General features: G+C 44.7%; 1 protein-coding gene across 5 annotated transcripts; it reads left to right on the top strand.

The window, feature by feature from the left end:
• The first annotated feature begins 6,944 nt into the window (after positions 1-6,944).
• Positions 6,945-63,097, top strand: LOC308235437 (uncharacterized protein). 5 transcript variants are annotated; one of them, XR_013959180.1, is made up of 6 exons: positions 42,678-42,846; positions 45,292-45,435; positions 46,570-46,696; positions 54,632-54,705; positions 56,083-58,943; positions 62,655-63,097. XR_013959180.1 is itself a non-coding variant. In XM_080644243.1 (5 exons), exons 2-5 carry the CDS (start codon positions 9,440-9,442, stop codon positions 33,081-33,083), a joined length of 1,818 nt encoding a protein of 605 aa, XP_080500369.1. In that variant the 5' UTR covers positions 6,945-7,133; positions 9,309-9,439; the 3' UTR covers positions 33,084-35,291. The 5 variants fall into 5 exon arrangements, 4 of the variants coding, with proteins under 4 accessions (XP_080500369.1, XP_080500370.1, XP_080500368.1 ...); XM_080644243.1 differs by lacking the exons at positions 42,678-42,846; positions 45,292-45,435; positions 46,570-46,696; ... (1 more) ...; positions 56,083-58,943; positions 62,655-63,097 and adding exons at positions 6,945-7,133; positions 9,309-9,454; positions 11,659-11,785; positions 30,293-30,366; positions 31,482-35,291; XM_080644244.1 differs by lacking the exons at positions 42,678-42,846; positions 45,292-45,435; positions 46,570-46,696; ... (1 more) ...; positions 56,083-58,943; positions 62,655-63,097 and adding exons at positions 6,971-7,133; positions 9,166-9,454; positions 11,659-11,785; positions 30,293-30,366; positions 31,482-35,291.
• The last annotated feature ends 4,387 nt before the right edge of the window (positions 63,098-67,484 follow it).

Here is a 67,484-nt window from a genome sequence, read left to right as displayed (position 1 = left end):
GCCTGGGGACTGTCACTGGGCTTGCTGGGGCCTGGATCTGGGCTGGAGCAGGGTCTGCCACTGACTGAGAACCTTCAGTCATCATGAAGGCGGCCGCGAGCATCAGGTAGTGTCACCAGAGACAGACCAGCACTCACCACCTTCGCCGCGTCCCATCCGCTCTAATCCTCCTGTTCTTCTACACGCATCTGCAAAAGTCTCCTCCTCTCTCCCGCCCCGCGCTCACCGCTCACTCCGACCTCTGCCTCCACACAGCAGTGACGTCAGGACTCCGCATAACGTCACTGGTTGCTAGACGCCAGTCGGGGCGGCCCTAGTGACCAGTTTACGGTAAATTAATTTTCATTCTGAGACAGAGCCTGGGGCCTTATTTTCAGGGATGTCTTATATTTCACTCAGAAGGAAACCTGTAAGTAGGTCTTATTTTCGGAGGATGTTTTATTTTCAGGGAAACACTGTAGATGCTTCAAGACTGTGACTTAAAATCACTTTCCCATCTCATAGACTGTATTTTCCCTTATGTGCTAGCAGGGGTCCTCAAACTATGGCCCGCGGGCCACATGCGGCCCGCCAAGGACATTTATCCGGGTGCCGCTGCCTGTCCTGCTTAGTAGCCGACTCGTTCCGAGCCCGCAGTGCACATAGAAATTTGTTCATAGTTTTTTTTTAAACTGTAGTCCAGTCCTCCAACCGCCTGAGGGACAGTGAACTGGCCCCTGTTTAAAAAGTTTGAGGACCGCCGAAACCGGTTTGGCTCGGTGGATAGAGCGTCGCCTGCGGACTGAAGGCTCCCGGGTTCGATTCCGGTCAAGGGCATGTACCTTGGTTGTGGGCACATCCCCAGTGGGAGGTGTGCAGGAGGCAGCTGATCGATGTTTCTCTCTCATCGATGTTTCTAGCTCTCTATCCCTCTCCCTTCCTCTCTGTAAAACATCAATAAAAATATATTTAAAATAAAAAGTTTGAGGACCCCTGTTAGAGTCTTTGAATGCACACAGCATACATTTTGATGATGAGTAATTTAACCTTTCTTTGTTTTTGTGTTGGTGTCATATCTCAAACTATTGTAAAATCCGAGGTCAGGAAGAACTAACCCTATGTTTTTATCTCAGAGTTCTTACATTTAGCTCACATATGGCTTCTATGTCTTGGCTAAATTATAACCATTTTTTTATTGCAGTCACCTGCTCAATGAGAGTCCCCAGCTCAACACCAAGGATATTGTGAGAAGGATACCTTAGTTCTATCTCTGAATTCTCCATTTTGTTACCAGTTATTAATATTTCTGAGTCAGAAACACCATAATTCTATTCTGTAACCTCAGATGCATTCATAAAATCAGGCAAAGGTGTTTCTTCTGTGTTGTGTTTTTTCCCATAGGTTCCTGTGCGTTTGTGCACATTAATACATCACTTCATATGTAGTCTCTTATTTCCTGGTTTGTGTAAAGCTGCCAGGGCATCCCGATGGGGCCCCTGAGCAATCCTTACTGACCAACCTGGCTGATAGTCCAGAGTCTACTTGCAGGCTCTAGTCCACGTGTGAATAGACACCCCTTCTCAACGTGGTCCCCTCACGAAAGCCTGTGGCTGGGTTCCATGTTACTGCTTCATGCAGAGACGTGTGGTAAGTATGTTAATTTTCTTGTGTGATCATAAAAGGTAACAGGAAACCTAGCTTTCAGGTTTTTAGTGGCATCATTTAAACCCCAAAATAATTTTTAACCTGAAATAAACAACCTAATACTCATTTTTCTTTTTTTCTGTGGAAATTCTGGATATTGTGCTGGTGGAGTTTGCATCAACCTGACCACATCTCTGTTCCACAGACATTTCTAAAGGCTTATTTCCAAGACAGGTCCTCCTGGTTTTCTCAGAAATAATATGAATTTTGAAAATTTTAAAGTATTGTTATCCTAACATTTTAATAAGATTTTTTTTAATTAAAAATTTTTTTATTCCTTGCAGAGAGGGTGAGAGAGATGAAAACATCAATGGTGAGAGAGAATCGTGGATCCCCTGCCTCCTGCATACTCCACACTGGAATGGAGCCCTCAACCAGGGCATATGCCCTGACCATGGATGGAACCCCGACTTCTGGTTCATAGTCCTATGTCCAACCACTGAGACACGCCATCTGGGCATGTTTTATTATTTTCAATAATTAAATGCTTGACGTGAGATAGATTGAAAGTCTGGAAGATACATTGCTTTTGGGAAAAAAAAATAAAAAAGTTACAAGCTCCCAGGAGTCAGCTTACTCCCACTCATGTCTACTCACTACGCGGAGAATGTCCTGCTGTTTGTCTATGATGGAACCTTTTTCAATAAAACATACTTCGTATTAGATGCTCACTAACACATATTGTGGTAAAAATTATTATGGGTACAAAGGGAGATATTATTAGATATTGATCAGTGGTTTTACTTCTTTTTAGGCTTACATTACAGAGAATGTGCCGCCATACAAAATGTTGCAGAATTAATGATTCCTTATTGTTTATTTTTCACCCCTGGATGTGCCCCAAACTGGGCTCAAACCCGAAATCCTGGCACATTGGGATGAGGTTCCAACCAGCAGACTTACTCCTTGGCCAGGAAAATATTAATGAATCTTTTTGTTTTTGTTATTGTGAATCCTCATCTGAGGCTATTTTTCAATTGATCTTTAGAGAGAGTGAAAGGAAGGGGGACAGAGAGAGAGAAAAAAATGTCTCTGTGGGAACGACACAAAGATTTGTACCTCCTGCAAGGGTCAGGGATGTACCCTGCAAGGTAGATATGTCCCCTTTGTGGAAATCAAAGCCAGGACTCTCAGTGCATGAACCAATGCTATATCCACTGAGTGACACCGGCAAGGGCCAGAATTAATGATTCATGAGCTAAAAATATGTCCTGGTGTGTTCTTCAGTGTATCTATTTGGCAGGTTTGTTATCCATACCTGACAGATCATTCGCAAATAGAAAACAAAACAGGAAATGGATTCAGGATTCAGGGTGCGGTCAAATAGGTTATAATCCTTCATAACTGTAATTTTGCTACTGTTAATGAATCGTAATGTAAATACCTGTGTTTTCCGATGGTCTTACGCGACCCACAGGTTGAGAACTGCTGCTGTAGAGCCTAAGACCATCGGAAAACACAGATATTTACATTACGATTCATTAACAGTAGCAAAATTACAGTTACGAAGTAACGAAAATAATTTTATAGTTGGGGGTCACCACAACATGAGGAACTGTATTAAAGGGTCGCGGCATTAGAAAGGTTGAGAACCACTGGCCCTAAGTGAGAGCAACAGAGAAGGGCTCAGCCACCCCAGAATTATGTGCGATGAGGAATGCTGGTTGATTTAAGCCACTAAACTTTGGGTGTTTTATTCCACAACAAAGACTAGTAAGAGAAAAGAGTTCCTGAGATTGAGGTGCTCAGTAATAAAAACCTAATGCGTGTGGCAAGGCCTTGGGACTGGCTAGTGGAAAGAAGCTGGAAGGAGACTGTTAGTGGACTCTGCAGGCGAAGGAACTAGGATGGAAGTCTGGAAGGACGGGAAATCGTGGGGTTTTTTTGTTTTGTGAAATCATGTTTTGATCTAGTGAAAAATTTAGCAAACCTTTTGCCAAGAGCACATGAAGCAGAAAAACCACCTGGGCAACCTGTAGACTCATAAGAAATATCGAATATTGCTACATTAAGAGAATCCGTTTTGGGTGGTTTTATATAACAGATAATGAACTTGAGATGCTCTTAAGGACTGAATTGTGTCCCCTCAAAATGGATATTTTGAAGGCTTAACCCCCAACATATCTGTATTTGGACATAAGGGGTTTACAGAGGTCATTAAGGTTTCATTACGTCACTAGAGTGGGTCCCTAATCTGATAGTAGGATCCTTATAAAAGGAGATAGAATCACCTGTCTGTACATATTCTTGAAGTTGTACTTGAATAATATAAAGAAAGAATAGTTTAATATTTCTCAGCTAAGTCAGAAATGTTTATTTTTGATGTGTTTAATTTTGGAATAGGTATTACATGAAATAACAGGTGTGTAGTGAAAAAACAGTATTTAAGGAAATTTAATTCAAGTGTTGGACACAACATTTGTTTTAGTAATGCAGTTTATCACAATGTTCTTTAAAAGGTTTATATTTAAGCAATGCTATTGTCCTAAATGATCACATGTCTTAGTCACCCAAGTCTCATACACCAGGTCGTGTCTCTCTGAAAGGCTCTGGAACTCAGCCATGTTGAGTCTTGGTCTCCCTGGGGAATGAGGAAGGGAGCAGGAAAGGCTGCTGGTGTGAGTAGGATATTGCCCGTCTACCCAGGGAGAGTTGTGGTTTCACCTTCTAGTTCTTCCTCCTCACACAGACCATTGCAATGTTTTGTTGAATGAAAGTGCGTACATGAATTCCAATGGCAGTCATGTTCCTGGGTTCAAGCCCCATCCCCATCTCCAGCCCCTCCCTGAGATCCCAGTTCCTACAGAGTTGCTTCAGCCTCACTACCAGCATCTGCCTGCATGGCCCGGTGGGAGGCAGGGGGCTGGGGCAAATTAGCTCCTGACATAACCCTTTCAACTGTTCGTTTCCAACACACGTGGCAATCTTTCTGAGTGCTTTCACAATATATTTGAAGCTAAATGTGTGAGTCAGTGACTTCCAAACTTCACCATTGAGAATAGAGAGGGATGTTGTGAAGCAGACAACACTACCGAAGGGCATTTCATTCCATTATCAGTTTTAAGGGGGAAATCCACAGAAATGTCGGAAATTTGGAGATCACTTTTACCACATCATTTCTGGAGGTTGCATTTGCCCCTGTGGATTGTATCCTCTGCCACAGAGACGGCTCCTGCTTCATGCAGGTGAGGCTTCATCAGGGTTTCTGTCAGGGCATTCCCCTCCGTTCCCTTGGTGTGTGGATCCGTGTTAATCCAGGATCACACCCACTTGATTACTCTTGTTTTGTAAAATGTTTTTCAGTGTCAAAAAGTGAATATGCCACTTTTCCTGTATTTGAAGTATTTTGCCTCTCCCGAATCTCTTTTGCTTAAATTACAGCCAAAACTGTCTTGGAATTTCGATAGCTAATCTACTTATTATGTAGACACTCGGACATATTAAGGAATGTCAGTTTATTTGTATCTGTTTTCTTTATCATTCTTGTGTCATTTTCAGTGTGTAAGTCTTTCAAGTCTTTGTAGAATGGATTGTCTTTATGTGTTTATCTGTTTATTATATGTGGTGTGTTTTCTGGTTTTGGCGGGCAATACTAAGGGTGATATTTTGTTGGTCTAAAGCAATTAAGTATTTATATAGGTTAAACACAATCCTCTGGTCTGATGTACTCTACCTTAGAGGTTTCTAAATAAGTAATATCTTTAAAGTAAATAAAGTTTTATAAAACTCGAATGAATTCCTATATTCATGAAAATACTGGAAAATAATCAAAATCAACAAAAAAATGATGATGGGAATAAGTAAACTGACAATAGTTATTCTCATAACTCTGTTTTAAGTGTTGTTGATTTTAAAATTGTATTATTTTGCTCTAACCGGTAAAGGGCATGTACCTTGGTTTCGGGCACATCCCTGGTAGGAGGTGGGCAGGAGGCAGCTGATTGATGTTTCTCTCTCATCGATGTTTCTAACTATCTCTCTCCCTTCCTCTCTGTAAAAAATCAATTTAAAAAAAACCTTAAAACAATTGTATTATTTCCCAAATATAAGGAAAACTAACAGGAGACATTCTCAATTAATATACACTGAGTGGCCAGATTATTATGACCTCTGAACACATAGTAATCTAGCCACTCAGTAAATATGTATATTTACTGAATTCGTGCATGGGTGGGGTCCAGCCACCCTGGCCAGGGGGCGGGGACATGGGTGGTTGGCCGGCCTGCATGCTGGTTGAACTCCTGGTCCAGGGGACAATTTGCATATTATCCTTTTATTATATAGAATATACACTGAGTGGCCAGATTATTATGCGTTCAGAGATCATAATAATCAGGCGACTCGGTGTAAAAGTCCCATTAACTGGGTTATAGGGACTACTAAAGTCAAAATATTCATTTAAAAATGCATTACCAGAACACAAAGACTAAAACTTACGAAAAAATGTTTATGCTTTGAAAAATACTTAAATTAAAATCTGTTTCCCACAGTGTTGGATGGGACCTTATCAAATCAGGTACCGAACCATGAATGAATATCTGGGTCTGTCTCTGACACCCCATCCACCTGCTTCCCTAACTCAAGCTGCGTCTCCATTCAGATGGGAGACAGGGAGGGGCTGAGAGAGCAGGCTGCCCTTCCCCTCCCCCCTCCTCACTGAGGGTTTAAGGATCCAGGCAAATCAGAGGCAGGAAGTTTCTGGTTTCAAACCCAGTCTGCCCGCCTTTTGAATTCTCTGTCACTTCACTGTGAGAATGTGTTACCGGCCTGTGAAGATCCTGGGAAAGACACCTCCTGGGACATCTGCAGCTGAAGGGCAGGCCAGCCAGTAGCTCTAAGCACAGCCTCTGGGATCTGGAAACTTCTGTGTGAATTCCAGATTCCTCCGCCCCTCTCTCTGCTTTGCCACAGCTGCCATTTACTCGCTAGCACCCTAATAAAAGAACAGCCCCTCTACCTGGGGAGCCTTGTGCCATCAAAGGGCACCTGGCCCTTTCCTCCCTTTAAAGAAGTAAAATAAACGCCCTCTCTCTGCTCCTGTCTCTTCTCTCCCTTGTGAATCCTTTCGCAGCCGCGTCACCAGCCAAACCCCCAACAATGACGTGGAAACTCCACCAGGAAGGGCTGTCACTGTGGGAGGAGGTGAGGGAACCAGGGCTGCCCCCTTGCTCCTGCCCCGCCCTCCCTCCCTCTGTCCCTGCAGCTCGGCCCCTCCCCCATCGGGAGTCGCTCAGCTCAGGCTCTGGCCCCGCCCATCCCGCGGGAAGGAGCATGCGCAGTTTCTGGCAGACGCGGAAGCGGCGGTGGAGGGGAAGGTGGCGGTTCCCCCTGAGGAGGTGTTTGTGCTTTAAAGCTGCTGCTCTCCGTCCTCCTCCCAGCAGGGAAGGCTGAGGGGCGCTGCAGGCGCTGAAGTCCTTGTTGAGGTCCCCGCCCCGGAGCCCCTCACGGCGGTGAGTCCGCGTCCCGGGAGGCTGCGCAGTGGAGGCGCCGCGTTCCTTTGGGCGGAAACTGAGGCCCCGGCCCGCGCTCTGTCCGCCTTTGGCTGTGGGCCACCGCCTGCTGCGCGGTTTTTCTGCTGAAAACCATTGCCGGGGCCGCCGGTCCACCCCGCGGGGCTGAAAGTCTGGGTCAGTGGGTTCCGGCCCTTTGCGCCCCTCCCCCGCCCGGCGCTTTCCGCCCAAAGAGCCCGGATGGCCTCCGGCCTGGGGGTCTGCTCCCCGCCTTCCTAGGCCCACCCCCATTAATAAGGGGTCTGAATGCCAGGGGAGCACAGTTTCCATGGGGTGGGGCTCAGGGGGAAGAACGCGGTGTCCCCAGAAGAGGTGACCTGCCCGCAGGGAGGGGCTTTGTGGGAGCGGTGACTGCGGGGGGCGGGGAACCGGGCTGGGGGGTCAGGAGAGGGAGTGAGAGAGACAGACACGTGGGAGGGAGAAAGGGCAGTGAGGGCCCACAGAGAGGGGCCCATAGGGGGTGTGGGAGGGACTGGACGGTGACGGTAGGAGTGAGGGGGTAACTCGGAAAAGGAGCCTGAGGAGGAAGGAAGTGGGGAAATAGGGAGGAGGGGGATCCCAGAGAGAGGAAGGGGGGCTGAGAGGGAGAGGGTCCTGGTGAGCAGAAGTGGGGGCCACACAGGAGGAGGCAGGTCAGACAGAGACACTGGTTCAGAGAAGAGTTGGGGGAGCGAGTGCAGGGACAGAAAGGGGGGCTCAGGGATGAGGGGGCAGAGGGGGAAGCAGCACGGAGTCAGCCATCTGTGGGGAGCAGGACAGACTGTAACAGGCAGCAGAGGGGCCACGGGCGTGGGGAGGGAAAGACGCAGACGTGTGTGGAGATGGGAGCAATCAGAGACCAGGAGAAAGAGCACCTGAAGGGAAATAGGTTTCAGGAGGTTCATGGTCCAGGTGTAGGGACAGACAGAGAGAAAAGGGGGGAAAGAGCAGGGAGGGGAGAGGGGGACACAGGAAAGGACCGCAGTGGAGAGAAAGGGAACAGGGAGACAGAGACAGATCCATAGACAGAAATACACAGCAGTGGGAGGAGGGGAACCCTGATCTGGGTGAGGGGTGAGTTCATGGTGTGTGGATGGTTAAGGTGTGATTTATTGGCTCCTGGCTTTGTGTGTGTGTGTGTGTGTGTGTGTGTGTGTGTGTGTGTGTGTGTGTATTAAATACATTTCTATTGATCTCCCTGAGGCAAGGAGAGGGAGAGAGTTAGAAACATCAATGAGGAGAGACAATCATTGATCAGCTGCCTCCTGCAGGTTCCTCAATGGGGATCAAACCTGCAACCTGGCCATATGCCCTGACTAGGAATCTAACCATGACCTCTTGGTTCTTAGGTCCAATCTCAACCAGTGAGCATGCCACCTAAGCATGGCTTTATATATTTAATTTAACAGCTGAATTGTCTTATACAGATTTGAATGAGAGTGACAAATCTCCAGTGTATAAGGCTTGGGAATTTTATAATAATTTGCTTCCAATTGCAACCCTTGTTCACTCAGAGGGGAGAGACTTGTCTGCTTGTCATGGGTCCCCATTTCCTGGGATGGCAACGAGGAGGTGACCTGTGTCTGTCACCACCTGATACTTTTTCAAGGAATATTAGAAGCCTTAGCTTTGTTGATCTGGTGTTTTGTGAGTGTGTGTGTGTGTGTGTTCAATTGATTTACTTTTTCTCTGTCTGACAATTTATTATTTAAAAACAACCTGAGATAAATCCTCTGGGTCTTCTCAGATCCCCTGAGGAGCTTTAAGCAATGCCCTCAGGTGTGCTTTTCCCCTTGGAGGTGGACAGCTGCTCTGGGTGGGGCATCATTGGTTACTGAGGGGCTCCGGGTGATGGGAAGGTGAGGACAGGATTAGCAGGAGGGTTGCAGGGTGCCTCTGTGAGAGTGGGAGCAGGCTTTGTTCAGCGGAGGTAAGGGGGTGCTCTGTTTGGTTTGGGGGGTCAGGACAGCAGCTCACGTTCTCATTTCTGCAGGAGTTTGTGGATGTCTTTGGGAGGAGAGACACATGAAGACACACACACAAAAACTCACAGTGTGGTCTCCATGGAGGAGCTCATTGCTGCTGACTCTCTCCTGTGACAAAGGACAGCAGGGCTGGCATTTTCCCCATTTCCAGGTCCTTCTGACTGTGAGTGTGAGGGGAGCTGATTGAGACGCTGGGCTGACGTCTTTGAAGGCACATTCTCTGACTCCTCAACATATTGTCACCTGAGAAAGCAACCCAGACCCCATCAGGACCAGGACCACATGGCTGCTTCTCAGGTAAAAGATGTGTCCTGGGTCACAGGCTATGTTTCCTTTTCCTCTGTCATCTCTGGATTTAGAACCTGCCACTTCTGATGTTGGTCCTATTCACGTTCTTTTCCTTTACTTATTTAATTACTGTCTTTCTTGTGATAGTCAAGGTCAGCAGTTTATATAGTTTTGTCCTTTGGCCCAGAGCCTTCTCTGCATTCATGTTATACAGGCTCCACCAGGTCAAGAAGATTTCCCACCTTTAATTGATGACTTTGAACTACTGAAAACATCCCTCTCTCACAGATCAACCTAGGAAGGCAGCCATGTCTGACATCCCTACTGCGATGGGGCCAGAGGCTCGGGGATCGGTGAAGAAGGGAAATGTAGCTTTTAGGTTCAAGTGGCTGCCGCATCAGCGCTAGAATAGGGGTAAGAAGATGCACATCTTACTGCTCAGAATAGCTCTGCAAGTTCTGAAAAGAAGAGTAAATAGAAGAGACTTGCTCACTAGATTAGTAAGAAAGACTTGCTGTTTAAACGTACCTTTAGCTTACAGAACGTGAGAGGTACACGTGTAATGACACTTGCAAAAGTTAATGTTTATTTGTGACCGTTTTCCCATAATGACTTGCTCATTTTTGTATTTTTGCTCTGACATGTCCTTTCCTGTGCCTCAGTCACCTGGTCTCCATTGTTCCAGTTCACCTGATACTCCCTTGGCTGAGATGCTCCCCTAATCATAGAATTTATTGAGAGACGTGCACAGACCATCCAGAAGCCCCCCTCTTCCTCTTAGCTTCTATTTGCTTTGAAAAATAAAAGCCCTACTTTTATTTCCTACAGATCACAGTGTTTTGACCTGGGAGCTTCAACCAATCAGTCTTTGTTGCTGTAAATTTTTATTATATTCTACACTCATGTCATGGACATACTTGACATAATCACTTTTTATGTTTTCTAGAACGTTTACAAGAATCATATTATTAATGTATCTCCAATTCAGGTAAATTTCTATGATTGTAGCTCTCCACTAATGACACTCAAAAATTTCCAAATAAATTAACAACTAAGAAACAATAGGTCCAAAATATTTTCTATCATTATGTGAGTTCATCTCCTTATTGTGTTTATAATACACAAAGGGTATCATTCACAAGGAGGTTCATGAAATTTATGGGATCACAAAATAACCTTGATTTCATTGACATGACGATTCATTGTTCCATCCATTTTATATTGTAGGTAAGTTCTCATCAGTGTGTCTGTCTCCACATAAAACGTTATCATTGCGCTATATTTTACTTGCTTAACCTGTCTTTATTCTTCTTCTCAGTTACAGAATCTGCTGTGAATATTCATGAGTTTTCTTTATGGGTATTGACCTGTGTTTGTTTGTTTTGTAATTGTAGATTGAGTTTGGAATAAAATTGACGGTTTAACTTTTATTATATGTTTCACAAAATATTCTATCAAAGGCAGAATAATCTTGTTCTGAGAATACTCATAGTAAAATTTCAAACAGGATTGTGGTTCCTATGTGTCCTGTTCCATGAGAACTATAAATTCCATTGAAAAATACTTTCACTTAAAAGTTCTGTATGAATTTTTTCCTGTGTTTTCTTTGCTGTGTATTCAGAAGTATGACAAATGGACCAGAAACATTGGCATCACAAGCGAAAAGTGAGCTTGTTACACATGTGGAAACACAGGCCCCATCTGAGAACCTGGATCAGAACCTGTATTTTTAGGAAAGTGCAGTCGTGGTTGACTGTGTTCACTTCAGGCAGTAATTATGCTTCCAACTCAGCATGACATCTCCAGCTGAGAAATACACACCACGGACCCTGAGCGATGCAAACACAGCCCTTGGAAACCCATATGCCCGTGTCAATGCCCTAATTTTAAAGTTTATTTTCCTGAAAAGTAAAGTCTGTACTGTGGATTTTGGGACATGCGTCTTCCTCATTTGTTAGTGTTAGAAAGCACATCAGAGAATGTTACTGGGCAAAGTGATCTTATTGGGTGATTCAGGATGTTCCCCTTGGTCAAAACCTCTTCTCCTAACGCTCTTTTCTTTTCTGTTTCTTTTGTGTGTGTGTATGTGTGTTTCTTTCTTTTTTTTTTTTTTGTCTCCTTCATTTTTTTCTTATCTCTTAACACTGTTTTCATGTTGGGTGACATTGTGAACTCTTCTGGTGACCTCTTGGTAACTGTGTCTTTTCTTTCAGGGACCGCTGACCTTCAGGGATGTAGCCATAGATTTCTCTCAGGAGGAGTGGGAGTGCCTGGACCCAGCTCAGCGGAACTTGTACCTGGATGTGATGGTGGAGAACTACAGCAACCTGGCCTCCCTGGGTGAGGATGACTTCCTTCCCGAGTTCCTACTCTACCCCCACGATTTTATTTCCTTTATTATTTGAACATCTTTAGGGGCTTCTGCTTTCTAGGTTAGACTTTCTGATTCTTGCTCTTAGGGAACAAATGGGGGTTTTCTGGTTTAGAAAAGAAAGGCTTTGTTTTTAGGAACAAACAAAAGAAAGGCTTTGTGAATTAGGAACTCAGTGTTTGAAAATTTTACTTGTTGTCTAGACTGATTAAGGTTCTGTCAGAAAACAGTATTTTGGAAAATAATTTTCTAGAATATTCTACCATGTCTAATTGCCAGTGGACAAACTGGATTAGAAATAGGACAATCTCTATCAAAACTCATGTTCCATCTGTACATATAAAAGTCTAAGCTACCTTTACACCAGAACAACCAGTCGCTATGACACGCACTGACCACCAGGGGCCAGACACTCAACACACGTGCTGCCTCCAGCAGGCAGATCCAGATCGCAGATGGGGCCTGCTGACCAACCTCCCTGTCCCTCCCCCCCGGCCAGCAGGCCCTGATCTCCTGATTGGGGCCGGGCCCCTGGGCTGGGCTGGGGACCAGGGATAGGTGGTGCTGGATGCAGCCCCTTTCCCAGGGAGGCTGAGGCCGGCTCCCTCCTCAGGGCCAACCTCCTGGGTCCCTCATCCTCTCCTTCCCCACGTCAGCAGACCCCAATTGGTGCTGAACCATGCGATGGCGGCACATGGGCTGTGAGGGCCTCTAATATAATAATAAATAGTTCGTGCAGTCTGTAAGCATGTCCTTGTCATTTTTCTGAGCAAATAAAAGAGCACGTGGGCTGTGGCTGGGGTAGTAAGTTGGTTAGAGCGTTATCCCTATCTGCAAGGTTCTGGATTTGATCCGGTCAGGATGAATTCAAGAAGCAACCATTGTTGCCCTGGCTGGTGTGCTTCAGGTTGGAGCTTCAATCTGCCCACCCAAGATTGGAGGGTTGTTTTCCTTGTCAGGGACATGTAACTCGGTTGCAGGTTCAATCCCCAGCCCCGGTTGGGATTTGGGGAAGGCAATCGAACTGTCTCTCTCACATTGCGCGTGCACAATCTCTCTCTCTTTCTCTCTCTCTCTTCACTCCTCCTCATCTCCTCCCTTCCTTTCGTTCCACTCTCTTTAAAAAAAAAAAATCCATGCCAAAACCGGTTTGGCTCAGTGGATAGAGCGTCAGCCTGCGGACTGAAGGGTCCCGGGTTTGATTCCGGTTAAGGGCATGTACCTGGGTTGCGGGCACATCCCCAGTGGGAGGTGTGCAGGAGGCAGCTGATCGATGTTTCTCTCTCATCGATGTTTCTAGCTCTCTATCCCTCTCCCTTCCTCTCTGTAAAATATCAATAAAATATATTTAAAAAAAAAAAATCCATGGAAAAATTATCCCAATGAGGATTTACAACAACAACAAACAAAAGAAGTAACCAAAGATTGCATAGATGAGTGGAATGTATATCAATGTTTCTCTATCACTCTTTCTCTCCCCCTCAACAATAAATAAAAAATAGAAAAACAATATTAAAAAGAGAATAAGAAAGCCCTGAATGCGAACAGAAAAATGTCAATATCTGTTTCAGGTAGGTGGGAATGAGGAAGCAGATGACATGGGTGAGAGGCCCAAAGGTCCCGGAGGAAGCCAGACCTTCCATTTGGGTTGGGAAGCTGTGTTTCAGTGGGAAGGGTTTTGAGAAGCTCAGGCTTGTCTGTTGCTGTCGTAGAGGGACAGACCGTCTCCATCAGGACCGTTTCATGTGCATCCTCTCCGGACCCTGCTTCTGCCCCCGTGACCGCCATCCTCACATTAGCAGTGAGGCCAGGTCCTCCCCTTGGGCTCTGAGGGCTCCTCTTCCATTGCTTTGGGGGCCTGGGAAAATCTGTGCATGTTCTTGAGGAATTGCATGTTAAGGTTTTTCTGTTGAAATTTTGGTTTTGTCTCCTGAAAGGATTGAGATGGTGGAATTTGGTGGAGAAACTCCAGGAACACAGGGACAGGTGTCCTGTTCTCTGGTTTGTAATTCCTAATGCAATGTAGGCTTCAAACAAGACCCTGCAAAGTTTAGACTCAGGGATTCCATCACAGCACCCGCACCTCCCCAAAATGAGGAAATCTAATTTTCTTTCACTTCAAATCTTCCTTTTCCTGTGTGTTCCACCTGCAGTTTCCTTGTGTGACACTAGTGGAATGTGTTTATTTAACTCACAAAGTTTTAGAATAAGTTACTGCCCTTTGTGGCCTTAGAACATTGCCCATCTGTAGGAGAGTCTCCATGGTTACCTCATTTGTTCTTCACTATCATCTTGTGATTCTCTCTTGTTCAGGCCAAAGTTACCTGTGACAGTGTCATATGTTGTAGAGAGAGCCTGGGAAGGCACATGAGCATTTCTTTAATTATTGTCAGCTGAGGCCAGTGGCATTGGCAGAGCCATGTCCTGGAAACGCCCCGAGCCAGAGGCAGGTATGCTGTCAGGGGGTGGGTTTCATTATCTACGATTAGCCAGGCACAAGGAAGGGATGCAATTATCCGGGCCCAGCCAGGAGTGATGATTACCAAGAAGCCTCAAGAATGAAGAATTACAGCTTTGTCTTTAATGATGATTTCACATAATCTCCTTTGTTTTAAACTCCAGTAAAACTTGCTGGAATCATGCTATATAAAATACACGTGCTGTGCCAGCTCTGGGTCACTTCTCTCCATCAGGCCAGCTGTCCACCTGGCCCCAGCTTTTCCCCTCTGTCTCTGTGTCTGTCTCTTCCTTTCATTTTCTCAATCCCCAGCCACCCCTACTCAGGATTCGTGGTCTGCTCTCTAGCTGGGCTGGACGCGGTGAAAGAGAGAATACTTATTATATATAATATGTGTTTTCACTTTCTGATGAGATATTTGTCATATTGTGGTTTTATATTGTCAATTGCTGATACAACATGTTAGAATGTTCTCTTTGGTAGTGAGTTACAGAAAAATTGGGCACCTCATATTTAGGAAAGTGTTTTGTTCTTCCATTTCAGTTTAGGAAAAAGCAATAATTGTTTTTCTCAATATCTTTCCTCAGTATGTCTCTTAATCATGTTATACTTAACCTGAAATATTCAGTTTAACTTTTCATTTGTTTTGTATTGATTGAAGAGAAATAGAGAATAGTAGAGAGAGAGGGGGGTGGAGAGAGAGAGAAGGAGATAAATATCAATGTGTTATCCCGCTTATTTATGCATTTATTGGTCGATTCTTACATGTGCCCTCATCGCGGATCGAACACACAACCTTGGCAACCTTTCCATGCTGCGACTATGCTCTCAACAACTGAGCTACCTGGCCAGGGCTGAAATGTTATTTTATTTATTTATTTAGATTTGAAATGTTTATTTTAAACATCAGTCATTCTCTGCACACTTTACAAATTTCTTATGGTTCTTTTTTTTTTTTTTTAATAAATGAGGGGCAGTTTTTTTTCTTTTCTTTTTTTTTTTTTCTTTTACTTTAGGATTGATTACACCTATACATTTTGTGTAGGAGTAGCAGAAATAATGACAAAAATTTCTCTTAATTAAATGTTTTTTCATATTTTTATTAGAGAGGAAGAGGAAGGGGAAGAGAGAGAGAAAGACATTGATTTTTGTTGTTTCCCTTATTAATGCATTCATTGCTTAAATTTATTTTGTGCCCTGACCAAGGATTGAAACTGCAACCTTGCTTTATCGGGATGATGCTCTAACCCCGTGGTCGGCAAACTGCGGCTCGCAAGCCACATGCGGCTCTTTGGCCCCTTGAGTGTGGCTCTTCCACAAAATACCACAGCCTAGGCGAGTCTATTTTGAAGAAGTGGCGTTAGAAGAAGTTTAAGTTTAAAAAATTTGGCTCTCAAAAGAAATTTCAACCGTTGTACTGTTGATATTTGGCTCTGTTGACTAATGAGTTTCCCGACCACTGCTCTAACCAATTGAGCTATCGGTCCAGGGCCCCAAAATGCTTCTTTATTAAAATTATACATATATTTTTGAATGATTTGAATTCATTTCCTGTGAATTTTTCCTTCCATGTGACATATGTCATAATGCAAAATGTTTGCTGTTCATGGAGGCACAGTTATAGTTAGAATTTATAGTTATTATAAATTCTTTTCCACTAGTACATGTATTTAGAACTCACAATTTTAGGGAGAAATGTTCTATTCTTGTCTTGCACATTTAAATTCTTTTTTTTTAATTTAACAGAATGGGAGAGGGAGAGAGAGATGGAAACATCAGTGATGAGAGAGAATCATTGATTGTTTGCCTCCTGCACACCCCACTCTGGGGATGGAGCCTGCAACCCAGGTATGTGCCCTGACCGGGAATCGAACCGTCACCTCCTGTTTCATAGGTAAATGCTCTACCACTGAACTACACCTGATTTGCTAGCCCAGTGGTCAGCAAACTCATTAGTCAACAGAGCCAAATATCAACAGTACAACGGTTGAAATTTCTTTTGAGAGCCAAATTTTTTAAACTTAAACTTCTTCTAACGCCACTTCTTCAAAATAGACTCGCCCAGGCCGTGGTGTTTTGTGGAAGAGCCACACTCAAGGGGCCAAAGAGCCGCATGTGGCTCGCGAGCCGCAGTTTGCAGACCACTGTACTAGCCTCATTTTTAAAAATACTCTTTTATCTTTTTGATGTTCTGGTTGGATGTTAATATGCTTCCTTATATACCAAATCTCTGATTTGATTCTCTGCTTCATCTATTCTACTTTATTTCTTTATTTTTTGTTAATCCTTATCCAAGGGTATTGTTCCATTGATTTTTAGAGAGAGTGCAAGGGTATTGGGGAAACAGAAAAAGAAACTCTGATGTGCGACAGACACATCGATTGGTTGCCTCCCATATGAGCCGACCAGGGTGGGAGTTCAAGCCTGCAACCGAGGTACATGCCCTTGACGGGAATCGGACCCAAGATCCTTCATTCCTTGGGTAGATGCTCTATCCACTGAGCCAAATAATTGGGCATTCATCTACTTTAGATTCCCTGCAATATTTAAATTTATTACAATTAGTGTATCCTTCATTTTTGACTGATATTTTTAATGGTTTCCATGTTCTCTTTTATGCTATTGAAGTTTTCATGATGTTTCTTTTTTTTTTTTTAATATATTTTATTAATTTTTTACAGAGAGGAAGGGGGAGGGATAGAGAGTTAGAAACATCGATGAGAGAGAAACATTGATCAGCTGCCTCCTGCACACACCCCACTGGGGATGTGCCCGCAACCAAGGTACATGCCCTTGATCAGAATCGAACCCGGGACCCTTCAGTCCGCAGGCCGACGCTCTATCCACGGAGCCAAACCGGTCAGGGCTCATGATGTTTCTTAGGCGTCATTATAACCATTGCTTTGAACTCTGTATCTGGCAGTTTGCTTGCCTCCATTTCTTCTTCTGGAGATTTCTCCCTTTCTTGCATTTGGGACCCGTTTTTTTGTCTTCCCACTTGTCTGCATCTTTCTGTTTGTGTATTACCTAGAGCTGCGCCATCTGCTGGACTTGGGAGCGTGGCTCAAGTAGGCGTTCTGTAGGGCCCCGTGGCCCGCCCTCCCGAGTCACTCCAGCTAGGTGCTGCAGGCTGGTGCTGTGTGTGGCTTGTGTTTTCTGTCCTGCTGTCCTTGAGCCTTGATTGCTGTTGGCACGTTACTGACGGGATCGACCCCCAGGCAGATTGACTGTGAGGACCCACTGCAGCTTGAGAAGAGAAGCAGCAGTGCTGGGGCCAAGCCCCTGTAACTGAACTTGCTGATGTGGTGCTTGAGTGTCCACCAAGTCTGCCCGTGAGTGTGTCTCCCGTGGAGGTTGGGTTGTAATCCAGGGGGTATGAAGCTAATTAACGAATGGACTGGCTCTGGGGCCGTCAGGAGGTGTGGGCCAAGGTCAGGCACCACCTGTGTCGTCCTGGGGCCACTTGATATGAGCTATAGAGTGACCTGAAAATGGATATTTCTTTTTTTCTTCTTAAATATGTTTTTATTGAATTTAGAGAGAGAGGAAGGGAGAAAGATAGAGAGATAGAAACATCATTGATCAGCTCCCTCCTGCACGCCCCCTACTGTGCATGGAGCCTGCAGTCCAGGCACGTGCCCTGACTGGGAATTGGACCAGCGACCTCTTGTCATGGGTCAGTGCTCCACCACTGAGCCACACCAGCTGGGCAGTGGCTGCTGCTTGTGTTCAGCTTGGCGTTGCCCCGGAGAGGTCCCGCTGTCATCCACAACTAGTTGCCTCCAAAGCCGAGCCTCAAGCCACTTACGTGTGCCATCTGGGGCACCTGAAAGCCAAGTGCTGCTTGTTTGAGGGATTTGGGGAAAGTCTGAAGCATGAGAAAGACGAGGCCGTTTTTATGGAAAAGCCACCAAACATAGCAAAACAGCTCGGGGGCCCCAAGTCGGGTGGACAAGTTCTCCAGCAATCAGTAGGTCAGAGCTACAGCGTTAACCAGGGTGATGGAGACTCACATGGAGGCGCCTGCTGGCTTTGTGGGAAGGTCTCGGAAATGAACAGTGGGCTCTCAGCACTTTTCGCTGACACAAAGCTGCCCTTCCAGCTCTGGCTCTGACGACGGACAGACAACTCAGTTTCTCCCTGTCTGTGCAGCTGATGCCCTGGTGCTAGAGCTCAGAGTCACTGAGTCCAAGAGTAAGTCCATGTGCAGTCCCTTTATTTTATTTTATTTTTCTAAATATATATTTTATTGATTTTTTACAGAGAGGAAGGGAGAGGGATAGAGAGTTAGAAACATCGATGAGAGAGAAACATCGATCAGCTGCCTCCTGCACACTCCCCACCGGGTATGTGCCCGCAACCAAGGTACATGCCCTTGACTGGAATCGAACCCGGGACCCTTGAGTCCGCAGGCCGACGTTCTATCCACTGAGCCAAATCGGTTAGGGCCATGTGCAGGCCCTTTAGGAGGAAATTCTGCCCTAGCGGGTTTGGTTTAATGGATAGAGTATCAGCCAGTGGACTGAAAGGACCCCAGTTCGATTCTGGTCAAGGGCACATGCCCAGGTTGCAGGCTTAATTCCCCAGTGTGGGGCGTGCAGAAAGCAGCCTATTAATGATCCTCTCTCATCATTGATGTTTCCATTTCCCTTCCTCTCCCTTCCTCTATGACATCAATAAAAATATAATAAAAAATAATAAAGTAAACATTAAAAAAAAAGGAGGAAATGCTGTGACCCCAGCACCCCGCAGTCTCACGCAGCCCCCATGCACACAGGTGTTTGAGTGTTTCCTGGGTTGTGATAGTTCCCACATTTAGTTCATGGCCTTTGTGGGTTTTGTTTAGATATGAGGGAAGTGGGTGATAGTTCTCACCTCAGTGCCCCTGGACATTCAGGTCTGAGTCAGCCACGTGTCTGTCCCCATGAACGTCATGGGCGTGTTTGTCTCTGCCCTTACGCTGCTTCGTTCACGGCTCACCTTGCTTCTTCCCCTGCTCAGGCTCTGGAGAATGGATGCTTTGTCCTGTGTCGTTACGGACATTCACTTAATATTGTTTTTTGGATGAATTTCTGTTCTCTTCATGTGAGATAAAAACTTGTTACCATCGCCCTGACCAGTTTGCTCAGTGGATAGAGCGTCGGCCTGCGGACTGGAGGATCCCAGGTTCGATTCCAGTCAAGGGACTGCCTTGGTTGTGGCCACATCCCCAGTAGGAGGTGTGCAGGAGGCAGCTGATCGATGTTTCTCTCTCATCGATGATTCTAGCTCTCTGTCCCTCTTCCTTCCTCTCTATAAAAAAATCGATAAAATAAGCCCTAACCGGTTTGGCTCAGTGGATAGAGCATCGGCCTGTGGACTGAAGGGTCCCAGGTTCGATTCCGGTCAAGGGCATGTACCTTGGTTGCGGGCACATCCCCAGTGGGAGGTGTGCAAGAGGCAGCTGATCAATGTTTCTCTCCCATCGATGTTTCCAACTCTCTATTCCTCTCCCTTCCTCTCTGTAAAAGATCAATAAAATATATTTAAAAAAATTTGTTGCCATCGAAGGTAGTTTTTGAAAAGTTTTATAATTCTTTCTCTTTAGATCTTATTTTTTTATTTTCAATTTTGGTAAAAAACATGTGACTAGAGCTGGCCTATGTGGTTCTGTTGGTTATATCATCGTCTCGTACACTGGAAGGTCACCAGTTCATTTCCGTTCAGGGCACGTACCTAGGTGCGGGATCAGTCTGGGGTTGCTGTGCCTGTACGAGGCAGAGGATCATTGCTTCTCTTTCACATTGATGTTTCATGCTCTCTCTTTCTTCCTTCCTCTATAAAAATCAATAAAGGTTTTTAAAAACATAATAACGTGATTAAAAATCTACCATCTTGCCGAAACCGGTTTGGCTCAGTGGATAGAGCGTCGGCCTGCGGACTGAGGGGTCCCAGGTTCGATTTCGGTCAAGGGCACGTACCTTGGTTGCGGGCACATCCCCACTGGGAGGTGTGCAGGAAGCAGCTGATCGATGTTTCTCTCTCATCGATGTTTCTAGCTCTCTATCCCTCTCCCTTCCTCTCTGTAAAATATCAATAAAATATGTTAAAAAAAATCTACCATCTTTACCATCTGTAACTGTACAGTCCACTGCTATTCAGTATACCCACCTTGTTGTACATTTGATCTCTCAAAACGTCCATCTTGCAGAAATGTCTCAATACGCATTAAAAAACTACTTCCTCATTTGTTTTAAAAGCAAGGCCCGTAACTCCCATTTTTTTCTGAGGTGAACGACATTAGATTACTCAACTAAATGAAACCCTACAGTGTCTCTTTGTCAGTTGTGTGCTTCACTTAAAAAAATGTCCTCAGGGTTTCTCTCTGTTTATCAGTTGATGATCTCTACTTCTGTTTCATGGCAGAATAGTCTTCCATCGTATGTATATAGGACACTTCCTTCATTCATTCAACTGCATGGACCTTAGGGTTGTTTCCACCTATCTCAGGCTTTTGTGAATAACATCATAATGGACACAGATGTGCAAATGTCTCTTGTAGTTTCTCCTGCAAATGTTTTTTTTTTTTTTTTTTTTTTTTTTTTATAAATACCTAGACGGGATGGCTGTATCATGGGATTATTCTGTTTGTAATTTTTTGATATATCTTTTTTAAAAAAATATATTTTATTGATTTTTTACAGAGAGGAAGAGAGAGGGATAGAGAGTTAGAAACATCGATGAGAGAGAGACATCGATCAGTTGCCTCCTGCACGCCCCCCACTGGGGATGTGCCCACAACCCAGGTACATGCCCTTGACCGGAGTTGAACCTGGGACCCTTCAGTCTGCAGGCCGAAGCTCTATCCACTGAGCCAAACCGGTTAGGGCTGTAATTTTTTGACATGCTACTACGTTTTTCATACTGTTGGCACCAATTAATGTTTCATTCAACCATGTATAGGGTCCATTTTCTCAACAGTTTATAAAACACTTGATATACTTTTTCCTTTATTTTTTTTTAATTCTTTATTGTTTAAAGTATTACATATAGTATTCCATATGCCTCCTTTTCCCCACATTGACCTCTCCCCAGCCACCCCCATCCCTCTATACTTTGTTTCTTTGATTCTGGTCATCTTTATTTTTCTGAAGTGACATCTTGTTTTGTTGCTTTTTATGTAAGTTACAAATGTTTATTTATCACATGTGCATGAAAAAATGATAGGAAAACGCTGGCTGGTGTGGTTCAGTGGTTGGGACATCGGCCCAAGCACTAAAGGGTTATGGGTTCGTTCCCTGGCCCCATTGGCACATGTGTGGTGGGCTACTAATCATGTTTCTTTCTCTATCACTCTCCCCCCTCCCTCCCTGCATCCCACTCTCTTTAAAAATTAATGGAGCCCGGTTGGCTCAGTGGATGGAAAATCATCCAGCAGACTGAAGGGACCCGGTTCGATTCTGGTTAAGGGCACATACCTGGGTTGCAGGCTTGATCTCTGGCTCTGGTCAGGGTGCAAGCCAGAGGCAAACAATCGATGAATCTCTCTCACATCGATGTTTCTCTCTCTCTCTCTGTCTCTCCTCCTCTCTTCCACTTTCTTTAAAAATCAGTGGATCCTGGCTGGCGTGGCTCAGTGGTTGAGCGTCAACCCATGAACCAGGAGGTCATGGTTCGATTCCCAGTCGGGGCACATGCCCAGGTTGTGGGCTCGATCCCCAGAGTGGGGCGTGTAAGAGGCAGCCGATCAATGACCACTGTAATCATTGATGTTTCTATCCCTCTCTGTCTCTCCCTTCCTCTTTGAAATCAATAAAACTATATTTAAAGATATGTAAAAATAAAAATTAATGGGAAAAATATCCTTGGCAAGTATTAACCAAAAAAATAAAAGAAAGTCAATGGAAAAATATCCTTGGGTAAGGATAACAACAACAACAAAAAACGGTAAGAAAGCTTCCTGGACCTGAGATCAGATACTTCAAAGAAAATGTCTGTGATGGAGCTTTTCAAAGAACACTTTTAGCCAGGCCCCTGTGGTTGGGTGTTGACCTTATGAATCAGGAGGTTACAGTTGGATTCCTGGTCGGGGCACATGCAGTGTGGTGTGCTAGATCCTCAGTGTGAGGCATAGAGGAGGCAGCCAATCGATGATTCTCACTCATCATTGATGTTTCTATCCTTTCATCTCTGGAATCATTAAAAATATATTTTCAAAACAAAATAATGACCACTTTTAGATGTACAGCAAAATGGTGTAGAGGTGATGACAATTCCCACATGCATCCTGCATAGCCTGCCCCTTCTCTATGTTTTCTATCAGTGGTTATATTGATTATATATAGGAAGCTACATTGGCACATTATTATCACTCAAAGTTATAGTTTACCTTAGGGTTCACTGCTGGTTTGTACACTCTAAGGATTAGGAAAAGTTTATGATGACACATTTCCAAAATGATAGTGTACAGATTAGCTTCTAGGATCTTAACGATTCTCTCTCCTCTGCCTATTCTTCCCTATTTTCCCGACACTCTAGCAATCATTGATTGGTCTACTGAGTTCGTCATTTCCTTTTCTGAAATGTCATATAGTTATTATATAATATGTCGCCTTTCCAAATTGGATTTTTTTATTTTTTGTACTGTTTTTTTGAGAGAGAGTAACATCAATTTGTTGTCCCACTTATGTTTGCATTTATTTATGATTGATTCTTGTACGTGCCCTGATCCAGGATCGAATCCCCATCCATGCCATATCTGGGCGGTGCTGTAACCAATTCAGCTACCTGGCCACGCAGATTGGATTCTTTCACTTAATTCTATGTATCTAAGTTTCTATCCTCTCTCTTCATGTTTGGTATATTATTTCTTTATAGTGCTGAACAATTTTCTATTGTATATACCTCAGTTTAATTATCCATTCATTTGTTGACACCTTTGTTGCTTCCATTTTTTTTGAAATTATGAACAAAGATGCTATAAAGACCACCTTGTAGGCTGTTGTGGAGATAATATGTTTACCTGTGTGTGGATAAATACTAAGGAGCACAATTAATGCTTCATATGGTATGGGTATGTTTAGTTTTGTAAAAACCTCCAGACTATCTTCCCAAGTGACTATAGCATTTGGCACTTTCACCAGCAATAAATGCGCATTCTAGTTGTTCCCCATCCACAAAAGCATTTGGTGGGGTCAGTCTTCTGGATTCTGACCTGTTCGGCGGTGGTTTCGTGTTGCTTAACTGTGCTGTTTGTTACTTCTCATTGCGTTAATGTGCATTTACTTAGTGACATAAGTTGTGAAGAATCTTTTTAATATGTTTTTTTATCGATTTCACAGACAGGAAGCTAGAGGGAGAGAGAGATAGAAACATTCATGAGGAAGAAACATCAACTGGCTGCCTCAGGCACACCCCCTAAAGGGATCAAGCTCACAATCCAGGCACGTGCCCTGACTGGGAATCGAATCAGTAACGTTCGGTGAATGACAGATGCTGAACCAAGTGAGCCACACTGGCCAGGGAGAGTTGGAAGACTTCTTTATATGTTTTGCATAATAGTTTTGTACACATTGTCTTTTACAAAAAGTTTTTCTCCACCTGTGGCTTCGGTTTTTTTCTCATGTTGAACATAACTTTTTTTCTCCTTAATGTTTCAGTTGGTAGATTGGGAGTTTCAATTTTAATAGAATCAATTAAAAAACAAACTTAAGAATTTGGCTTTCAAAAATTTGAAGTGTACTAGTATAACATTAAGTTCCTTTGATATTTAATAATATATATGTTATATTTGTAGCTATGTGTCATCCCTGGAATAATCACAATGTCTTGGAGGTGATGTGATCTAAATTTTGTAACGTTATATCTTACAAAATATCATAACCAAAAGGAAGTCTATTCATTTAGTTTAAATTGTACAGCACCATTAGATCTTACTAGTATTGTTGTGACCTTATACTGTTTGTTTTGGGTAGAACAACTCCCTTGAGTATTTTTGCATTGGAGGTTTTCTGGTGACTAAATCCCTTAGCTTGTGTATATATGGGAAAGTCTTTCTCAGTCATATTTAAAGGAAATTACTGCTGGGTATTTTATTCTTGTCCGGTAATTTCTTTTTTTTAGTCATTTGAATACTTGGTTCCACTCTCTTCTGGCTTGGAGAGTTTCTGCTGAGAAGTGGGAGGATATTCTGATGGGTTTTCCTTTGTAGGTTACTTCCTTCTTTTCCCTGACTGCTTTGAGAATTCTTTTTTATGTCATTCTTTTTTGACAGTTTTAATACAAGGTACCTTGGAGAGGGCCTCATTGGATTGAGTTGAGTAGGTGTTCTATGTCCTTCTTGAGTTTGAGGATCTAGTTCTTTACATAGGTTTGCGAAGTCCTCATCCACCATTTGTTTGATTAGGCTTTTCGTTCCCTTCTTCCTCTGAGTATGCCTATAATCTATATATATAAAAGCCTAAGCGACCATCGCAACCGAACGGATGACTGAACAGGCTGCGTGGGGCAACCAGGCTGGCAGGGGGGTCAGTGAGTAGCGACCAAATGACCGACCAGCAGGCTGCATGGGGTGAACAGGCTGGCAGGGGTGTCAGTGAGGAGCGACCAAATGACCGTGCAGCAGACTACGTGGGGCGACCAGGCCAGCATGGGCGGGGGGGGGGGGCGCGGCGCAGTGAGGGGCATTCAGCCTGGCAGAAGGGGGAAGTAAGGGATGACCAGGCTGGCAGGGGGCAGTTGGGGGTGACCAGGTTGGCATGGGGGGCAGTAAGGGGTGACCAGGCTGTTGGGGCACTTAGGGGCAACCAGACCGGCAGTGGGGGGGGGGGCCGTTGGGGGTGACTAGGCTGGCAGGGGGGGCACTTGGGTTGACCAGGCCAACAGGGGAGGCAGTTAGGGGCAATCAGGCAGGCAGGCAAGTGAGCAGTTAGGAGCCAGTGGTCCCGGATTGTGAGAGGGATGACCGACTGCCGGTTTAGGCCTGATCCCCAGCATCGGACCTAAATCACTATCTTAATATCTCTTGTTGGGGTTCAAGAATTTAAACAACCAGGATCGGGCCTAAACCAGGAGTCGGACATCCCCCGAGGGGTCCCAGATTGGAGAGGGTGCAGGCTGGGCTGAGGAGACACCCCCTCCGTGCACGGATTTTGTGTACCTGGCCTCTAGTTCTTATATATGAGCCTTTTCTGATGGAATCAGATAGTTCTCATACATCCCATTCTTCCTTTTCATGCTTAGGTCTCTTCTTTCTTTGCTCCATCTGTTCAGCTCTGTTTCCTAGTCTCGGTAATTCACCCCTACTCTCTTCAATTGCATACTTTGTTTCCAAGAGTTCTGATTGGTTCTTTTTGAAAGTTTCAATCTATTAGGTAAAGTACTAGTTTTGTTCATTAATTTGTTTTCTGAGTGAATTGAATTGCTGGTATTTTATTGCATCTTATTGAGTGTTTTCAGAACTGTAATCTTGAATTCTGTGTCATTTCTATCACATATTTCCATGTGCTGCAGCTTGTTCTCTGGAGATTTTGTATTTTCTTTCTGAGCTTTCTCTACATCTTGGTTACTAATGCAATTTGTTAGTCTCTACTGTCTAGGCATTTATTGTTGACCTTTCTTTAGCATCTTTCTCTGAAGAGGACTTTTTACTATTTTACAGCAGGTGGCGCTGAATAACAAGATTATTAACTGTGAATTCATAGAGCTGACTACAGTCTTGCTGCTTGGGTGGGTGTTTATTTTGCCCTTATTGTAATGGTGACCCCAGACCTCTGTGGGTCCCCCCACAGACCTCACCTGGTTATCCATCACAGAAGTCAACAGCGATTCTATTACACTAGCTGTGTGCTGATACTGTGCTCTTTGATCCAGGGCAAATGGAAGCGAGTTTTGGGAATCTGAGGGAAGGTAGGGCTCTGTGGCTACATTGCTTTGTTTGAATCACCCTTGCCCCTCAGCAGACAGTCATGGCAGAACCCCTATGCTGTGTCCTTGCCCAGGCATCTCTGCTGGCTCAGCTGCTATTCTCACTGCTCACCCGCTGGAGAGCCCACTGAGACTCTCTGTTCTGCCCCATGGGAACAACTAATACTACCAGCTTCCCTCCCTCTCTGGATGGAGGTGGTCGCCAGCTCCTGCTGCAGGGCTGTGTCCATGCCATCTGGCCTCTCCTCCCTTCTTCCCCTTCTATTCCTGGTTGCCCACCTCTAGATGTTTCAATTTGGTGGTTCCTCAGCCAGGCTTCTATATTGAGCAGGGAATTCCTTGTTCAGATCTAGTTGATTAACTTGTTCTAGTTGCAGGAGGACAAATCTGGGTGATCTCTCTAGCCTCCATTTTTCTGACGTTGCTCCCCATGTCTTCAACTCTTAACTTCTTATATGTTATCACACGTTTTCACTATTCTGTATTTATGTCACTCCACTTGGTGTGCAAAGTGGTCGATTTGTTAGTGTCCCATGTGGGCTTCCCTCCATCAAAATCTTCAATGTGCTATGCAAGTGTTTTTTTTCTTCAGCTTGGTCATATCTCTCATTGATAATTCTGTTATATTTTTATATTGGTGCATTTTTTTTAGCTTCCCTTTTATGTTTGGTTTATTTCATAGATATTTTTATGTTTGGATGATGTTTTTTCGTTTTTCTCAATATCTTATTATCTCTTGTTGGGGCTCAGGAATTTAAACAACCAAGCTTTATGAACTTCCTTTTTGTAAGAGAAAATAAATAAGATCACCTGTGGTAGAAATTCTAATTTCTGTCAAAATTGTTTGGGGGCAGCGTGTAAGTTCCAAGTTTAAATAATTTTCTATTTCTTCCTCAGAACCCAAAATATCTTTTTGTTCTTGATAACTGTCTTCAGTATTGCAGTCTCTGTAGTGTTTGAACAATTACCCACCTGTTCTTTATTCTTTTTCTTTTTAAATTTAATTTAATAAATCTTTATTGTTCAGATTATTACAATTGTTCCTCTTTTTTCCCCCATAGCTCCCCTCCACCTGGTTCCCACCCCACCCTCTATCCTTACCTCCCCCCATTGTCCTCATCCATAAGTGTACGATTTTTGTCCAGTCTCTTCCCATACCCCTCACACTCCTTTCCCTCCGAGAATTGTCAGTCCACTCCCTTTCTATGCCCCTGATTCTATTATATTCACCAGTTTATTCTGTTCATCAGATTTTTTATTCACTTGATTTTTAGATTCACTTGTTGATAGATATATATTTGTTGTTCATAATTTTTATCTTTACCTTTTTCTTCTTCCTCTTCTTAAAGAATACCTTTCAGCATTTAATATAATACTGGTTTGGTGGTGATGAACTCCTTCAGCTTTTCCTTATCTGTGAAGCTCTTTATCTGACCTTCAATTCTGAATGATAGCTTTGCTGGGTAGAGTAATCTTGGTTGTAGGTTCTTGCTATTCATCACTTTGACTATTTCTTGCTACTCCTATCTGGCCTGCATAGTTTCTGTTGAGAAATCAGCTGACAGTCGTATGGGTGCTCCCTTGTAGGTAACTAACTGTTTTTCTCTTGCTGCTTTGAATATTCTCTCTTTGTCTTTTGCTCTTGGCATTTTAATTATGATGTGTCTTGATGTGGTCCTCTTTGGATTCCTTTTGTTTGGGGTTCTGTGCGCTTCCTGGACTTGTAAGTCTATTTCTTTCACCAGGTGGGGGAAGTTTTCGGTCATTATTTCTTCAAATAGGTTTTCAGTATCTTGCTCTCTCTCTTCTTCTGGCACCCCCATAATTCGGATGTTGGTACGCTTGAGGTTGTCCCAGAGGCTCCTTACACTATCTTCAACTTTTGGATTCTTTTTTCTTTTTGCTTTTCCGGTTGACTGTTTTTTGCTTCTTTGCATTTCAAATCTTTGACTTGATTCTTGCGTTCCTCTCGTCTGCTGTTGGGTCTCTGTATAATATTTTTTATTTCAGTCAGTGTATGTTTAATTTCGAGTTGGTCCTTTTTCATATTCTCGAGGATCTCACTAAATTTATCGCCTTTTCTAGGAAATTCTTGAAAAACCTTATAACCGTGGTTTTGAACTCTATATCCAGTCATTTGCTTTCCTCCATTTCTTTCATTTGTGATCTGTTTCTTTGTCTCCGCATTTTTGCTGCTTCCCTGAGTTGGTAGAGTAGCTTTGTGTGCTAGGTGTCCTATAGGGCCTAGTGGCTCAGCCTCCCTAGTTACCTGAGGTGGACACTCTTGGTGCCCCCCTTTGTGGACTGTGTGCACAATCTTGTTATAGTTAAGTCTTGATTGTTGTTGGTATCACTGGGAGGACTTGACCTCTGTGCAGGCCAGTTGGCTGTGAGGATCAGCTGTGTCTACGCTGGGAGAACTTCTGTGATAGAGACACCCTTATGAGACAAGACTTGCAAAATTGCAGAAGCTTCTGTGCTCAGCTTGGATGGGGCTGAGTCTCAGGGCGGAGCAGACAGCCTTGGCTTCCTGTCAGCCCTGCCCTATGAGGCCCCTGGGTCTCAATGTCACTCGGTAATCGCTGCAAGCACCTCTGAGAGAAAGCCGCCCTTGAGTTTCGCCTGCTGCCAGACAGTCCAGTTTCTCCCTGAATGAGTCTGGGTTCCCAGAGTCGCGCCCAGAACTGGAGTTCAGAGCCGTAGGGAGCTTCCGTCTCCCTCCCGCTTGAGAAAGCCAGCCTTGCACTCAGCAGTCAGTCCTCTATGCGTGCGTGCGCCTCCGGACCTCTGCCTTCCGTAGTTCCCCTGAGTCTCAGTGTGCTTTTCTCTTTTCCTGATAGTCCAGATTCCCCCTGAATGAGTCTGAGTTCCCAGAGTCTCACCTGGAACTGGAGTTCAGTGCAGTCGGGAGCTTCCGTCTCCCTCCCGCTTGAGAAAGCCAGCCATGCACTCAGCTGCCCGTCTTCTTTGCGCACGCATCTCTGTACTTCAGCCCTTTGCAGCTCCTCTGAGTCTCAATGTGCTTTTCTCTTTCCTTCTAGTTGAAGAATTTCCACTCAGCCAGCTTTCCTGTGGTTCTGGATGGTGTCCGTTTTGTTTTTTAGTTGTAGTTTTTGAAATCGTTGTGCGAAGCAGCCGTTTAGGTGTTTACCTATGCCGCCTTCTTGGTTTCTCCTTCTTTTTTCTTTTTTACTTCTTAATTAATTTCAAAGAGGAAGGGAGCGAGAAAGAGAGAAACATCAACAATGAGTGAGAATTATTTATTTTTAATAATTCTTTATTGTTAAAGTTATGACATATGTCCCCCAGAGAGAGAATTACTGATCGGATGCCTTCTGTCCCCCAACACTGGGGATTGAGCCCACAACCAACGCATTTGCCCTGACCAGGAATTGAACTGTGACACTCTGGTTCATAAGTTGATGCACAGCCACTGAACCATGTAGGCCAGGAACCCACTTTTTCTTTTCAGTAATCATTACAATGCATTCACCATGTACCAGTAATGCTATTAGTTTAGCAATCTGTATCATGCAAAACAGAAACACGTTCTTCAAGATACTGCAAAACCACAAGATCATTGCACACACACAGTACCCTTATCTCTATCTCCTCAGAGAAGAAACTGGGAAGTGGGAGTTTTCTTGTGATACTGCCAATGTTTGCTAGGGTGTTTTCAAGTATTGTTTTCAAATGTAAGTAACTTTTTAACCCTCTTTGATGTGACTTTTCCTTATTGTACTTTTCTTGGTCTTGCTCTGAACATTTAACTTAATTTTGGAGTACTCAAAAATGGCATTTGGCCCTGGCCGACTTGACTCAGTGGATAGAGCGTCAGCCTGAGGACTGATAGGTCCCGGGGTCTATTCCAGCCAGGGGGCACATGATTGGGTTGTGGGCTCGATCCCCAGTAGGGGCTGTGCAGGAGGCAGCCGGTCGATGATTCTCTCTCATCATTGATGTTTCTATCTCTCTCTCTTTCTCCCTTCCTCTCTGAAATCAATAAAGAAATATATATATTTTTAAAAATGTCATTTGGTCAGTAATTCCTCGTACGTTCAGTGTGCATTCCTCTGCATGTCATAACTGTGAAACTTTATTTCATATCTTTCAGCTATCTTATCTGAAGACAACCAGGCCATTCTGCAAAAGCCAAAAATGAGAGATTTATTCCCTACAATAATACTGGTAAGATATGGAAGGTATGGCTTTGATAATGTACATTTAGTGAAAACCTTGGAATTTGAGGAGGAGTGTAAATGAGAAAAAAGTATTTTAACCTGGTCAGAAGTAACCTGGTACAGTTATTTATAATAAAATCATTATCACTTAATGAGGTCAAAAGTATTACACATTTGGTAATACTCCCAATTTAAATTAGTTATATATTTTTTATTTATTTATTTTTAAAGTTTATTCTTTTTTTAAAAAATATATTTTATTGATTTTTTTACAGAGAGGAAGGGAAAGGGATAGAGAGTTAGAAACATCGATGAGAGAGAAACATCGACCAGCTGCCTCCTGCACACTTCCCACTGGGGGATGTGCCCGCAACCAAGGTACGTGCCCTTGACCGGAATCAAACCTGGGACCCTTCAGTCCACAGGCTGACGCTCTGTCCACTGAGCCAAACCGGTTTCAGCTAAATTAGTTATATTTTTAAATTAATGTGTTTCTATATGTGAAGACCAAATATAATTTTTTTAATATTATACATTCTTAGAATGAAAATACTGAAAATCTATGAATTTACAATCTATACTGTAAATGTAAGAATTAATACAGTGTAGTGTGGGGTAAAATTTTCAATCTTTTCTAGAATATAGTGATTTATAATGCACATACAAAATTTAACTGCAATTAGTTTGTTGACTTCTGTATTAAGATATCATATACTTCTATTGAGAAACAATGTTTTTGATACAAATGTCTATAATTTTTATAAACTTAGGACTCTTTTTTTAAATATGACTTTATCAACTTTAAGAGAGGAAGGAAAAGGAGAGAGAGAGAGAAATATCAATGATGAGAGAGAATCATTGGTTGGTTGCCTGTTGCACACTCCCCACTGGGGATCAAGGCCACAGCTCAGGCATGTGCCCTGACTAGGAATCAAACTGTGACCTCCTTGTTCATGGTTTGTTGCTCAACCCCTGTGTCACACCAGCCTGGAAGGAGTGTTTTTGTTATACACCATCATGGTTTAATAGTTATCACAGAATAGTTATTTGAAAAAAAAAGAGTACATGTTTAATGAAATTATAGCTGTCACTAAAGGCCTTTCCATCTTCAATGATTACCAGAATATATGCAATGAAGACAGAATTTATCAATGCAAGGAACATTTGAAAAATTTTAACCAAGGGTCAAATTCTAATATACATCAGAAAATTCAGCTTCCAGAGAACCATTATAAAGGTGGAAAAGTCTTTGACCAAATGTCAAATCAATGTATACTTCAGTTTATTCATACTGTTGCAGAAACAAACAAACGAAATAAATGTGACACACCTTTGAAACCATCTTCAAATCATACTGAACGAGATAATATTCATACCAGAGAGAAAGCTTACAAATTTAATTCGTGTGCAAGACTGTTCAGTCAAGTACTCAATCTAAATAAACTTAAGAAAATTTGTACTGGAGAAAAACATTATAAATGTAAAGAATGTGGTAAATCATTTAATTTTCTTTCAAATATTCGTGAACATGAGAGAATTCATACTGGAGAGAAGCCTTATAAATGTAGAGAATGTGGTAAATCCTTCAGCCGGTCCTCAGCCTTTATTTATCATAAGAGAATTCATACCGGAGAGAAGCCATATAAATGTAGAGAATGTGGCAAAGCCTTCAGGAGCTCTACAACTCTTTCTGGCCATCTGATAACTCATACTGGACAGAAACCATATAAATGTGGAGAGTGTGGCAAAGCCTTCAGTAGGTCCTCGAAGTGTCGTCGTCATCAGAGTGTTCATACCAGAGAGAAGCCTTATAAATATAGAGAATGTGGTAAAGCCTTCACTGCGGCCTCAAGCCTTGCTTATCATCAGAGAGTGCATACTGGAGAGAAGCCCTATAAATGTGGAGAATGTGGCAAAGACTTCAGTGCGGCATCAACACTTACTTTTCATCAGAGAGTTCATACCGGAGAGAAGCCTTATAAATGTAGAGAATGTAGCAAAGCCTTTACCAGATCCTCATCTCTTACTTATCATCAGAGAGTTCATACTGGAGAGAAGCCTTATAAATGTGGAGAATGTGGCAAAGCCTTCAGGAGGTCCTCAAGGTGTAGTCTTCATCAGAGTAGTCACAGTGGAGAGAATCCTTATAAATGTAGTGAATGTGGCAAAGCCTTCAGTAATTCCTCAAACCTTAATCGACATCAGAAACTTCATACTGGAGAGAAGCCCTATAAATGTAGAGAATGTGGCAAAGCCTTTGTTGTGGCAACTAACCTTACTTATCATCAGAGAGTTCATACTGGAGAAAAGCCCTATAAATGTAGAGAATGTGGCAAAGCCTTCAACAGGTCCTCAACCCTTACTGTACATCAGAGAGTTCATACTGGAGAGAAGCCTTATGAATGTAGACAGTGTGGCAAAGCCTTTAGTAAGTCCTCAAACCTTAGTAAGCATCAGAGAGTTCATACTGGAGAGAAGCCTTATAAATGTAGAGAATGTGGCAAAGCCTTCAGTGGGACAACAAATCTTACTTATCATCAGAGAGTTCATACTGGAGAGAAACCCTATAAATGTAGAGAATGTGGCAAAGCTTTTACTAGGTCCTCGAGTCTTTCTTATCACCAGAGAGTTCATAATATAGAGAAGCCTTATAAATGTAGAGAATGTGGCAAAGCCTTTAACCAGTGTACTTGTCCTATTGTACAGCAAAGTGTACATACTTGAGATAAGCCTTAGAGTTACAAGGAGTGCCATTAGTACTTTAACAGCAGTGAGGACTTACTCAGCACCATAGAATTTATACTGGGATGAAGCCTTATGAATTTGAGAAATGTGGAAAAGCCTTTAAAGATTTTCTTGATTTACTGTACATGAGAGACTTCATAGTGGAGAGAAATCTTACAGATTTAAGGAGTGTGGAAATCCTTTTCTTGTCAGTGTCATCTTATTGAACATCAGATAATTCATTGTGAAGGGAAGCCTTACAAATGTGAAGAATTAGGCACATTTTTAAATGACCATTGGTGTCTTTCTCAACACAATACAATTCATACTGAAGAGAAGACCTATAAATATAGTGAGTTTGTCAAAGTCTTTAATCAGGACTGGTGTCTCACTCAACAAAAAATAATGGAGTGAAATGTTACCAAAGGAGAATGTGGCAAAGCTTTTAACCTGTACTCAAACTTACTTGTAATTGGAGGGAATCATTCTAAATAGAAACAGTAAAAATATAAAGAATTTGCCCAAAGATTTAACCAATGTTCTAATTTCATTGAGTATGATCAAATTAAGCTTTATAAATTGTATAAATTATTGCTGGAGTGAAGCCCAGCAAATATAAAGAATGTGGCAAAGTTTCACTCGGTACATGAACCATATTTGAGATCAGAATTCATACTCGGGAGAAACAATGAAAATGTAAACAATGTCCAAAAGTCTTTATTCCACATTCATAATTTATTCCTCACATTGAAATTCCTAGATGAGGGAAACCCTAAAACCAAAGAATGTGGGAAACCCTGTAGCTGGACCTGCAGTCTCAGTCAATATCAGGGATTGCAATTTGGACTTAATTCTATGTTCATGATATAGGACGAAAGACGTTTGTTAAAAAAAAAAATATGCTTCTCAAAAGCCTAAAAACATTTCCAAAGTATGTATTTGAAATTGAATTTTAAAATATCACAGAATTCATACTAGATGAATAGTCAATGCTTTTCAAGTATTACTCTAAATCAGAATACTTATAGAGAATAATCCAGTGTTTAAATGAACATAAGTAATTTTTAGTATGCTTGAATATATTAAAAGAAGCAATGTTTCCGTGAGTATAATTACTTAACAGTGTTGTCTATTTTTTATTGACATTATTTGAGATATCTTGAAAAGGAAATATTAATGTGATTCTGCTCCCATAGCACTGATGCTGTCATGTTTTATTCCTGGTGTATGTGTGAAATCATGGGGTTGTTACTGCCTTAAAGACCTGTGAGCTCTTGTCTATTGCGTGGGTTTCACTGATGTATACTTTTCCATGGAATATTGCACATATTGTAAGGCACACTGCTGCTTGAAGGCCATCTAAATGGAGATTGTGGTTGACTTAGAATGTTGTTTTATGTCATCACATAGGGCATTATAAACTTTGACTAAATTTGCCAATTGCACTTTCAGAAAAATACGGTGGCAGTTCAGTAAAATCCTGATGTATCTTCATAGTAGCCATAGGTAGAAGTGATGAACATTGGTTGATGTGGTGAAATAAAGAAGATATGAGGCATATCTGAGAACGTATAAGGCAACTCATCCCTAAGTGCATAAAATTATTGTACATCTATGTTTTCTAATTGATTAGCCTCTATTCAAAAGACCAAATGAAGCACAGTTATTACATTATTATATCAGAATGCCATGACCTTCCCGGCGAGTTCAGTATGACTTGAAGGAGGGCCGACGACACAATAAATACACTATACAAATATATGAATTTATCCACAACCCTCAGCCAATGTAAATGTGATACAACAGGGCAACACACCCATTTTTTTAATAGGCATGACCCAGAAGAGGCACATAACATTTGAACTGACATCCCATTTTCTAGAACTTTGTCATACCTGGCTGTAAAGGAGTTTGGGAAATGTAGTCTTCTGCTAAGAGGTAATGCGTCCAGCCAAAAAATCAGGTGTTCCGTTATTAAAGGAAGGAGGGGAAAATGAAAATCTGTCACTGAATCAGATTCCTTCATAAAAATAATGATTTCTTGTTTTATTTGAAAAAATTAGTACTTGCTCCTTGTCTTAAGACAGATATTGGCCTTCAATATGAAGGAGGAAGTAATGATACTTGCTGCCCATGTAATTATAAACACCTCTGTAAAGTCTGTAATTTAATGTCTGCTCTGTAATAAAAGTGACAGTTTGTACGGCATTATTCAACTCTAAATATATATAAATTTAAAAGGCATTTGGGGGGCCAGGTGGAAACTCTTTTGTGAAGAACACCGAGAACGGGTCCTGCCGGCTTTTAATTCAGTTTGAATACACATTTCCCCTTTAGTAAGGCATACAGGTAGATCAAAGGTAAAGTTTGGTATACAATGTAATGATTATCTGGTCAGCCCTAATCAGTTTGGCTCAGTGGATAGAGCATCGGCCTGTGGACTGAAAGGTCCCAGATTTGATTCTGGTCAAGGGTATGTCCCTTGGTTGCGGGCACATCCCCAGTAGGAGGTGTGCAGGAGGCAGCTGATCGATGTTTCTCTCTCATCGATGTTTCTAACTATCCCTCTCCCTTGCTCTCTGTAAAAAAATCAATAAAATATATTTTTAAAAAAAAGATTATCAGGTCAGGAAATAGCCTGGAGTGATTGCAATCACAGCAGGGCAAACTTGTGCTGATATTCAGCCCTGCTGAATATCAAAGTCCATTGACCTTCCAATGTCTCTTTTGCACTTTTATACTAATTGCTGTTTGCTTTAGCCTCCAGAAGATTAATAATACATCTTAAATGTTTGGAATGTGCATTTTGACAAATGGGTTCACTTACAGTGTTGGTTTTCATACTTTATTTAGAGTATGGGTGAACTTACACTATTTTCTTTTTTTTAATATATTTTTATTTATTTCAGAGAGAAAGAGAGAGGGACCAAGAGATCAAAAACATCAATAAGGAGAGAGATTTATTGATTGGCTGCCTCCTGCATGCCCCACACTTGGGAATGAGCCCACAACTCGGGCATGTGCCCTGTCGGGGAATGGAACCGCAATGTCGACACTTAACCACTGAGCCATGCTGGCCGGGCTGTTTTCATTAGTAAAGCTGAGTGAGGGTAGATGTGTTCGTGTTCAACCTTCAAGGTTGTAGTACCAGCATTGGAGTTGGTAATGCAGTGTAGTTATGTCAGTGGCAAACCTTTTTCCCAGTGGCCTTGAACTTTAAATAATGTGAAGAGATTTCTCCATTGTTGATATATTGTTCTTGTTCTTATATCTACGGGGATATTATGATAGTCACAATAAATATGACAAGTGTTTTTGAGAGTTCAGCTAAACTACGTTCTGATGTTGCTGCCATGGCCTTTATGTTCTTTAGCAAGGAGCCTTGAAGTAATGCCCCCCTCTTCCACAATTTTGTGAACCACCTCAGGTCCTCTGTGCCCGCAGTCGGGCACCAGAGAAGCTCAGGCAGGGGTTGGCGGCAGGTACTGGTCTGGGGAGCCCAAAGGGAGGGTCGCTGGGGGGGAGGGTACTGCAGTTTAGAGCCGCCAGGGGAGGAGAGTCCAAGCCGAGGCGTCAGGAAGTCTCCAGAGTTTTCTAAATGTCTGTTTTGTTCATAAGTGATCGTAATTTTGGCAGCTACTTAGGATAACCAGAATACAATGGTCCGGACTTCAAAAATGAATGAATTGATTTGCAGGCATTACTCACAGCGTTTACATGTGATTTATCCCTGACTCCTACAACTTACCATTAGGAAATGATGTGAAACAAAGAGAGGGCTTAAGGTAGGAGAAGCAAGAGGAGAGAGTCAAGAAAATGGGGGCCTTAGAGCCCATTTCAGGGAGTAGCCTGGGTCAAGCTGCAGCTGCCCGCTGCGTACCTGGTTGCAAAACTCGTGTCCCTTAGCGTTCAGGAGAAAAATAGCAAAGACACAAGGCAGCACAGATTCTTGGAGACCAGGAAGTGGCAAGAGAGGAGTAGCGGTCACGTGGGTCTCCTGGTTCTGGTGTGAAGCAGTTCATTTGCACGCGGGAAGCATGAGGGTCACTGTTGGCCTTGAAATACTCGCTGCGGTGCTTCCGACAGCGACAGCAGTGAGTCCACATCCATGGAAACGCCCCACACCCAGTCTGCTTCCCCGCCCAGATGGAGGGTCCGCGTTCAATCGGAGGAAACTCTGAGCCATCACTGTAAGTTCCAGGGACAGCAGGTAAGCAGAGATTGAAATGAAAGCCCCACATTCATTCCTTCTCCAGTGTACTGTTGTAAGTTTGTACAAGGTGGTAATATCAGATGTTTTGTATGGGCCAACCCAAAGGATCACACAATGATTAAAGAAACTAGATATTGGATACTCTTCTACTCTACTTCCTGACATCCCCATGGAGCATTCATACGTATAAGAATCTCCAGATATTTTGTCTCTAGGTCTCATTATCTGGACCAGGGGTTTTACAGTTTTGTTCTGTTACGGACAAACTATTGGATCCGGATCATTCATAGCAATTCAATATCAGCTAGATATTAGTTCCATTTTTTGGTACTGTAGCGAGTAATATGGAGGACGGGTATTGATGTAAAATATACATCAATTTTTTTTCACACTGTCATTAGGAAAATAGATGAAGCAGACATTGTCCCTTGGGTTAGAGGGTATTCTGTCTTTATTTTGTCCAGAATGCATATTCTTCTGCTGTGAGGTTAAAAGCTCTAAGTCAGAGATTTCAGCATTGTTTATCTCATGGCACATATGAGGTATCTATTGAAATTCAGTGGTCCACCAAGATACATATTTTGCCAGTTTGCCAAAAAAAATGCATCATTTTGATTCATGCACACCACACAGCTATTACTCTGTTGCCTTTTGTCATGTACACTGAGTGGCCAGATTATTATGATCTCTGAACGCATAATAATCTGGCCACTCAGTGTACTTCTCTTGAGTATGCCATTTATTTGGTATCAAAGATACTATAAATCGTGCACCTGATCTGTTTTCCCCTTTGCACTGGCTGATAGAAAGCTCACAGCAAATAGGTGGTTGATCTCCAGCAAAAGTCTAGAATATTTTTGGTACCCATTTGAGATACAATTGCACTGAGTGGCCGGATTATTATGTGTTCAGAGATCATAATAATCTGGCCACTCAGTGTATATTATTAGACATTCTATGGATAATGTAGTCTGTGCTACTTACTAAATACTTAGATGTTGGTTGTTCTGAAATTTCTTGCAGCACACCAGTTAGCCTGTGTGACACTACGGTTGAAAATCCCTGGTGTAATCATATCCAATCCATCTTATCTAATGTGTTATTTAAGACCACTTTTTCCTTCTGGAAGAGCTGTCCATTGATGTCAATGGGAAGCTAAAGTCCCTTACTATGAATGTATTAATTTAAAAATGTCAAAATCTTTATACCTCTCAATAATCCTATCTAATAAAGAGGGAATATGCTAATTGTCATCACTCCGTCACAAAGATGGCTGCACCCACAGCTGAGGCCAAGTTCCCTTAAGGAGCCTTAATGAGCAATCAGCAGGGACCTGAGGCTACGCCCTCGCCCGCCCCCTGTGGGGCTTGACAGGGGACCTCAGGCCATGCCCCCCGCCCGGCAGGGCTTGATGGGGGAATCTCAAGTTGCGCTTCCTCAAAAAAAAAAAAAGTGCACTTCCTCTACTGGTGATGGGCTAGGGGACCTCAGGCTGATCCCCCCACCCCAGTGCCAGGCCGGGGGACCTCAGACTGCGCCCCCCTGCCTGGCTGGGCTTGACAGGGGACTTCAGGCCATGCTCCCCACCCAGCGGGGCTTGACAGGGGACCTTAAGGTGCACCCCCAGTGCTGGGTTGGGAAAACTCAGACTGCGCCCCCCGCCCAGTGGGGCTTGATGTGGGACCTGAGGCAGCGCCCCCAACTCGGTGCTGGGCCTGGGGACCTGAGGCTGCGCTCTCCCGCCTGGCAGGGCTTGATGGAGGACCTCAGGCCATGCCCCCAACCCAGCAGGGCTTGACGGGGGACCTCAAGGCATGCCCCCCGTACTGGTGCCGGGCCAGGGGACCTGAGGCTATGCCCCCTGCCCAGCGGGGCTTGACAAGGGTGGGACTGGCCGGGTCTGGATCTAGCCCAATGTGGGGAGGGGGGTGGGGGAGGCCCGGCTGGGTCTGGGTCTCATGCGATTTTGAGGCACATGTGGGTGGGCAGGGACTTGACTCTGGGTCCTGTGGTGCACCCCAGACTCTGACAGGAGGAAGATTTTCATATACATTTTACTAATTTTCTTTAATCTCTGACACTTCTATTATAGAGGAAGGGCAAATAGCAATATTAAATTATTTCCTCTAATCCCCTTTTAATGTGCACGAATTTTGTGCACCCAGCCACTAGTCAAAATATAAATGGATTAATGCTTCAACAAGAAGATACAGGGTAGCTGAATGGATAGGAAAATAAAACCCATACACATGCTGTCTAAATGAGACCCACTTCAGACCAAAAGACACAGCATGAAAGTAAAGGGTTGGGAAAGTTATTTCATCTCTGCCTTTAGGTCTGAAAGATCCTTTTCTGCAGAGAATGTTGCTGTAGTGAGAGCTCTAATCCTGGACTGTATACATTTAATAGGTATGAGAATAACTGTGCTCAGAGTTAGCTGAACCATGTGGAACCGCTGACCCGTAAGTCAGCATGTAAACAGTGTTTCAATATCCAGAAACCTGTGGTGCTGGAGCAGGGCAGAGCAGGCCTGCTGGGAATCTCAGGTAAAGATGCCTCTCTTTTATGGGAACCACTTGATTGATGGTTTTACATTCTCTTTCTAAAATTTGGAAATCCTATAAAGGAAAACCTGTTCCCTTACAGGGGAAAAAGTGTGTGCTTGTGCGTAAAGTGTGTAAGGGAAATGAATGCAACACAATTATAGTAATCAGTCATTAGCTAACATTGTAGTTATTAATAACTAGAAGCCCAGTGCATGAATTTGTGCATTGCTGGAGTCCCTTGGACTGGCCGTCCTATCTGGGGTTGGGCTGCTCAGAGGAAGGACTGTGGGAAGTTGGCTGGCTGTCTGGGGTGAAGGGGGAAGGAGGGAGGGCCTGCAGGAGGTTGATTATATGTGTACTAGAGGCCCGGTGCACGAAATGTGTGCACGGGGGGGGGGTGTAGGTAGGGGGGTGTTTCCCTCAGCCCAGCCTGCGCCCTCTCCAATCTGGGACATCCCTCTCACAATCCAGGACTGCTGGCTCCCAACAGCTTGCATGCCTGCCTGCCTGCCTGCCTGATTGCCCCTAACCACTTCTGCCTGCCAGCCTGATTGCCCCCTAACCACTCCCCTGCCAGCTTGATCGACGCCTAACTGCTCCTGTGCTGGCCTGATTGCCCCTAACTGCCCTTTCCTGCAGGCCGAGTTACCCCTAACTGCCCTCCCCTACAGGCCTGTTCCCCCACAACTGCCCTCCCCTGCAGGCCTAGTCCCCCTCAACTGCCCTCCCCTGCAAGCCCGATCCCCCCCAACTGCCCTCCCCTGTAGGCCTGGGTCCCCGCCAACAGCCCTCTTCTGCTGGCCCAGTCAAACCCAACAGCCCTCCTCTGCTGGTCCGGTCACCCCTAACTGCCCTCCCTTGCCAGCCTGGTCGCCTCTAAATGCCCTCGCCTGCAGGCTTGGTCTCCCCCAACTGCCCTCCCCTACCGGCCTGGTCACCCCCAACTGCTCTCCCCTGCAGGCCTGGTCCCCACCAACTGACCTCCTCTGTAGGCCTGATCTCCCCCAACTGTCCTTCCCTGCAGGCCTGATCGCCCCCAACTGCCCTCCTCTGCTGGCCCGGTCACCCCTAACTGTCCTCCCCTGCAGGCCCAATCCCCCCCAACTGCCCTCCCTTACAGGCCTGGGTTCCCCCCAACTACCCTCCCTTACAGGCCTGGGTTCCCCCCAACTGCCCTCCCCTGCTGGCCTGATCAACAACAACTTCCCTCCCCTGCTGGACATCTTGTGGCGGACACCTTGTGTCCACATGGGGGCAGCCATCTTGTGTGTTGGAGTGACGGTCAATTTGCATATTACCTCTATCATATAGGACTAGAGTCCACAGTGCTTGAAATGCGTGCACTCGGGGGTCCCTCAGCGCAGCCTGTGCCCTCTTGCAGTCTGGGACTGCTCACTCCTTGGTGCCTGCCAGCTCACTGCTCCTTACTGCTGCTGTGGAGACGGGAGTGGCTCCGGCCACTGTGCTTGCCAGCCCTGAGCCTGGCTTCTGGCAGAGCAGCACTCCTGTGGGAGCACACTGACCACCAGGGGGAAGCTCCTGCATTGAGCATCTGCCCCCTGGTGGTCATTGCTCATCATAGTGACTGCTTGATACACTGTTTGGTCACTTTGCATATGAGGCTTTTATTAAATAGTATAGTTTAAACATAATCCTCTGGTCTGACTTACTTTAAATTACAAATTTCTAAATAGGTCATATATTTTAAGTAAATAAAGATTCATAAAACTCGAATGAATACCTGTATTCATGAAAATACTGGAAAATAAACAAGGGTGATGGAACTGAGTAAACTGATAAGTTATTCTTATAACTCTTAAATATTTTTTATTTTAAAATTGTTTTGTTTCCCAAATATAAGGAAAACTAACAGGAGACATTCTACATTAATGTCAATGTCCCATTAACTGGGTTATAGGGACTACTGAATTTACAATATTCATTTAAAAATGCCTTCCCAGAACACAAAGACTTCAAAGACCACAACTTACAACTAGATTTTTTTTTATCCCTTGAAATTACATAAAATGTGTTTCCCACAGTGTTGTATGGGACCTTATCTCATCAGGTGCCTAACCATGAATGGATATCTGGGTCTGTCTCTGACACCCCCATCCACCTGCTTCCCTAACTCAAGCTGCCTCTCCATTCAGATGGGGGGACAGGGAGGGGCTGAGAGAGCAGGCTGCCCTTCCCCTCCCCCTCCTCACTGAGGGTTTAAGGATCCAGGCAAATCCCAGGCAGAAAGTTTCTGGTTTCAAACCCAGTTTGCCCGCCTTTTGAATTCTGTGTCACTTCACTGTAAGAATGTGTTGCCGGCCGTGAAGATCCTGGGAAAGACACCTCCCTGGGACATCTGCAGCTGAAGGGCAGGCCAGCCAGTAGCTCTAAGCACAGCCTCTGGGATCTGGAAACTTCTGTGTGAATTCCAGATTCCTCCTCCCCTCTTTATGCTTTGCCACAGCTGCCATTTACTCGCTAGCACCCTAATAAAAGAGCAGCCCCTCTACCTGGGGAGCCTTGTGCCATCAAAGGGCATCTGGCCCTTTCCTCCCTTTAAAGAAGTAAAATAAACGCCCTCTCTCTGCTCCTGTCTCTTCTCTCCCTTGTGAATCCTTTCACAGCCGCGTCACCAGCCAAACCCCCAACAATGACGTGGGAACTCCACCAGGAAGGGCTGTCCCTGTGGGAGGAGGTGAGGGAACCAGGGCTGCCCCCTTGCTCCTGCCCCGCCCTCCCTCCCTCTGTCCCTGCAGCTCGGCCCCTCCCCCATCGCGGAGTCGCTCAGCTCAGGCACTGGCCCCGCCCATCCCGCAGGGAGGAGCATGCGCAGTTTCTTGCAGTCGAGGAAGCGGCTGTGGAGGGGAAGGTGGCGGTTCCACCTGGGGAGGTGTTTGTGCTTTAAAGCTGCTGCTCTCCGTCCTCCTCCCAGCAGGGAAGGCTGAGGGGCGCTGCAGGCGCTGAAGTCCTTGTTGAGGTCCCCGCCCCGGAGCCCCTCACAGCGGTGAGTCCGCGTCCCGGGCGGCTGCGCAGTGGAGGCGCCGCGTTCCTTTGGGCGGAAACTGAGGCCCCGGCCGCGGTCTGTCCGCCTTTGGCTGTGGGTCACCGCCTGCCGCGCGGTTTTCCTGCTGAAAACCATTCCGGGGGCCGCCGGTCCTCCCCGCGGGGCTGAGAGTCTGGTCAGTGGGTTCCCGCCCTTTGCGCCCCTCCCCCGCCCGGCGCTTTCCACCCAAAGAGCCCGGATGGCTCCCGGCCTGGGGGTCTGCTCCCCGCCTTCCTAGGCCCACCCCCATTAATAAGGGGTCTGAATGCCAGGGGAGCGCAGTTTCCATGGGGTGGGGCTCAGGGGGAAGAACGCGGTGTCCCTAGAAGAGGTGACCTGCCCGCAGGGAGGGGCTTTGTGGGAGCGGTGACTGCGGGGGGCGGGGAACCGGGCTGGGGGGGTCAGGAGAGGGAGTGAGAGAGACAGACACGTGGGAGGGAGAAAGGGCAGTGAGGGGTCCACAGAGAGGGGCCCATAGGGGGTGTGGGAGGGACTGGACGGTGACGGTAGGAGTGAGGGGGTAACTCGGGAAAGGAGCCTGAGGAGGAAGGAAGTGGGGAAATAGGGAGGAGGGGGAGCCCAGAGAGAGGAGGGGGGCTGAGAGGGAGAGGGTCCTGGTGAGCAGAAGTGGGGGCCACACAGGAGGAGGCAGGTCAGACAGAGACACTGGTTCAGAGGAGAAGAGTTGGGGGAGCGAGTGCAGGGACAGAAAGGGGGGCTCAGGGATGAGGGGGCAGAGGGGGAAGCAGCACGGAGTCAGCCAGCTGTGGGGAGCAGGACAGACTGTAACAGGCAGCAGAGGGGCCACGGGCGTGGGGAGGGAAAGACGCAGACGTGTGTGGAGATGGGAGCAATCAGAGACCAGGAGAAAGAGCACCTGAAGGGAAATGGGTTTCAGGAGGTTCATGGTCCAGGTGTAGGGACAGAGAGAGAGAAAGGGGGGGAAAGAGCAGGGAGGGGAGAGGGGGACACAGAAAAGGACCACAGTGGAGAGAAAGGGAAGAGGGAGACAGAGACAGATCCATAGACAGAAATACACAGCAGTGGGAGGAGGGGAACCCTGATCTGGGTGAGAGGTGAGCTGATGGGGTGTGGATGGTTAAGGTGTTATATATTGGCTTGTGGCTTTATATGTTTAATTTAACAATGGAATTGTTTAAACAGATTTGACTGAGAATTACAAATCTCCAGTTCACAAGGCTTGCAAGTTGTATAATTATTTGCTTCCATTTGCAACCTTATTCACACAGAGGGGGAGCCTGGTATGTTGATCATGGGCCCCTTGTCATTTCCCGGGATGGCAAGAAGGAGGTGACCTGGGACAAGAGATGACTGAGTGATGCTTTATCAGGGATTATTAGAAGCACTCGATCTTTTTTTCTCTCCCATGGGTTTTTCTTTTCGAATCTCTGACATTTAATTCATGTAAATGACCATTCTGAAATCAGCATTGGTGATGTCTGACACTCACCTATTATAATTCTTTTCTTAATATAACGTAGTCTACATCGTTTTAAAGCTTTAAACCTAGAAATCATTACATTAAAAAGACACAACCTTGATTGTTTTTGGTTTTAAACAGATTGTGTGTAGTTCAGATTCTGAGCCCTGCATCCTTCCTACTCTTTATCATACCTCGAGACATTCATTGGCACTTAGTAATATGAGGCGATCTCCGCGTGCACTTGGTAAGGATGGCAGTGGTCTTCACAGTTGGGAGCTAGTTGTGTGAGTTGGTTTCATGTTCAGCTCCTTTTTCCTTCCCTTCATGTGATTTGTTGAATTAGTGTCTGGGAGCCACAAAGGAGCACTTGCCCTAAGTCCCTCTTGTCCATTCTCTGAACATATTGAAGGATGGCCTGGATTGACCTGGAACTTGGTTCCCACAGAGCCCCTCTATTCATGGTGAAGTCATTTGATGAGCATATTTCAGTAGCTAACTTTCCCCAAAGGCTTTAGCATGAAGACCTGTTCTCTGTAATTTCCTGGGAAAGGAGGAAGGAAATCTACCTGGGAAACATGCACATGCACTAGTTCTTGCTTCACCCCCTCCCACAACCCAGAGGTCTCAGGTGTGCTGGGTTTGATGTCTGCTACTCAGGGCTACTGAAACAGATCTGAGGGAGCCTCGAAGGCCCCAGGAGGGAACTAGTTAAAGATGTCATGTCCTGGGTGCAAGGGCAGGCTTTTCCTGGGGACCTAAGGGGTGTTAGGTTTTGGGTTTGGGTTTACAGCCGAGCACCACATTCACTCATGGCTGTAGGAGTTTGTGGATGTCTTTGGGAGGAGAGACACATGAAGACAGAATGAAACACCTCACAGTGTGGTCTCCTTGTAGGACCTCATTGTTCCTGACTCTCTCCTGTGACAAAGGACAGGAGGACATGGCCTTTTCCTCATTTCTAGGTCCTTCTGATGGTGAGTGTGAGGGGAGCTGATTAACAGGCTGTGCAGATGCCTTTGAAGGCACATTCTGTGACTCCAACATACTGTCACCTGAGGAAACATCCCAGACCCCATCAGGACCAGGACCACATGGCTGCTTCTCAGGTAAAAGATGTGTCCTGGGTAAGAGGCTGTTTGCTTTTTCTCAAACATCTGTTGATCTGTTTCTCTTTCCCTTCTCACACCTGTGTCCCCTCTGCTGCCCCTGTTACCCTCTTTCCTGTTCAACACAGCTGGCTGACTTTCAGTGCTGCTTCTCCCTCTGCTCCATCATCACGAAGCCCCCCTTTCCGTGCCTGCACTCACTCCCCCCAATTCTTTTTTTTTTTTTAATATATTTTTATTTGATATTTTACAGAGAGGAGGGAGAGGGATAGAGAGTTAGAAACATCGACGAGAGAGAAACATCGATCAGCTGCCTCCTGCACACCTCCTACTGGGAATGTGCCCGCAACAAAGGTACGTGCCCTTGACGGAACCGAACCTGGGACCTTTCAGTCCTCAGGCCGACGCTCTATCCACTGAGCCAAACCGGTTTCGGCACTCCCCCCAATTCTTCTCCTCAAACCATTCTATCTGAAGTGCCTCCCCCTTTGTTGCCCCCACTTCTGTGCACCAGGTCCCCTCTCCCTCTCAGTCCCCTTCATCTCTCTGGGGCTCCTTCCTCTCCTCCATATTTCCCTACTTCTGATGTTCTTGCCTTTCCAGGTTGTTTTCCTTTCTTTATTTCCTTTTTTCTTATGATTGTCAACGTCAGCAGTTTCTATATTTCTCCTCTCTCTTTTTTAATATATGTTTTCATTGATTTCAGAATGGGAAGGAGAGGTGGAAAAAGGTAGAAACATCAATGATGAGAGAGAATCATTGATTAGCTGCCTCCTACACACCCCCTACTGGGGATGGAACCCACAACCCAGGCATGTGACCTTCACTGGAATCCAACCCCCGACTCTTCAGTCTGTAGACCAACACTCCACTGAGGCAAAGGGGCTAGGGCTATGCCCTAATTTTAATTTTATTTTCCTGTAAAGTAAAATCTGTACCTGGATTTGTAGACATATTTCATCCTCATCTGTCATTGTTAGAAAACACATCAGAGAATGTTACTGGGGCAAAGTGATCTTACTGGATGATTCAGGATACTTCCCTAGGTTCAAACCTCTTCTGACACTGGTTTCTTGTTGGGTAACATTGTGAAGTCTTCTGATGACCTGTTGGTAAACTTGTCTTTTCTTTCAGGGACCCCTGACCTTCAGGGATGTGGCCATAGATTTCTCTGAGGAGGAGTGGGAGTGCCTGGACCCAGCTCAGCGGAACTTGTACCTGGATGTGATGGTGGAGAACTACAGCAACCTGGCCTCCCTGGGTGAGGATGACTCCTTCCCGAGTTCCTCCTCCACCCGCAGCGTTTTGTTTCCTTTATTGTTTTAACATCTCCAGGGGCTTCTGCTTTCTAGGGTAGAGTTTGTTCTGTAGGAACAAATTGTTTCCTAGCTGGTTTGGCTCAGTGGATAGACTCCATGGCCTGCAGACTAAAAGGTCCCAGGTTCAATTCTGGTCAGGTGCCAATGCCCAGGTTGTGGCCTTGCTCCCCAATAGGTGGCATGCAGGAGGCAACCGATCAATGATTCTCATCATTGATGTTTCTCTCTTTTTCTCCCTCTCCCATCCTCTCTGAAAGCAATAAAAATATAGTCTATAAAATAAAAGTGTAATATGCAAATCAACCAAACGGCCAAACAGTGGAACTACCATCCAGGACTACGCTATGACACCCACTGGCACCAGGCTAGCCAAGACGGGTGCGATGCGATTGGTCAGGGGCCCAGCCATCGCCCCCTGATCATCCCGTCGCGGGAGGCCCAGGCCACCAGCCGGCTGGGTGATCAATCGGGTTACTCCATGATCGTCCCAAAGAGGCAGGCAAATTGAATTCTTGCACTTACAAATATGGATCTAGGCATCTGTCATGTCTTTTCATGGCTTGGTGTATTATTTCTTTATTTTTTAAAAAATATATTTTATTGATTTTCCACAGAGAGAAAGGGAGAGGGATAGAGAGCCAGAAACATCGATGAGAGAGAAACATCGATCAGCTGCCTCTTGCACACTCCCTACTGGGGATGTGCCCGCAACCAAGGTACATGCCCCTGACCAGAATCAAACCCTGGACCCCTCAGTCCGCAGGCCGACGCTCCATCCACCGAGCCAAACAGCCAGGGCTATTATTTCTTTACTAGAGGCCCGGTGCATGAAATTAGTACACGGGCTGCAGGGGTGTCTCCCTCAGCCCAACCTGCACCCTTTCCAATCTGGGACCCCTTGAGGGATGTACAACTGCCCGTTTAGGCCTGATCGCACCGGGATCGGGCCTAAATGGGCAGTCAGACAACCCTCTCACAATCCAGGGCTGCTGGCTCCCAACTGCTCGCCTGCCTGCCAGCCTGACTGCCCCTAACCGCTTCTGCTTGCCAGCCTGATCACCCCCTAACCAGTCCCCTGCCAGTCTGATCGATGCCTAACTACTCCCCTGCCAGCCTGGTCACCCCCAACTGCCCTCCCCTGCAGGCCTGGTCACCCCCAGCTGCCCTCCCCTGCTGGCTTGGTCACATCCAACTTCCCTCCCTTGGCAGGCTGGTCGCTCCTACCTTCCCTCCCCTGCTGGCCTGATTGCTCCTAAATGCCCTCCCCTCCTGGCCTGGTCACCCCTAATTGCCCTCTGCTGCCGGCCTGGTCGCCCCTTAACTGTCTTCTCCTGCAGGCCTAGTGGCCCCCAACTGCCCTCCCCTGCAGGCCTGGTCACCCGTGCAGGCCTGGTTCTCCCCAACTGCCCTCCCCTGCAGGGCTGCTCCCCCCCAACTGCCCTCCCCAAAGGCCTGGGTCCCCCCCAACTGCCCTCCCTTTTAGGCCTGGTCCCTCCCAATTGCCCTCCCTTGCTGGCCTGATGCGAGGGAGGGCAGTAGGGGGTTACTGGGCCGCCACAAGAGGAGCAGTTAGGCGTTGATCAGGCTGGCAGGGGAGTGGTTAGGGGTGATCAGGCTGGCAGGCCATCTTGTGGTGGCCATCTTGTTTGAGTCCACATGGTGGAACCATCTTGTGCATTGGAGTGATGGTTAATTTGCATATTACCTCTTCATTAGATAGGATAGTAGTGAATAGGACTTCATTGTATGTACTTCAGCATATTTATCCATTCACTTGTTGATGGACCTCTTTATTGCTCCCAATATTTGTAAATTATGAATAAGCAGCCCCTTTGTAGGCTTTTGTGTAGATAAAAGGCTTAACTCTGGTTTAATAGTAAGGAGCCCAATTCCTGGATCCCATGATGAGTGTATATTTAGTTTTATAAAAACCTCTAGACCATCTCCCCAAGGGGCTGTAGCATTAGGCATTTTCAGCAGCAGTGATTGGAGTTCCAGTTGCTCCACCATCACAAAGGCATCTGGAGGGGTCAGTGTTCTGGATTCTGACCTGTTCAATGGTGGTTGAGTGTTGCTTGCCTGTGCTCTCTGTTACTTCTCCTTGTTTTAATGTGCATTTCCTTAGTGACATAAGAGGTGCAGGAACTTGTTACGGTGATTTTCTATGTGTATATACACTGAGTGGTCAGATTATTATGCGTTCAGAGATCATAATAATCTGGCTACTCAGTATATTATGTAGTGCTGTGCGTTAAGGTGCTTGGCCCTATTCAGTCATGTTGGTTCTTTTCTCCTGTACATGTTGACTTTGATATATATATATACATATAGATTTCATTCAGAGAGGGAGAGAGGCAGAGAAACCTCAATGAACAGAGAGAATCATTGATCAGCTGCCATGTGCCCTGACCAGGAATCGAACCGTGACCTCCTGGTTCATAGGTCGAAGCTCAACTGCTGAGCCATGCCAGCTGGGCCATGTTGACTTTTACAAATCTATTTTCTCAGCCTATCCCTTTTCTTTTTTTTCTGTTGTGGATACCGTATTTGTTGCTGTTTTTTTTTCTTTAATGTTTGAGCTGATACATTGGGAATTTCCATTTGAATAGAGTGGATTGAAATACAACTTGGTTATGTATTTGCCTTTCAAAAATGTGAACTATATAAAATTAATGTAGTTTTATATTCAATAACATGGAAGTTATATTTGCAGGTACTGTGTCATTTCTGGAATAAACACAGTGAGACATGTCTTTTTTTTTTTTTTTTTTTTTTTTTTAAATATATTTTTTTATTGATATTTTACAGAGAGGAAGGGAGAGGGATAGAGAGCTAGAAACATCGATGAGAGAGAAACATCGATCAGCTGCCTCCTGCACACCTCCCACTGGGGATGTGCCCGCAACCAAGGTACATGCCCTTGACCGGAATCGAACCCGGGACCCTTCAGTCCGCAGGCCGACGCTCTATCCACTGAGCCAAACCGGTTTCGGCGTGAGACATGTCTTGAAGGAGATGAGTTGAGATATAAATTTTGTATCCTCACATGTCAAGTCAAATGAAGTCTTTTAATTTATTTCAAATGATAGAGCATCATTATAAAAATAGTCCTTTATGCCCTAGCTGGTTTTGCTCAGTGGATAGAGCGTCTGCCTGCGGAATGAAGGGTCTCAGGTTCGATTCCGCCCAAGGGCATGTACCTTGGTTGCGGGCACATCCCCAGTAGGGGGTGTGCAGGAGGCAGCTGATCGATGTTTCTCTCTTATCGATGTTTCTAACTCTCCCTCTCCCTTCCTCTCTGTAAAAAAATCAATAAAATATATTTTTTTAAAAAAATAGTCCTTTACTTCCAGTCTTCACTATTGAAAATAACACTGCAATGGATAAATGGGTGGGTATGTCTTTTTGAATTCATGTTCTCTGTATAAATCCCCAGAAATGGAATCTCTGTATTATCTGGTTGTTTGTAAATATTGGAAAATCCTCCATCGTGTTTTCATAGTGGCTACACCAATCCTTTATAATAAAGAGCTAATATGCTAATTAGACCAAACAGCCGAATGATCTTCTTGATGACCTCTGGACGAAGCCAGGGCTGTGAGGGCCGGCTTGCATGAATTTCGTGCACTGGGCCTCTAGTGTGTTTACTAGTATAATCTGGCTGACAGTTCACCAATGTTCTCATTTCCCCACTTCATTGGTAATACTTGTTGTATATTGAATTATGGATGATTGGCATCCTCTTAGGTGTTTGGTGGTATTTCATGGTGTTGTCCATTTGCATTTCTCTGATGATGAATGAGTTGAACATCATTTAATATGTCTACTGCATATCTGTATGTCCTGTTTGGGAAATGTCTATATGGTCCCCTGACCATTTTTCATTCATATTGAGTTTCATTCATGTTAAGTTGTGTGAGTTCCTTAAATATTTTGGATCTTTAGCTTTTGAGGATGTAGTATTGCTGGGTTTTTGTTGTTGTTATACTTGGTGGTTTCTTTGCTATGCCAAACTTACTGTATTGTAGTCTCATTTCTTTATTTTTTAGCTCCTTTGTTATGCCTAGGAAGATATATCCAAACCAGTATTCTTAAGAGTGATGGAAAGTTCATTGACTATGCTTTCTTCCTATGTTTTCATGGTTTCAGGTCTGATATTTTAGCTGTTAATCCATGCTGAATTCATTTTGGTTCATGGCATATGAACGGGATCTAGTTTTAGTATTTTTGCATATATCTGTTCAGTTTTTCTCGCACTACTACGTCAGCCCTTTGCAGCTCCTCTGATTCTCCGTGAGCTTTTCTCGTTCCTTCTAGTTGTAGAATTTCCACTCAACCAGCTTTCCTGTGGTTCTAGATGATGTCTGTTCTTTCTTTTAACTGTAGTTTTGAAATTGTTGTACAAGGCAGGAGTTTAGATCAGGCGTCCTCAAACTACGGCCCGCGGGCCACATTCAGCCCGCCGAGGACATTTATCTGGCCCGCCGGGTGCCGCTGCCTGTCCTCCTTAGTAGCCGATTCGTCCCGGGCCCGCAGTGCTCATAGGAATTTCTTCACAGTTTTTTTTTTTTAAACTATACTCCGGCCCTCCAGTGGTCTGAGGGACAGTGAACTGGCCCCCTGTATCAAAAGTTTGAGTACCCCTGGTTTACATGCTTACCTATGCCGCCATCTTGGTTTTTCTCCAGAAGTGTATTTCTTTTCTTTTCTTTTTCTTTTTTTTTAAATATATTTTATTGATATTTCACAGAGAGGAAGGGAGAGGGATAGAGAGCTAGAAACATCGATGAGAGAGAAACATCGATCAGCTGCCTCCTGCACACCTCCCACTGAGGATGTGCCCGCAACCAAGGTACATGCCCTTGACTGGAATCGAACCCGGGACCTTTCAGTCTGCAGGCTGACGCTCTATCCACTGAGCCAAACCAGTTTCGGCGAGAAGTGTATTTCTTAAGGATTTTTTATAGGGCAGGTCTAATAATGAGTGAGTTTTGGAGCTGGAAAAGTTTTTTCCTCTCCATTGTTGATCTGTTTTCTCAGTATCCTTGTTGTATGGTTTTTGTTCATTTATCAGTTCAGTGTTCTATTTCGTAGCCTTTTTTGCCCCCAATAGTATTCTGCTTAGAAACCCCCAATGATCTTAGAGGAGGTGTCTTTTCCATGAGAAGTTATGTTTCATATGCTTTTACGGTTGTATTCTGGGTTAATGATATTTTCATGGTTTTTTATCTGTTCTAACGTTTATATTTATTCTACTTAGAGTTCATTGAGCTGCTTGCATTTGTATGTTGCTTTCTCCAATTGTCAGGATCTTACACTATGAATTTTCTATATAAGCTACCTTCTCATTTTCAGGTACATTGGCAGATCAGTGTGTTTCTACACGTGATGGTCGAAAACAACTGTCTTTATGGGGTCCTCCTGGAGGTTGACTTGTTCGTGTCTTAGGAGTTCCTTAAATTCTCTTCATATTTCCACTTGTTTACTGGCTTTTCAGAATAAAAATTTTAATGACTTATGTACAAATTCTTTCATCATTTAATTATTATTTTTAAAATATCGTTATTGATTTCAGAGAGGAAGGGAGAGGGGGGGAGAGAGAGAGAGAGAGAGAGAGAGAGACATCAATGAAGAGAAAGCATCATCGATCGGCTCCCTCCTGCATGATCGGGGATTGAGCCTTCAACCAAGGCCTGTGCCCTGACCTGGAACTAAAGTGTGACCACCTGGTTCATAGATCAAAGCTCAACCACTGAGGCACCGTTTCCAGGCAAATTCTTTGATGTTTTAAGTTAAACACGACTTTCATGAATGATTCTATTAGAGGCCTGGTGCACAAAATTTGTACACGTGGGGGGGGGGTGTCCTTCAGCCCACCCTGCACCCTCTCCAATCTGGACCCCTTGAGGGATGTCCGACTGCCCGTTTAGGCCCAATTCCAGTGGGATCGGGCCTAAATGGGCAGTCGGACATCCCTCTCACAATCCAGGACTGCTGGCTCCCAAACGCTCACTCACCTTCCTGATTGCCCCTAACTGCTTCTGCCTGCCAGCCTGATCACCCCCTAACCACTCTCCTGCCAGACTGATTGACACCTAACTGTTCCCCTGCCAGCCCTATTGCTCCTAATTGCCCTCCCCTGCCGACCTGGTCACCCCTAACTGCCCTCCCCTGCCAGCCTGATCACCTCTAACAGCCCTTCTCTGCCACCCTTGTCGCCCCCATCTGTCCTCCCCTGCAGGCCTGGTCACCCCCAACTGCCCTCCCCTGCAGGCCTACTCACTACTAACTGCCCTCCCCTGCAGGCCTGGTCCCTTCCAACTACCCTCCGCTGCAGGCCTGGTCACCCCTAACTTCCCTCCCTTGCTGGCCTGGTCACCCCCCAACTGCCCTCCCCTGCAGGCCTGGTTGCCCCCAACTGTCCTCCCCTGCAGGCCTGGTCCCCCGCAACTGCCCTCCCCTGCAGGCCCAGTCCCCCAAAACTGTCTTCTTCTGCAGTCCTGGTTGCCCCTAACTGCTGTTCCCTGCAGGCTCGATTGCCCCCAACTGCCCTCCCTTACAAGCCTGGTCTGTCCCAACTGCCCTCCCCTGCTGGCCTGATCACCCACATCTACCCTCCCCTGCAAGCCATCTTGTGGCAGCCATCTTTGACCACATGGGGCGGCCATCTTTGCATGTTGGAGTGACGGTCAATTTGCATGTTACTCTTTTATTATATAGGATTGTATTTTTTTTTTAATATATTTTATTGCTTTTTTACAGAGAGGAAGGGAGAGGGATAGAGAGTTAGAAACATCGATGAGAGAGAAACATCGATGAGCTGCCTCCTGCACACCTCCTACTGGGGATGTGCCCGCAACCAAGGTACTTGCCCTTGACCAGAATTGAACCTGGGACCTTTCATTCCGCAAGCCGACGCTCTATCCACTGAGCCAGACCGGTTAGAGCTAGGATTGTATTTTTTAATTTAAGTATTATGTTTTTCAATTTCCCCTTTTGGTATGGTGTTTATAAAATACTTTCTCATTGTATTTTACTTTAATTATATATAATTTTGGTGAAATTATTGTCATTTTGTTTCTTCTTTTTACTTTAAGATATTTAGTTGCATTCTTTTTCAGGTAATTAATATATTTCCATTAATGTAGTGCACGTTTGCGTACTTTTATTTTGTGTTTCTGACGGAACACTTTTTCTGTTTCTTCGCATGACTTAATATCTTTTGTTGAGATTCCAGAATTATTAACAAGCAGGCTTTAACATGCTTTCTATAGAAGGTAACAAATAATAACCATCTGTAGAACAAAGTGTACTTTCGGTCAACAATGTTTTCAGGATCTGTATTCTTGGTTTGGTTATGTGTTTAATTTCCCAGTTGAATTGTTCCCTGTTTCTTTCTGAGGCCCACGGTATCTTTTTGGGCTTGATATACATCTTCAATACCACTGTCTTTGTGGTGCTCAAACACTTTCTCATTGTTTCTTTGTAGCAGCCACTGCAGGGCCCTCACATGTACTGCCATCATTCTGTTTGCACACTGTGTCATGCACAGCAGACACATGTTCTTCAAAACAGAGATATCATTGAACATGCACTTCCCTCATCTTTCTGTCTCTCCAGCGAAGAAACTGGGAATTGGGAGTGTTTTTATAATATGGCCATTGTGTGCCAGGGTGTTGGAGCAGGTATCATTGGCAAATGTAAGCAACTCTTTGTTCCTCTTTGATGTGACTTTTCTTCATTGTACCTATCTGGAGCTTTCTTTGCAACCTTCACTGGCTCTTGGAGTACTCAAAAATGTCATTTGGTCAATACTTGCTGTTAACATCAAAGTGCACTCACCTGATTGTCAAAACTGAAAATTTGTTTTCTTTCAGCTATGTTATCTGAAAATGACCAGGCCTTTATGCCAAATCCCGGAATACCAGATTTATTCTCTGAAATAATACTGGTAAGATATGAAAGGTGTGGTTTTGATAATGTACACTTAATGAAAGCCTTGGAATTTCTGGAAGAGTGTGATGAGAAGGGAGGATTTTAATATAAACAGAACTAATCTGGAACAGTTATCATAATAAATTTCTTGTTACCTATAGAGATCAAGTATATTACGCATTTGGGAAACCTCCTAGTTTAAAGTCAGTTACATTGGCAGATCAGTGTGTGTTTTTTGTGTGTGTGTGTGTTTTTTTTAAATATATTTCACTGATTTTTTACAGAGAGGAAGGGAGAGGGATAGAGAGTTAGAAACATCGATGAGAGAAAAACATCGATCAGCTGCCTCCTGCACCCCCCCCCCCTACTGGGGATTTACCCCCAACCAAGGTATATGCCCTTGACTGGAATCGAACCTGGGACTCCCTCAGTCCGCAGGCCGACGCTCTATCCACTGAGCCAAACCAGTTAGGGCAGATCAGTGTGTTTTTGCACGTATTGGTCGAAAACAACTTTTTACTTTTATGCATTCTTGGAAAGGGAATCGGGATAAACTAGGAATTCACATAGTCTGTAGTGTAAATAATCATTTGAATTGTGTAATATGTAGGGTGGCATTAAATTTTCATTTTAACACTTCTAAAATGTGTAGATTTATACTGTATCCATAAAATTAAATGTGCTCAATTTAGCAATCTTTTATGATAGTTTTTATTAAAAAATATATTTTTATTGATTTCAGAGAGTAAGGGAGAGGATGAGAGAGTGGAAAACATCAATGATGAGAGAATCATTCATTGGCTGCCTCCTGCATGCCTCCCACTGTGAACTGATCCTGGAACCAGGGCATGTGCCCGGAATGGGAACAGAACCATGACATACTTGTTCATGCATCAAAGCTCAACCACTGAGCCATGATGACTGGGAAATTTGGCGGTCTTTTATTTTTATTTTTATTTTTTTTAAAATATATTTTATTGACATTTCACAGAAAGGAAGGGAGAGGGACAGAAAGCTAGAAACATCGATGAGAGAGAAACATCGACCAGCCGCCTCCCGCACACCCCCCACTGAGGATGCGCCCGCAGCCAAGGCACATGCCCCCGACCGGAATCGAACCCGGGACCCCTCAGTCCGCAGGCCGACGCTCCACCCACTGAGCCAAACCGGCTTCGGCAAATTTGGCGGTCTTTTAAACAAAGATTCATTCTTCTTCCTCTGACAATGTTTTATACTAGTATTTATTATTTTGTCTATAATTTTAATAAATTAGGAAAGCTTTTTCTCTACAACCATCTTGGTTTAATAAATATCACAAAATGGTTCTTATGAAAAAAGTTATAATGAAATTATAACTGTTACTAAAGGTCTCTCTATCTCCCATTATCACCAGAGTACACATAACGGAAATAGCAACTATGAGTGGATTGAACATTGGAAAAAGTATAAGCAAAAGTCATATTTTAATTATCGGAGAAGTGAGCTTGCAGAGGACCATTATAAAAGTGGAAATGTCATTGACCAAATGTCCAATCACAACATACATCAGGTTATTCCTATCGTGGAGAAGGCATACAATGGAAGTAAGTGTGTCCAGTCTTTTCAGCAGTCTTCAAATTACGTTGAACAGGAGAATATTCATACTGGGGAGGAGACTTACAAATGGAATCCGTGTGTGAGAGACTTCAGTCAAATATTCAATCTAAATATAATGGAAAAAATCCATAGTGGAAAAAAACCTTTTCAATGTAAAGATTCTGGTAAAATATCTAATTGGCCTTCAAGTTGTCCTCTAAATCAGAAAATTAACACTGCAGACAAGACTTACAAATGTAAAGCATGTGACAAACCATTTAAATGTCATTCATCTCTTACTGTACATACAGGAGGAAATCCTACTACAGCAAAATTTTACAAACTCGGGGAAAACGGAACAGGCTTTAGTCAGTCCTCAAGACATACTCAACATCATAGAAATCATAAAGAAGAAAAGTCTTATAAGTGTTCAGAGTGTGGCAAAGTCTTTAGCCGGCCCTCAACCCTTAGTATTCATCTGAGAATTCACACTGGAGAGAAACCTTATAAATATAGAGAATATGGCAAATCCTTAAACAGCCATGCAGTTCTTAATAATCATCACAGTGTTCATACTGAAGGTAAGCCTTATAAATGTAGAGACTGTGGTAAAGCATTCCTCCACATCTCAAACATGATTCGACATCAGAAAGTTCATACTGGAGAGAAACCTTACAAATGTATAGAATGTGGCAAAGCCTTTAGTCAGTCCTCCTCCCTTAATCGTCATCAGAGTGTTCATACTGGAGAGAAGCCGTATAAATGTAGAGAATGTGGCAAAGCGTTCAGTGAGTCTGCAACCCTTAATCGACATCAGAGAGTTCATACTGGAGAGAAGCCGTATAAATGTAGAGAATGTGACCAAGCCTTTATCTGGCCCTCAACCCTTAGTAGTCATCAGAAAATTCACACTGGAGAGAAACCTTACAAATATAGAGAATATGGCAAATCCTTAACCAGCCATACAGGTGTTACTAATCATCAAGGTGTTCATACTGAAGATAAACCTTATAAATGTAGAGAATGTGGTAAAGCATTCCTCCATGCCTCAAACATGATTCGACATCAGAAAGTGCATACTGGAGAGAAACCTTACAAATGTAGAGAATGTGGTAAAGCCTTCAGCGATTCATCTTCCCTTATTCGACATCATAGGGTTCACACTGGAGAGAAGCTTTATAAATGTAAAGAATGTGGCAAAGCATTTAGGCAGTCTTCATCCCTTACTTATCATCACAGAGTTCATACTGGAGAGAGGCCTTACAAATGTAGAGAATGTGGCAAAGCCTTCTGGCAATCCCAAACCCTTACTGATCATCAGAAAACTCATACTGGAGAGAAGCATCATGAATGTAGAGAATGTGGCAAAGTCTTTAGCCGGGCCTCAATTCTTACTGCACATCAGAGAATTCACACTGGTGAGAAGCCTTATAAATGTAGAGAATGTGGCAAAGCCTTTAGTTGGTCCTCAAACCTTACCACGCATCAGCGAGTTCACACTGGAGAGAAGCCTTATAAATGTAGAGAATGTGGCAAAGCCTACAGGCATTCCTCAGCCCTTATTTACCATCAGAGAGTTCATACTGGAGAGAAGCCTTATATATGTGGAAAATGTGGCAAATCCTTTGGCAATGGCTCAAACCTCTCAGCACATCAGAGAGTCCATACTGGAGAGAAGTATTACGGATGTGAGGAGAGTCCTAAATCCTTTACCAACAGTGATAACTTACTGAACATCACAGAATTTTAAATGGGAAGAAGCCTTCTGAATGTGAAAAATGTATAAAAGCCTTTAAAAGGCATTTTTATATTACTGTACATGAGAGACTTTCATACTAAAGAGAAACCTTACAGATTTAGAGCATGTGCAAGAGCCTGTACCCACAGCTCATAATTTACTGAATAACAAAGATGTTTACAGTGGAGGAAACCTTACACTGTAGAAAATGTGAGAAAGCACTGGCTGGCGTTCCTCGGTGGTTTAGCTTCGACCTATGAACCACAAGGTCAGGGTCCAATTCCTGGTCAGGGCACAGGCCCTGGTTGGTGACTCAGTGTCCAGTGTGGGGCATGCAAGAGTTAGCTGATTCATGATATCCTCTGATCATTGATATTTCTATCGCTCCCTCTCTCTTCCTGTCTTAAATCCTGGCGTTGGTGGCTGTGAACGCTCCTGATGGCTGCTGCTGCTTGCCCAGGGCTGGGGTAGGCGGGGCCCAACAGCAGTGGCTGTGAGTGGTCCTGATGGCCCGCAGGCGCTGCTTCAGCTCGTCCCGCAGCCTCCGCTTGGCACCGCTTACAGCCTCTGCTACATGCTGTAGTATAAAACACATTGTGTAAGTTAACAGAAGCGCAGGCATCACCTCCATGCCACACCCCCACTTTCTTCATTGCCACTGGCCCTGAGGCACCCTCCCCGAGCTATTTCCAGCGAGACCTATGGGAAGATCCCACCCTTGGACTACGCCTGGCCCCAGAGGAGGCGGGCAGCCTGGCTCCCTGCACCAAGGGCCTGGGAGGACCCCAGTGACAGAGGTAGCACAGAGCCAAGTGACAAGGTGGCTGTGGTGGCGGTGGCCCCTACGACTGAAGGCATGCTGGTCATCTGTGGACCCCTCTCAGCAGGTCGCCCTCGCCATCACTGCTGGCTGATCCCCATGCAGCCTCCTGGCCCCGAAGGTACGCAGTCACAGGGACAGTCACCGTGCTGGGCCAGATTGACATCCTCCTAGCCGCAACGTGCGGGTTTGCGGATCTGTGCAGGCCTCTGGTGAGCGCATACTCTTCTTCCCCATCGTGTGTGAATGTCCTCCAGCGCCCTATCACTCATGTGTGCCTGGACCATGGTGCACACACATATCCCCTGCCCCTCCTCTGCACTTCCGTCAACCCCGGCATGCCTTCATTCCCTACACGACGTGCGCACGTCCCCTCCAGCACACTCACGTCCTTTGGAGCATGTCTGGGTACTCAGGGTGGGCACCTGTGATATGACTGAGAGGGTGCAGTGGTCACACCCTATTCCCACGGAGTCTAGTGCAGCGACAAAACTGCCTCCATGGGGCTAATGCATGTGCTGAGGCAGGAGCAGGTGCTGACAGACACACCTGGTGGGCGCAGGGCAGCCCTCGCTGAGGTGCCTTCAGTCGTCGTTTGAGATTGGGAACCCAGAGGAGGCAAGGAGGTTCGTCATCTCAGAGAAATGGCAGGAGAGTCGGGGCGACTGCAGAGAAGGAATGTGCACTTGGGGTGCTCTTGCCCATGAGTGAAGGCCACCCTGACTGAGCCTCGCTCATCCAAGGCCTATCGTGTGCCTGCCAGGCAGCGATTGACAGGATGTCCTTTTCTGCGTTAATGAGAGAAAACATTGATTCTTCTGTTGCCCGCAAAAGTGGGAAGTGCAGTGGGGACATGTGTGGGGAATGAGCGAGGTTCCCTGTCTGGGGGTTCCAAACTGGCCGTTGGTTCCTTTCACCACTGAATAGAGATATACAGGATGTGTCCCCAAAATATATGCACACTTTGAATACCTACTAATTCCAATGGGTTTAAGCATGAAAAGAAAGAAACAACAGCCGAAACCGGTTTGGCTCAGTGGATAGAGCATCGGCCTGCGGACTGAAAGGTCCCGGGTTCGATTCCGGTCAAGGGCATGTACCTTGGTTGCGGGCACATCCCCAGTGGGAGGTGTGCAGGAGGCAGCTGATCGATGTTTCTCTCTCATCGATGTTTCTAGCTCTCTATCCCTCTCCCTTCCTCTCTGTGAAATATCAATAAAATATATTTAAAAAAAAAAATAAAAAAAAAAAAAAAAGAAAAACAACAATAGAGCTGTCATCTGTTAAAAGAGTGGGCATAAACTGGCAGTCGGACATCCCCCGAGGGGTCGCGGATTGGAGAGGGTCTGGCTGAGGGACCCCCCCACCCCTGTGCATGAATTTCGTGCACCGGGCCTCTATATATAAAAGCCTAATAGGGAAATAGTCCACTGGGGAGTTTCGACCTGGAGAATGGAAGTTTCATCGCTTGCTATGACATGCGCTGACCACCAGGTGGTGGCATGGAACATGTTGGGCATCGGTGATGTTCTGAGACCTCTCGCCAGCTATCTGGGTCCTCATGTCTGGTGAGAATGCAGGGTGTCCAATGAAGTCCCTCTCCCCCTGCTACCTGGGAAACCAGGGCTCACGGTGCAGGGAAGCCCCCTGTGCTCAGGTGCTGGCACCCATGAGGAGCCCTCCCCACAGCTGTGCAGCCTCTCCCAGCCGCTGGGACTGCAGGGACTCTTTGGGCTTCCCTTGGGTTCACACAGAAGCCAGTCTGCGAGGCTGGCCGGAAGAGAACGAGTTGCCCACCTGGCTTCCCTGTGGCGCCGCTGGGTGGCCCAGAGGCCCACACTGCGCCCGGGCCTGTGGTGTCCGGCTGTGCTCACTGCATCTCCACATGGGGACTTGGATGCAGTGACTCTCACAACAGCACGCATGGGGGTCCTCCCATGCCAGATGCTCATGCTTTGATCACAGGCCAGGCCTAGGGACTGTACCATGCATGAATTTCATGCACCAGGTCTCTACTAAAAGTATACTTAGAAAAATAACATTCTGCCCTAACTGGTTTGGCTCAGTGGATAGAGCATCAGCCTGCAGACTGAAAGGTCCCGGGTTCGATTCCGGTCAAGGGCATGTACCTTGGTTGCAGGCACATCCCCAGTAGGGGGTATGCAGGAGGCAGCTGATTGATATTTCTCTCACATCTGTGTTTCTAACTATCACTCTCCCTTCCTCTCTGTAAAAAAATCAATGAAATATATTTTTAAAAAAACATTCATGATACATTTTAACACTGTCACGTTAAACCCCAATTTTAACCTTAGTTCTATCTCTCAACTTTACATGTTGTTATAAGTTATTAATACTTTTGACTCAGAAACACCCTAATTCTATTCTGTAACCTCAAATGCATTCATAAAAGCAGGCAAAGGCTGTTTCTTCTGTCTGTGTTGTTTTCCCTATTGGGTTCCTGTGCATTTGTGCACATTAATACATCACTTTATATGAAGTCTCTTTGGTCCTGCTTTGTATAGAGCAGCCAGGGCATCCATCCAGATGGGACCCCTAAGCAATCCTTACTGACCAACCTGGCTGATAGTCCAGAGCCTACTTGCAGGCTCTAGTCCATGTGTGAAGCGACACCCCTTCTCAAAGCGATCACCTCACCAAAGCCTGTGGCCAAGTTCCGTGTTACTGCCTCATGCAGAGACTTGTGGTGAGGAATTAATTTCCTTACCTATAATAATAAAAGGGTAATATGCTATATGACTAGACATCTACTGAGGGTCATTCTGGATGTCCTTCCTGAGGAAGCCGGGTCCAGAAGGAAGTCAGCCCATGTCCTGGGTGCCTGCACATGGCTGGAGGAGGGAAGAAGCCCAGGTCCTGGGTGCTGGGGGGAAGCCAGTGCCAGCAGCCAGGGGAAGGAAGGCCTACTCTTGCATGAATTTTTGTGCATTGGGCCTCTAGTGTGAACATAAAAGGAAACAGTAAAACCACCTTTCAAATTTTTGCTGGCATCATTTAAACCCAAAATAATTTTAAACTTGAAGTAAGTTAATATTCATTATAATGTTTACTGTGCAAATTCTGGAAATGGTGCTGGTGGATTTTGCATAAACCAGATCACATCTGTATGTTCCACAGACACTTTTAAAAGCTTATTTCCAATGGAGGGCCTCCTGGTTTTCTTAGAAGTAATATGAGTTTTGAAAAACTTGAAAGTATTTTGATCCTAATAATACTTGATTATTTTATTTTTATATATTTAAATTGAAAAAAAATTTTATTGATTGCAGAAAGGAAGGGAGATGACGAAATAGAAAGTTCAATGGTGAGAGAGAATCATGGATCCCCTGCCTGCTGCATAGCCCACACTGGGTATGGAGCCCCCAACCAGGGCATGTGCCCTGACTAGGAATGGAACCCTGACCTAGTTCATAGTTCTATGCTGAACCACTGAGCCATGCTGTCTGGGCAAATTTCATTATTTTGAATAATAAAATGCTCACGATGATACAGATTCAATGTTTGGGAGATACATTGCTTTTGGACAAAAAATATAAAATAAACCAAGATCCCAGCACTCAGCTTACTCCCATTCATGTCTAGTCACTAGGCCGAGAATGTCCTGCTGCTTGTTTATAGATGGAACCTTTTTCAATGAAACAAACTTCATATTAGATGCTCACTAACTCTTATTGTGGGTATAAAGAGAAATGTAATTATTGGATATTGATCAATGGTTTTACTTCTTTTTAGGCTTACGTTACAGCGAATGTGAAACCACACAGAATGTTTCAGAATTAATGATTCCTTTATTGTTTATTTTGACCCCTAGATGTGCCCCAAACAGGGCTCGAACCCGCAATCCTGGCACATTGGGATGAGGTTCCAACCAGCAAAGTTACTCCTTGGCCAGGACAACATTAATGAATCTTTTTGTTGTGAATCCTCACCTGAGGCTATTTTTCCATTTAATTTTAGAGAGAGTAAAAGGAAGTGGGACAGACAGAGAAACTTCTTTGTAAGAGAGAGAGAGAGAGAGAGACGTCAATTGGTACCTGCTGTACGGGTCAGGGATGCACCCTGCAAGGTAGGTAGGCCAGAATGAATGAATCTTGACCTAAAAATATATCCCAGTGTCTTTTTCAGTGTATACTGTATATTTGGCAGGTTTGTTATCCATACATGACATCACTCAGAAAACAAGAAATGGGGGATTTGGGAGTGATGGGGCGACCAGATAGATTATAATCTTATATAATAAAAGCCTAATATGCTAAGTGTCTGAGCATTTATTTGACCATCTGGTCACAATGACCTGCACTGACTACCAGGGGACAGACACTCCTACTCGTAGGTTAGTTTGGTGCAGGGGTCTGGCCTATGGAAACTGGGCAAGACAGGCCAGACACCACATGGAACCCCCCCATGGTACCTCCCTGACTCCAATTGTGCACCAGTGGGGTCCTGTGGCTTGGCCTGCATCCTCTCACAATTGGGGATCCCTGGGGAGATGCAGGAGAGCCAGTTTTGGCCCGATCCCCACAGGCCAAGCGGAGGAGGGATCCCACCAGTGCACCAATCCGTGCACCAGGACTCTAGTAATATAAGGACTAAACTTTATGACCCGGCCTGTGTCGCTTAGTGGATGAGCATTGACCCATGAACCAGGAGGTCGGGTTAGATTCCTGGTCAGAGCCCATGCCTGGGTTTCCCCTTCAATCCCAAATAAGGGGCATGCAGGAGTCAGTGGAACATTGATTCTCTCTCATCATTGATGTTTCTTTCTCCCCTACCTCTTTGAAATCAATAAAATATTCAAAAAAAAGTAAATGTAGTTGCTCTTCTTAAAAGATCCTTATCCAAGGATATTTGCATTGATCTCAGACAGAGTGGGAGGGATAGTGGGGAGAGAGAGAAACATTGATATGAGAGAGACACATCAATTGGTGCCTCCCTCAGGCACACAGGGCAGGCTGGAGGTCACACCTTCCACCCAGGTACCAGACCTGAGTGGGGATCAAATCTGTGACCCTGTGGGAGGGAGGACACTCTAATCCACTGAGCCACACCTGCTGAGCTGTAGATTCTCTTTGAAGGGACTTAGAGTAAATTTGAAGTTACATTATATGAGATATGACTGACATAGACATATCATGACGTAAAGAAGTTTATCGCAAAGGTATTTCTAACCCTGTCCCGTTTGGCTCATTTGCATGCAGTGCCCTCCACCAAAAGGTTGCAGGTTTGATTCCTGGTCCTGCAAATGCCCGGATTGGAGGTGTGATTCCAGAGTTCCTCAGGGTACTTTCGGGAGGCAACCAATGATGTTTGTCTTGCACATGGATGTTTCCATCTCTGCCTTCCTCTCTAAATTTAGTTGGTTTTTTTTGGTGTTTGTTTTTTTTTATTATTGTTTGAAGTATTACAAATAGTAGTACATATGTCTCCTTTTTTTTCCCCATTGACCGCCCCCCCCCCGCTTCCCCTACCCCTCAGTACATGCCTTTACCTGCCCCCCCCCCCCCAGTGTCTTGTATCCATTGGTTATGCTCATATGCATGCGTACAAGTCCTTTGGCTGATCTCTTACAGCCCCCGCCCAACCTCCCCTGCCTTCCCGCTGTAGTTTGACAGTCTGTTCAATGCTTCTTTGCCTCTGTATCTATTTTTTCCCCATTTCTTTCCTTTAAAAAATCTTGCCTATGCAGACGAGAAATAAACATATAGTAACAAAAATGTTTGAGTCCCAATTTCAATGTCCAACAGTTCTGAGTCCCCATTACAGTGTCAAACAATTCCTTATGTGTACATGTCAGCAATGATATCTGGATGGTGGGCACATGGTGGCAATGCAGGTCCTACCCTCTCTGGTTTGGTCCTTGGCAACCTGCTGCAATGCACATCTGCTGAGTGCTAGTGTGGCAAGGCGTCGTCAGCGTCTTCCATCTCTGGACTGTTTCTCCTCTTGTCTTCATGGTTGGAGCAGACCTATCAATTCCTCTCTGTTACAGGAATCCACATGGTCTTGGAGTTGTTTTCTTCATCGGGAGATCCCTGCCTTTCCCAGCTGCAAACTCTCTCACTAGCTGCGCCTCCTTTGCCAATTCGGGCTGGATTCCACTCATTTCAGCTGCTCCCTCTATTTGCTTCGGGACAAGGCTCAGGTCACGGCTGTCTATTCCGCCGCCATTTTGTCTCTCCTAAATTTAGTTTTTTGTTGTTGTTGTTGTTTTTTTTTTTAAAAAAAAACAACTTTAAAAATATCTTCAAAGCAAGGTATTTCCCAGCTCCCTGGGGCCCCAGACAGCTGTCCTGCAAGATGGAGGCACCTGCGTGTATGAGCCTAAGTGAAAGCAGCAGAGAAGGGCTCAGCCACCCGGAATTACGTGCAAGGTTGAGTTTTGGTTGATTTAAGCCACTAAACATTGGGGTGTTTTATTTCACAACAAAGACTCGTTGTAAGAGAAAAGAGTTCCTGAGATTGAGGTGCTCAGTAATAAAAACCTAATGCATGTAACATGGCCTTGGGACTGACTAGTGGAAAGAAGCTGGAAGGAGACTGTTAGTGGATGCTGCAAGCGAAGGAAATAGGATGGAAGTCTGGAAGCACGAGAAATCATGTTGTTTTTGTTTTTTCTGTTTCTGGAAATCATGTTTTGATCTAGGGAAAAAACTTTTCACAATACCACATGAAACAGAAGAACCACTTGGGCAACCCACAGATTCATAAGAAATACTGAAGTATCATTGCATTAAGAGAATCTGTTTTGGGGTGGTTTTATAAGCAGATAATGAGCTTGAAGCACTCTTAAGGACTAAATTGTGTCCCCTCAAAATGGATATATTGAAGCCCTAATCCCCAATATGTCTGTATTTCCAGATGGGAGGTTTAGGGAGGTCATTAAGGTTATATGAGGTCACAGGAGTGGGGTCCTATCTGATAGCAGTGGGGTCCTTTGGAGGAGATAGAATAACCTGTCTGTACATATTCTTTTTTAAAAAATATATATTTTATTGATTTTTTTACAGAGAGGAAGGGAGAGGGACAGAGAGTCAGAAACATCAATGAGAGAGGAAATTGATCAGCTGCTTCCTGCACACCCCCTACTGGGAATGTGCCCACAACCAAGGCACATGTCCCCAACCGGAATCGAACCTGTGACCCTTCAGTCTGCAGGCCGCTTGAAATTTTATATGGATAATATTATCAAGGAAGGATAGTTCAATGTCTTTCTGAGGTAAATGGGCAATGTTTATTTTTGATGTGTTTATTTTCTTTTTTTTGATGTGTTTATTTTTGATTCAGTGTTATATTCAAATGCTTGATGAAATAACAGGTGTGTAGTGAAAAAACAGTATTCAAGGTACTTTAATTCAAGTGTTGGACACTGCATTTCTTTTAGTAATGCAGTTTATCACAATGTTCTTTAAAAGGTTTACTTTTAAGCAATGCTATTGTCCTGAATGATCACATATTTTAGTCACCCAAGTCTCATACACCAGGTCGTGTCCCTCTGAAAGGCTCTGGAACTGAGCCATGTTGAGTCTTGGTCTCCCTGGGGAAGGAGGAAGGGAGCAGGAAAGGCTGCTGGTGTGAGTATGAAATTGCCCATCTACCCAGGGAGAGTTGTGGTTTCACCTTCTAGTTCTTCCTCCTCACACAGACCATTGCAACTCTTTGTTTAATGAAAGTGCTTACATGAATTCCAATGGCAGGCATGTTCCTGGGTTCAAGCCCCTCCCCATCTCCAGCCCCTCCCTGAGATCCCAGTTCTGGCAGAGTTGCTTCAGCCTCACTACCAACATCTGCCTGCATGGCCTGGGGCGGGGATCGGGGGGGAGGGCAGCAAATTAGCTCCTGACATAATCCTTTTCAACTGTTAGTTTCCAACACATGTGGAAATCTTTCTGAGTGCTTTCATAATATATTTGAAGCTAAATGTGTGAGTCAGTGACTTCCAAACTTCACCATTGAGAATAGAGAGGGATGTTGTGAAGCAGACAACACTACCGAAGGGCATTTCATTCCATTATCAGTTTTAAGGAGGAAATCCACAGAAAGGTTGGAAAGTCGTAGATCACTTTTAACATCATTTCTGGAGGTTGCATTTGCCCCTGTGGATTGTATCCTCTGCCACAGAGAAGGCTCCTGTTTGATGCAGGTGAGGCTTCATCGGGGTTTCTGTCAGGGCATTCTCCTTCGTTCCATTGGTGTGTGGATCTGTGTTAATCCAGGATCACACCCACTTGGTTACTCCTGCTTTGTAAAATGTTTTTCATTGTAAAAAAGTGAGTCTTCCGCCAAAACCGGTGTGGCTCAGTGGATAGAGCGTCGGCCTGCGGACTCAAGGGTCCTGGGTTCGATTCCGGTCAAGGGCATGTACCTTGGTTGCGGGCACATCCCCAGTGGGAGGTGTGCAGGAGGCAGCTCATCAATATTTGTAGCTCTCTATCCGTCTCCCTTCCTCTCTGTAAAAATATCAATAAAATATATTAAAAAAAAAAAAGTGAGTCTTCCTACTTTCCTACATTTGAAGTATTTTGCCTCTCCTGAATCTCTTTTGCTTAAATTACAGCTAAAACTGTCTTGAATTTTGATAAGTAATCTATTGTGTACATTTGGACATATTAAGGAATGTCTTTCAGCCCTTGCTGGTTTGGCT

This window comes from Plecotus auritus (assembly GCF_963455305.1).
Source record: "Plecotus auritus genome assembly, chromosome: 10".
Taxonomy (NCBI): domain Eukaryota; kingdom Metazoa; phylum Chordata; class Mammalia; order Chiroptera; family Vespertilionidae; genus Plecotus; species Plecotus auritus.
The sequence above is the reverse complement of the archived record's forward strand: the minus strand, read 5'-3'. Positions and strand labels throughout refer to the sequence as shown.

What these genes read in the sequence shown, in the direction of transcription:
- LOC308235437 (XM_080644242.1), top strand. Translation starts at nt 45,340, where the DNA reads ATGCCTTTGAAGGCACATTCTGTGACTCCAACATACTGTCACCTGAGG. An exon ending in ACCACATGGCTGCTTCTCAG is followed by an intron (nt 45,436 to 46,569) that starts GTAAAAGATGTG and finishes CTTTTCTTTCAG; the next exon opens with GGACCCCTGACCTTCAGGGA. An exon ending in TATTCTCTGAAATAATACTG is followed by an intron (nt 54,706 to 56,082) that starts GTAAGATATGAA and finishes CATTATCACCAG; the next exon opens with AGTACACATAACGGAAATAG.